Source organism: Oryctolagus cuniculus, chromosome 8, assembly GCF_051225735.1.
Source record: "Oryctolagus cuniculus isolate XC-2025 breed Fujian yellow rabbit chromosome 8, ASM5122573v1, whole genome shotgun sequence".
Classification (NCBI taxonomy): Eukaryota; Metazoa; Chordata; class Mammalia; order Lagomorpha; family Leporidae; genus Oryctolagus; species Oryctolagus cuniculus.
Window position 1 is genome coordinate 103,420,210 of NC_142874.1, and position 72,089 is coordinate 103,492,298.

General features: G+C 36.5%; 1 protein-coding gene and 2 pseudogenes across 2 annotated transcripts in view; all 3 read right to left on the bottom strand.

The window, feature by feature from the left end:
- Positions 1 to 22,080: 22,080 nt before the first annotated feature.
- LOC127483168 (ras-related protein Rab-9A-like) lies at positions 22,081 to 22,640 on the bottom strand (annotated as a pseudogene).
- A 2,342-nt stretch (positions 22,641 to 24,982) lies between these two features.
- On the bottom strand, positions 24,983 to 25,645 carry LOC100343487 (kinetochore protein Spc25 pseudogene; annotated as a pseudogene).
- A 20,526-nt stretch (positions 25,646 to 46,171) lies between these two features.
- CCSER1 (coiled-coil serine rich protein 1) overlaps positions 46,172 to 72,089 on the bottom strand; it is a 1,433,531-nt gene continuing 1,407,613 nt past the window's right edge. For both annotated transcript variants that reach the window (XM_002716991.6, XM_051819561.3), the window contains one exon: positions 46,172 to 49,422. In XM_002716991.6, the coding sequence (XP_002717037.3) occupies positions 48,937 to 49,422 (486 nt within the window). In that variant the 3' untranslated portion in view covers positions 46,172 to 48,936. The remainder of the gene's footprint in view (positions 49,423 to 72,089) is intronic.

The following is a 72,089-nucleotide window of genomic DNA, read 5'->3' on the forward strand; positions in this document are numbered from 1 at the left end:
AAGTTCTGAAAAAATAGAATTTGGAAATTGCTTTTGAGTAATAGCAATAGTTTAATAATATTAAATCATCCATATATATTGTGGAAAGTCATTATACTTTTGTGTGTGTGTTCTTCAATTTCTTTCATTAATGTTTTATAATTTTAACTGCAGAGGTCTTTCATATCTTTGGTCAAATTTATCCTCAAGTATTTTATTTTTGTAATTATTATGGATGGGATACATCTTATAGTTTCTTTCTCTAGGAGTTAATTATTAGCATACAAAAATATGTTGATTTTGTACCCTGTAACTTCCAGAGTTAATTGTAAGTTCTAATATTCCCTTGGTGATGATTTTTTAATTTTCCTCATTCAACATGATATTGACTGGAAGTTAGCCAGATACAGTCTTTGTTATTAAAGTATCTTCCTTCTGTATCTAATTTTCAAGGCTTTTTTCCTGATACATTTTGAATTTTATGAATGCTTTTTCTGCTTCTGTTGAGCTGACCAATGTTTATTTGGGTTCTATGGACCTCCTGAACATGGATGTTCCTGTTTCTCCATGTTAGGGAAGTTTTCAGCTCTTTTGTCATTGAATAGATTTTCTAAGCTTCTAATATCTTTATCCTCAAAAATACACAATTCAAACATTTCTTTCATTAATGGTGTTCCAAAGATCGCAAAAGTTGTCTTAATTGCTTTTTCTTTTTTTCTTACTTGTGTGACTGTGGTATTTGAAAGCATCTATCTTCAGGTTCCGATTTCTGTCTTCTACTTGATCTAGTTTGTTACTGAGACTTTCATATATATTTTGTTGGATTTATTGAATTACACATTTCCAAGATTTCTATATCTTTGCTTAATTTCTCATTCATACCACACATTGCTTTCCTTATTTTGTTCACCTCTTTCCATGAGCATCCTTATATTTGTTCTCTTGACCTCTTTATCATTTTCCTTTGCAGGAATTATATTTCTCTGCCTTTTTATACTTCCTGTATTCCTATGTTAGTATTTGTGTATCTGACAGATTTGTTGCTTCTATCACTTTGAACAAGTGGTTTCATGAAAAGCTTTTTCCTGCAGATGTGCTTTCAGGTATAAATTTGGTGGGCTATTTTGGATTTGTTTACAGTTGGAAACTGTGGAATAGTCTCTACATTTTCTCCCAAGACAAGTGAAGATAAGCATTGAGAGTGTGGGGTACTCCTATCAGAAATGCTAGATGTGCCTATTTTCAGTAGCAGTCTGTGGAATTGGTTCACAAGGTGCCAGCCCTCCATCCCCTGAGGCTAGGCTAATAGGAGCACTGACTTATTGTTCTAGCAGGATTTCTTGAGTACCTATAGTGATGAAGGCAGGATGGGAGTCAGGTAGTATTGTTCCAGTGTGTGGCAGGAGCAAGTGAAGGCCCATGGCATTAGTCTCAGGAGGTTTCTATGCAATGTCTTGATGCCAGGCAATTATTTTTTCCATGTTATGCTGTCGGGTTTGGAGAAGAGTGGGTTGATCATTCCTGCAGCTGCCCATGCCATAGTACTAAGTCACCTCTGGAGCCTCTAGCCTCTCAAGACCATTGCAGCACACCATAGGGTCAAGCACTACATTGATATGCACTGCCTGCTGCTGAGGTGAGCGTGCAGCCCAAGGCCATAGCAATAAACCACTGTTGATGCTGGTTGAGATACAAGCCCAAGGACAGGGACTAAGAATTTCCACTTAAGACCAGAGCAGGTCCATCTCCCAGGCATTGGCCTGGGGAAAGGGAGCCCTTATTATCTGCACGGTGATCATTGTTCCGGATTTAACACACATATTTGAGCTTAGTAGCTGCCCAGTGAAACCTTAATATCTTCCCAGTGATCATTGTTCTAGATTTAAGTCACATCTCTGAGTTCACTTTGGTGCCCTACACCTCTCTGTTTCTTCTGTCTGCTCATGACCAGTGGATGAGTGATAAAAGCAGTTCTTGGTTAATAAGGCTGACAATAAGTTGGGTTTCAACTGGGTCTCACAACTACTGGGTCAGACAGTATCTTGTGGGTACATAATGGGGATGATGCAGGTGTGGGCCCCTGTATCCACGTGGGACACCTATAGAAGCTCTTGGCTCCTGGCTTCAGATCTGCCCAGTTCCAGCCACTGTGGCCATTTGGGGAGTGAACCAATGGATGGAAGACCTCTCTCTCTCTATCTCTCCCTCTCTCTGTACTCAACCTTTCAAATAAAAAAAAATCTTTTTTTAATAAAAGGCAAGCCCCAAATTTACTCTCCTACCTTATTCTCATCAGGTAGAATTTGGGTCCACCTTCTGCTAAAGTTTGAAAGAACAATGGTATAAATGTTCCCTTGTCCAAAGGTTTAGATTGCAACTACTCATTTGGAGGAGAAGCTATGAGACTCTGTCTGACTCTGGGATATACAGTTGCAGGCCTGATACTGGATTTTTAAGCCCTCCTACACAAGGAGTCATCTCTCTCTATAACGTGCTATGTGGAGCTAGGGGAAGAGCAATGTAGCAAGTATTTTCCTCCTACACTCTTTAGTATGTTTTTTTTTAATTTTTATTTATTTATTTGAAAGGCAGAGTTACAGTGAGCAGAGACAGAGAGAGAAAGAGAGAGAGAGAGAGGGAGAAAGATCTTCCATCCACTGGTTCACTCCCTACATGTCTGCAATGGCCAGAGCTATGCTGATCCAAAGCCAGGTGCCAGGAGTTCCTCCATATCTTCCACATGGGTACAGGAGCCCAAGGACTTGGGCCACCTTCCACTGCTTCCCCAGGCCATAGCAGAGAACTGTATTGGAATTGGAGCAGCTGGGTCTTGAAGTGGTGCCCATATGGGATGCCAGCACTGCAGGTGGTGGCCATACCTGCTATGCCACAGTGCCAGCCACTTGTCTTTTATTAATATTATACCAAAACTAGCACTAGGACCTCTCAATTGGCTTTCTTGTCTCTTGTGAAGGTGATATGATGAGTGAACAGCTTTTCAAACTTATGTTTTTTGGGGAATAGCTGGAGTGCCTTTCACGCTGCTATCTAGCTCTGCTGCCTGATACTAAATGCTGCTGGCCACTGCACACTACAAGCAGAAGGCACTGTAGAACCTGCCAGTATTTCAGGCCCCTAATGTTGGAGGAAGGTATACATGCTGTAGAATTTCCCTAAGTCATCACACTCTGAATTCTGCTTTTGAGAACTTACTCAACAGGGTATCAGCTATTTCAGAGGCTGGCCTTACAGTGCAGCAGGTTAGGCAGCCACCTGTGATGGCAGCATCCCAAATTAACTCTCTTTTTAGTCCCAGCTACTTCCATTCTGGCCCAGCTTTCTGCTAACATGCCAGGGAAGGCAGTATGAGATGGACCAAGTGTTGGCCCCTGCTACCCTCAGGAGCAACCTGGATGGAGCTCCAGGCTCCTGTCTGCTCTGACCCGGTCCTGACTAGTGTGGCCATTTGGGGAATGAACCAGCAGATGGAAGATCCATTTCTCTCTGTGTTCCTCTCTTTTTCTGTAATGCTGCCTTTTAAATAAAATAATCTATAAAAAATGGAAATAAAATTGTGGTTCACACATTTAAGCAATGTAGACGAAACAATTGAATAAATTTATATTTATCCTTTAGTCAAGGTAATTAGGACCAATTTTGTCAAAGCAAACAAAAACCTGATCCTTAAATTAGTGTAATTCATATGTTTCTATTAGAATTAGCATGGAGAATGATGCAAAAGGTCATACAATGCTATGTGTCTTCCAAAAACCATGTTTAGGAGACATTTGTCAAGGAAAAAGCATTGGAAAATGGGACATAGTTAGAGGCAACTATGCCATTAAGATAAGAGTGAATGAATTACTGCCATTATTGAGGGAGTTGGATCTCTCTTTGCCTTTTCAACATGTGATGATGCAGCAAGAATGTTCTCACCAGATGCCATCAATCTTGTCCTTTGCTGTCCCCAGAACCATGAGTCAGTAAATTTGTTTGTTTTAACTTTCTTGGCCTCAGGCAGTCTTACAGCAGCTGAAAATAGAATAAGACAATCCCTAAGATTTCAATGTAGGATTTCTCTAATTTATATGGATATTTGTGCAAGTAAAACATTGAGTGTATCATTTTATTTATTAAAAATTGTTACTTCCTTATTTGATATAAAGAGAAACACATATGCCTTTTGCAATATAAGGGAAATTAATGACTAACACTCATAACTGCAAGAACAAATATAAAGATACATAGGTGGGATACAGAGGGCAAATGGAGGTTTGTAGAACTATTTGTCTGATACACTCTTACTGAAGTCATCTAACCTCAGTGCTAAATCCAATGGCCAATTTGTATTTCTCATACTTGGCCTATGATCAGTATTTGATGCAGATAGTTATTCTTTCCTATGTTTGGGCTTCAGTAGCTGCTTCTGATGTGATTTTTGCTATTTTTATCCCGCCTCACTAGTTGCTCCTTCTAAATCTGCTTTATAAGTTCTTTCTCTTGTCCTCAATATTCTAATGCAGAATACTCCAAGTACCAGACCATCATCTCCTTATTGTTTTTATAGATATTAGTCCATTTTTTAATTTTCTCTAGTATTGTAGGTTTATATGTCATCTTATACATTAATTCCTAAGTTAATAAGCATGGTCCTGACTTCTCTTGTCATCTATAGACTCATATATCTAGTTACTTTTTCTTGAAAATCTCTACTATTTACTGAAACCTCAATTCAAAATCAAGCTACAACTTTCATGTTTTATCCTCCAGTCTGTTTCTCTTACATGTTCCTCATATCATAAACTGTAGTGCTAGTTTCTAAGACTGAGGAAGACTTTGGGATCATGCTCTGACTCCAGAACTTCCAAGAAATCTTATTGAATTTATGATTGAAATGCATCCAAAATTTAATTAGTTTGTAAACCTTATATTCCTTTTATTTGCTGGAACCAACATAAATTTATACACTTAAAAAACTGAATGGTCTTTTTATTCATCTTTACAAGTCTATCTTTACCACCCCTACAATACTTTCTTAACAGAGAAAGCCACGTAATCCTTTTAAAAGATAAGCACATCAGGCCAGCGCCATGGCTCACTAGGCTAATCCTCTGCCTGTGGTGCCGGCACACCAGGTTCTAGTCCTGATCAGGGCACCAGATTCTGTCCCTGTTGCCCCTCTTCCAGTCCAGCTCTCTGCTGTTGCCCGGGAGTGCAGTGGAGGATGGCCCAAGTGCTTGGGCCCTGCACCCGCATGGGAGACCAGGAGAAGCACCTGGCTCCTGGCTTCGGATCAGCGTGGTGCGCCGGCCGCAGTGGCCATTGAGGGGAGAACCAATGGAAAAGGAAGACCTTTCTCTCTGTCTCTCTCTTTCTCTCTCACTGTCTAACTCTGCCTGTCCAAAAAAAAAAAAAAAAAAAAAAAAAAAGAATGAAAAACAGAAAACAAACAAACAAAAAAAGATAAGCACATCAGCTCTCTACTGAAAACTACAGCTGGCCATTGTTTCAAGTAGAATTCAATGTCCTTAAAATGCCTTCAAAAGTCTTTGGATAGCCTGGCATCCTTCCCTAATTTTTCTGACTTCTCTCTCTAGCTCTCTACATTGCAGCCACACTGATCTCTACACACACCCTAGAATATACCAAGTAATCCCATCCTCAAATCTGTGCTCTGCCTCTTCCCTCTACCAGCAATGTTCTTACCCCAAACAACTATTCAGCCAACTCCTATATCACCTTCAAGTCTTTGCTCAAATCTTACCTTATCAGTGAAAATACCCCTATCAAACTGTTTAATACTGCATCTGTTCTGCCCACATATTATCAGACTGCAAAATTCCCTTTTCCTTGTTCTTATCCTTTTTTTTTCTGTAGAGCTTATCATCTTCTACTTTTTAAAAAAATTTTTTTTTCCTAATTTTTCAGGCCTGCATTGTGGCACAGCAGGTAAATATGCCATGTCCGTTGCCAGCATCCTGTATTAGAGCACAAGTTTGAGTAATAGTCACTCCACTTTGGATCCAGCTCCATAATAATGTGCCTGGAAAAGCAGCAGGTGATGGCCCAAGTTCCTGGGCCCCCGCCATCCCTGTGGGAGATCTGGATGGAGTTCCTGGATCCTGGCTATTGTCAGCCAGATCCAATTTGACTGACATAGGCATTTGGGAAGTGAACCAGTGGATGAAAGATCTCTTCTTCTCTCTATCTCTGTTACTCTGCCATTCAAAGAAAGAAAATAAACCTTTCAAAAAATCTTTCTAGTCCCGGTCGAGGCACCGGATTCTGTCCCAGTTGCTCCTCTTCCAGTCCAGCTCTCTGCTGTGGCCTGGGAGGGCAGTGGAGGATGGCCCAAGTGCTTGGGCCCTGCACCTGCATGGGAGACCAGGAGGAAGCACCTGGCTCCTGGCTTTGGATCGGCACAGCGCACCGGCTATAGCGGCCATTTGGGGGGTGAACCGTGAACCAACGGAAGGAAGACCTTTCTCTCTCTGTCTCTCTCTCTCACTAACTCTGCCTGTCAAAAAAAAAAAAAAAAAAAAAAAAAGCCACCGCCTGCAATTCCCCCATTCCATATGGGCACCAATTTGAGTCCTAGGTACTCTGTTTCTGATCCATGTCCCACTAATGAACCTGGGAAAGCTGCAGAAGATGTCCCAAGTCTTGGTTCCCTGTACCCATGTGGGAGACACAGATGAAACTCATAGTTCCTGTCTTCAGCCTGGCATAGCCCTAGCTATTATCAGGCATTTGGGAGTGAACCAATGGATATAAGATCTCTCTTTTTTTCTCTCTCTCTCTTTCTCTCTCTCTCTCTCTTCTCTCCTTTTCTTTGTAACTATGTCCTCAAAATAAATGAAATAAACCTTTAATAAAAGCTAACTTTATTAAAAGATGTTCCTGAACAGGAAAACAAAGGGAAATAATACTTGTCAAGATAGAATCTAAATATTATTGGCAACCAAGGTCAGAAAGAAGTATTCCTGAAAAAGCTTAAATTAGAAAAGTGCATATTTATGCTATCTTCTTGGCTAGATACTATTCCTCTCCAACTTTAAGAAAGTGTAAAATTATCAAAGATGGGTTAAGGTGACAAACACTTATAAAAATCAAAAATACTTTCCTTACTTAAAGTGTATATCTCATCGTATTTTCGGGATTAAAAAATGAAAAGAAAAAGGTATACTAAACTTGTTTTTATAAGATAATAAGGCTCCAGTCATTTTAAAATTACTTATATATTGGAAATTGTAGTAGATTTCTAAATAAAAACAAATTTGGTTTCTCATACATATGGGATTACACAATAACAATGGCCATGTTGTTTTCTTAGCATTTAAAGAACTATAAGAATAATATAATGAAAAATGTTTTTACTTGACAAAACCTTACATTTGGATCTTGATTCTTTTTTTCTACTTAAAAAGAAAACCATGATATCAAGTATCCTGAATCTGCAAAATATTTATTAAATATACCAGTTTTTCTCTACTAGAAACAAAATCAAAATTCAATAGATTTAATTTAACCACATACTCCTATCTCTCCATACTTATTTTACTGATAAGCCAGAATTATAGGAGAAGCAGTTGGAACCAGCTGAGGAAATTACTCAGAGATTATGAGGTAGTTGATGATGTGTATAGGACATGGAGCCTTCTGGGCCCCATGCAGCCTTGGGGATAATTTTCCCCTCTACAAAGTGATCATTGATCACACATAATATCATTTTAAGTGTTCAGCTATCAGAAAATAGGCTCAGTCGTATTCTTCCAAAGGCTTTATTGCAGTACATATTCAGTAGAACTTGCATGTGTGGTTAAACATGCGTGTTTTATACTGCATATGAGTGATTCTGAACATTTGCATCATAAAGTTGTCCACAAATGAAAATCATCCAGCCCTTCAAGATTAGTGTGCTTTCTCAAGAAACTAGTTGGTGGAAGGCCATCTATTTCTTCAGCATATCCATTTCAGTGCTGATTCGTTATTCATGTTCAATACATGATCTCATCTACTCAACCCAAAAGCCTTGTGCGGCAGATATCTTCTCTCTGCTTTAAAAAGTTAAGAAAAATTGTAATTTAATATTTTCACATATTTGGGATCTGAATATATACTACTCCAACATGTTAACAGCTTGTCATATTCACCCCTGGCTGATACCTTAACACAGAGAGTTCTATATTGTCTTCAAACTTCTAAACACTCCCAGCACCTCAATTTCCATAATTATAAATTTGATTAAACAGGTCTATAAGAGGTACAGAGAAGGGAAATCAAGATGTCGAACATATTCCAGCATTTGGAAACAAGGATAATGTCTTAATTTTCTTGTAGGAAAAAAAATACTACATATAAGGATAACTGGTTTGTTCCATGAGTTACTCATCCAGCCTCTTTTCAAACCCTAATGAAGACTTAAGAATCAAGGATCTCTACAGGCACAACTGAAGAATCATGAGGCTAAAAAAATGAGTAAAGATGACAGGATTGTAACAGAGTTGAACATAAGATAGGTATTAGAGGGAAAAGCAGGGCATATAAGGCTTTACAGAATATTGTTAGCATCAATTATTTTCTAATTGTGCTGAGAAGCCAATTAATACAAATTATTCATCTTTTGTTTATTTTATTTATTGAATAAGTTGGCAGGGAACGCTGGAAAATATGAGAGAAAATGTAAGTAGAATCCTGAGGGAAATAAAGGGGTTATATATTCCTTTTCTATGCTAAAATAATTCATTCATTTTCAATCACTAGTCTCAGGAACAATAATGGAATAAATGTATTGTTATATAAAGAATAATGATACATTCAAAGTAAGCATTGCAGTCCTGCATTTAATTATTCATACAAAAACACTTTATTTTATGCTTTTCTTAACAGTGGGGTATTCAAACGTTTTATTAACATTATTTTTGGTAATATATGAAAGAATGGAAAGCATATGTGAGAACATAGAATTTCTTTAATATTGATATAAAAGGCACAAAGCAAATATCTTGAAGCATTGTCTAGTCATCCAATCTCCTCTTCATTAAGATTTTGAAACTTTTTTCTTCTTGTTTTAGTTTTCCTGAAAATGTTTTTGTTTTGCCTTCTTTTCTCATATAATGTTTATTCTTTTTAAGATTTATTTATTTTACTTGAAAGAGTTTCAGAGAAAGAGGGAGACAGAGAAAGAAAGAAGGATCTTCTACCTGCTGGTTTACTTTTCTAAAGGCTGAAACAACCTGAGTTGGACCAAGCTTAAGTCAGGAGCCTGGAACTTCATCCACGTTGCCATATGGGTGACAGGGACCCAAGCACTTGAGACATCTTTACCACCTTCACGGACATATAGAGCAGAGATCTAGATTGGAAGTGAAGATATCAGAACTCAAACTGGTACACATGGGATGGCAGCACTGCAGGTACTGGTTTAGTAAACTGTGCCACAATGTGGACCTCTCATATATTTATTGATGTATAATTCACATACCCCAAAGTCCACCCTTAAAATGTATAATTCAATTACATTTAGCACATTCACAAGATTGCCCAACCATTACTACCGTCTGATTTCAAAATATTTTGAAAACCCACTTCCATTAATAATTACTCTATCACTGTCTCGACCTCGTGTCGCAGGCCAGGGCAGCAGCCACTGGTTCACGTTCTGTTCCTGTGAATTTGCTTATTCTGGATATCTCATATAAATGAAATTCTAAAGGGGCAGGTATTTGGTGCAGTGGTTAAGATGCCGTTTGGGATGAATGCATCCCATATCTGAGAGTCTGAGTTTGTATCCTGCTTTTGCTTTTGATTCGAGCTTCCTGATAATATAAACTCAGAAGACAGCAAGATATGATTCAAGGGCTTGAGTCCCTGCAAACCACTGGCTACGGTCTGGCCCATCCCTGGCTATTTGGGGGCATTACAGAGGATGAACCAGTAGATAAAGGATCTCTCTCTCTCTCTCTCTCTCTCGGTCCTTAGCTTTATAAAACTTTAATTAATCAATTAATTAAATAAAATCCTGCATATGTGTCCTTTTTTTTAGATTTGTAAAATTCTTCTTACCCTACCTCCCTCCTGCCCATGTTCCCAACCTTCTTCATCCTCTCTCTCTTATTCCCACTCTTATTTTTAAACAAAGATCTATTTTCAGTTTACTTTATACTTGTAAGATTAACCATACAGTAAGTAAGCAGTTCAACAAATAGTATGAGGGGAAAAAAAATACTGTTCCTCAACAGTAGAGACAAGGGTGATAAACAATCGTCGAATTTCAAAATGTCAATTTTGCTCCTATATATTACATTCTAGATAAACTATTAGCTACCACAGATCAGGGAAATCATACAGTATTTGGCTTTTTGGAACTGGCTTATTTCACTAAGTATAATGGTTTCCAGTTGCATCCGTTTTTGCTGCAAAAGAGAGGATTTCATTTTGTTTTACCTCTGTGTAGTATTCTGTAGTATATATATGCCATAATTTTTTTATCCAGTCATTAATTTATGGACATCTGGGTTAATTCCATATTTTGGCTATTGTGAATTGAGCTGAAATGAACATGGGGATATAGAGAACTCTTTCAGATGCTGATTTCTGTTGGTTTGGGTAAAATTCCAAGGACTAGAACAGTTGGATCATATGGTAGGTCTATAATGAGATTTCTAAGGTATCTCCATACTGTCTTCCACAGTGTCTGTACCAGTTTACATGCCCAGCAATGGTGGATTAGGGTATCTTTTTCCTCACATCTTCACCAGCATTTATTATTTGTTGATTTCTGTACGTTAATCATTCTAACTGGGGTGAGATGAAACCTCATTGTGGTTTTGATTTACATTTCCCTGGTGGTTGGTGCTCTTGAGAACTTTTTCATGTGTTCACTGGCCATTTGTATTTCCTCTCTTGAAAAATATCTGTTCAAGTCCTGTTGCCATTGATTTCTCAACAATGTTGCAGTGGATTCATTTCTTAGAGGAGCAGCGTGGTGGGGGCTAGAGGCGCGGAGTCACCACACAGACCCCGGGAGTCGGGTGAAAGCAGGCTTGAGGCAAGCAGCCCACAGACTCATTTATTTCAGTTGGTACAACATCTTATATAGCCAAGACCAGCCAATCTGGTCAAGGGTGGTCTATGCCCCCAACCAATCACAGCCTGTTGCCAGGCAGTTTCAAATCCATCCAATCACAGCCTGTTGCCAGGCAGTTTCCAAAGCCATCCAATCACAGCCTGTTGCCAGGCAGGCTCCATTGCCAGGTGGGTTTCAAAGCCATTCCTGAGTAACTGATGCTCGCTTGCCAGTGGCCACCTTGGCATGGCCTTCTCATTCCACCACAAAGACCTTTGCCCATTTCTTAACTAATTGTTTGTTTTGTTGTTGAATTTCATGATCTCTTTATAGATTCTGGATATTAACACTTTATCAGTTGTGCAGTTTGCAAAAATTTTCTCCCATTCTATCAATTGCCTCTTCACTTTGCTGAGTGTTTTTGCAGGGCAGAAGCTTCTCAGATTAATGTAAAAATATTTGTCAATTTTGGCTTTGATTGCTTGTGCTTCTGGTGTCTTTTGCATGAAGTCTTTCCTATGCCAATGTCTTGCAGGGTTTCCCCAGGATTCCCTAGTAATTTGATGGTATTGGGCCATAGATTTAGATCTTTGATCCATTTTGAGTGAATTGTTGTATAAGCTGTAAAGTAAAGGTCTTGTTTCATACTTCTGCTCACAGAGATCCAGTTTTCTAAGCAAAAACCATTTGTTGAAGAAACTGTTCTTGCTCCAGGGATTGATTTAGCTCCTTTATCAAAGATAAATTGGTTGTAGATGTGTGCATCGATTTCTGGAGCTTCTATTTCTCCCATTCATCTTCACATCTGTTTTTCACTAGTATCAGGCTCTTTTGATTATAACTGCCTTGTAGTATGTCTTGAAATCTGGTATTGTTTGCCTCTGGCTTTTTGTTGTTTAAGATTGCTTTAGCTACTCAGGGTCTCTTGTGTTTCCATACAAATTTAGCACCTTTTTTTTCCTAGATCAGAGATGGATGTCATTGGTATTTTTGATTGAGATCCTGTTGAATCTGTAAATTGCTTTTTATAGCATGGATATTTTGATGATACTAATAATTCCAATCCATGGACATGGAAGATCTTTCCATTTTTTGGTCTTGTATTTCTTTAATGTTTTATAATTTTCAAAATCTAATATAAATTGAGATTCCTGGATACATACAATCTACAAAAATTGAGTCATCATGACATAGAAAACCTAATCAGACCAATAAACAAGATGGAGATTGAATCAATAATAAACACTCTCCCAACCAAGAAAAGCCCAGGATCTGATGGCTTCATGGCTGAATTCTATAAGACATTTAGAGAAGAACTATCTCCACATCTTCTCAAGCTATTCAAAGTAATCTAAAAGGAGGGAATCCTTCCAAACTCCTTCTATGAAGCCAGCACCACCTTAGCTCCTAAACCTGAAAAAAAATACAACAGAGAAAGAGAACTATAGACCAATATCCCCTATGAACACAGACACAAAAATCCCCAACAAAGTACTAGCTAAACAAATCCAACAATACATCAGAAAGATCATTCACCCAGACCAAGGGGGATTTCTTCATGGTCCAACATTTGCAAATCAATCAATGTGATACATTGTATTAACAAACTAGAGGATAAAAGTTATATGATCATTTCATTAGATGCAGAAAAAAACATATGATGAAATTTAACATCCTTTTTTGATGAAAACCTTAAGTAAATTTGGTATACAAGGAACATTCCTCAACACAGTCAAGGTAATTTATGACAAACACACAGCCAGCCTCTTATTGAAGGAGGGTAAGTTGGAAGCATTCCCACTAAGATCTAGAACCAGACGAGGATGCCCACTCTCACCATTACTATTCAAAATAGTTCTGGAAGTTTTATCCAGAGTCATTAGGCAAGAAAAATAAATAAAGTGGATACAAATTGGGGAGGAGGAAGTCAAACTATTCCTATTTGCAGATGACATGATTCTAAATATAGAGGAATCAAAAGACTCCATTAAGAGACCATTGTAACTCATAAAAGGAAAGTTAATGTTACATGATTTAAGTGCACAACTCTGATTTGATAGTATTTGTGTCCTTATGAGAAACCCCTTGACCAGATCCTTGATCTTGGCTTGGTAGCATCCAGTACCCTAAGAAAATAAATATCTGCTGCTTAAACCACTGTTTCAAATCATTGCTATAACAAAATCATAGACACTTCGTAATGTATCAGAAAAGGGGTTTATTTAACTTGCAATTTTGGAGGTTCAAAGGTATGGCATGGTCATCAGCTTGGCTGCAGAATGAACTTGATTATGGGTGTCATCTTGGTGGGAACCATTGTGAAAGGGAGATATCCCATGGTGGGATAGGAATCCATAGATAGTGAAGATGCCAGTCTTGCTCTTTGATAGTAACTCTTCTAGGGATCTAATGGGGATTTCGTGAGCACTACATTAATCCCTTCTAAGGACATCACCACCAGTAACCTTACAACTCTCAGTAGGTTCCACCTAATAAATGTTGCACCAATTCTTCACTTCACCTTATTGGGAACCAAACTTCCAGAAAATGAACTTATGAGAAACAAACTCACATCATATCCAAACTGCAGTGCCACCAGGCCTGCCTGATGTGTTTTTGTTAGGACAATTTAAACCGACTAATAGAGAATGATTACACTGTGTGACTACTAACAAACTTAATTCTGCTCACTTAGCTGATTTTCCATCAAATAAAATTTTCTGTCCTTGTGGTCTCCAAGTTTGAAATAGTTTGTTATCAATAAGAATTTACCATGGATTTTTCTAAAAGATTTCATATACCAAACCCCAAATCTGATACTATAAGTATTTTCATGTAATTTTTTACAAGGCTTATTTATTTGAAACTTAGAGTTACAGAAAAAGAGGGAGAGACAGAGAGAGAGAGAGAAATCTTCCATCTGCTGGTTGAGTTCCCAGTTGGCCACAATGGCGAGGGCTGAGGCAGGCTGAATTCAGAAGTCAGGAACTTCATCTGGGTCTCCCACATGGGGGCAGGGACACAAACACTTGAGTCATCTTCCACGGTTTTTCCCAGGCCATTGACAAGGAGCTGGAAAGGAAGTGGAGCAGCCAGGTAATTTTAAAACTGGAAAATTATTTGTAGATGTTATTAGTACATCTAATGACTTCAGTGATGAGGCAAATCCTTGTGAGGAGTGGTTATAAAGTTTCACATGAGCTACATTGTACAAATACGTATCTGGAATATAATTCTAGATTGTTATCAAGTATAGTATTGGGTTTTGGTAGTGAGGTTCTGTAAACTAAATAGAACATATTTTATATCATTCATTTTTTGTAATGTTTATGACAATCCCTCCCCATCTTTCACCTTTCTTTTCTTTTTATATATTGCTGTCACCTTGTTATCCCACAATAAGATAAATGTGCTTGTCTATTCATTGATCTCTCTATCTGCTATCCCTAGAATATGTCTTTACGCACACAAATTCAAATTTCAAGTTTTTTAAAGATTTATTTATTTACTTAAAAGTCAGAGTTACACACAGATAAAAGGAGAGGCAGAGAGAATGAGAGAGAGAGAGGTCTTCCAACCACTGGTTCACTTCCCAGTTGGCCGCAACGGCCAAAGCCAGGAGCCAGGAGCCAGGAGCTTCTTCTGGGTCTCGAATGCGGGTGCAGGGGCCCAAGGACTTGGGCAGTCCTCCACTGTTTCCCAGGCCACAGCAGAGAGCTGGATCGGAAGTGGAGCAGCCAGGCCTCCAACCAGCATCCAAATAGGACGTTGGCATTGCAGGCGGTGGCTTTTCCCACTACACCACAGCACCAGTCCCAGTTTTACGTTCCTTAATGCATAACATTCAGTATGCTAGTCCATTGCTTAGAAATATTCTGAGTTCCCTCAGCATTTACATACTCCTTTGCCTTATACTTTATGCCTTACAAATAACTTGATCTTAACCTTGGTGCATCAATACTGATTTCCTTATCCTTTAGTTAATTATATTTTTCTGTATCTGCATTTGTCAGGGGTTTCCAACCAGTGGTAATGCCATGCCCCTTTTTTCACTCAAAGACATTGGCAATATATATGGGCAAATATATTTTATTTCTGACTAGATGATTTCTTTATTTGAAATGCAGTGTGATGGGGGTGTGAGGGGAGAGAGAGAGAGAGAAATAGAGAGACAGACTGTACCTTCCATCCACTGGTTCACTCTCCAATTGTATGGCCAAAACAGCAGGGGCTGGGCCAGACTAAAGTCAGGAGCCGGGAGCTCCATTCTGGTTTCCCTTGAGGCTGGGAGGGGCCTAAGTGATTCAGTTATCACGCGCTGCTTCCCTGGAACGATAGCAGAAAGTTGGATAGGACACAGAGGACCAGGACTGGAATTCGACTCCTGTATGGAATGCAGTCATCCCAAACAACATATAAATTGTTGCCACAACATCTCATGCTGGAAAAATTTTAGTTATCACCATAGGGAATGTGGTGTGCTAATGGCATAGAGTAGGTTGAGTACAAAAATACAGCTAAACATTCTACTGTGCACAGGATAGCTGTTCACCACAAAGGATTTTTTAAACATTTAACAATAATTAACTACTATTAATAATACCAAGATGGAGAAACTGCTGTATCTTATGACAGTGTGTATTTTTTTTCCTTAAATGACACTTTCCTATTTGTTTCATATATTGTAAATTCTTCAATGTTTAGCACAAATTTATACGACATTATCTTTGAAAACCATGGCCAATTCTATCTTCTGCATCTTGCAATCATGCATTTGTATTGGCTCAGTTTGTCACTGATCCCATATTATATATAAGTTAAACTCTTATGTGTGCCATATGTATCTGCCATATATATTCCAAACACTTTTAGCAAAGTCACAAATTTTTATAAAATGCTTCATTTTGATTACAGAAAATCCTATTAGTAAATATCAGTGTGAAACTCTAACATTTTTTAAGAATCAGACTCACTCACATGTTAATAATGTGTATTATGAGAAATGACAATAAAAGTAAAAAAGCATTTCAGTTAATTCATTTGAAAATTGGATTTCCCTTCCTTTTTGGAATCACTCAGATTAATTTTATTTATTGTTTATGAGGAAAATAATTTTTAATTATTTTATGAAATTTTATTTGATTTGAAAATGTAAGTGTTATGAACTGTGTATGTTTTTATCATGCTACCATTTATATATTATTCTTACAGAGTACATACAGTGGAGGAATATTTTTTCTGCCTTTATTTTCAAATGAATTCGGAGTATATTTCCAAACTATACCTTGCTTCTGTATTTTTGCTATAAATCTTACTCTTGCATCATTTAAAATTTAGCTGCAGGACTCCCTATAAAAGTTACTAAAAATTTTTTTTCTATCTTCCTTCCTTTTTAAAGTGTTTGCTTCTGACAAAGAAGACTAAAAGTAAAGAGTGGTGGCATTTTTAATTAGTCATTTAAAAAGAGAGGGTGACTCTTTGCACGTGTCCACTCAGTAAAAACTTACATGGTGAAAAATGGGGAATAATCCATTGCTTTTCTGCACCATGAAATCCATGTACTGTTTTATGTAGCTGTAAAATAGATGACTGCTTCCCATAGTGCACATGGTGCCAAAACAATCTGCATAGTAGCCCACATTTTTTCAAGTGTTAAGCAGCCAGCTTGAACAATTGATGGGAAATGAAACTCATCTAATATTTGGGGTTTTGTTCTGTAAGGATGCAGCTTTGTAGTATCCTACTCTGGGAAAAGAAATGCATGTTTCAGAGAACTCCAAAGTGTTTGAGGCCAGACTGATTTTATTAAAACTATTTCTTCTCCCTCTTGCTTAATTGAAAAAAAAAAAAAACCTGATTATTTCAATATCTGAGACAAGTCTATCACTCTTCTTTAATTAGCTCAAGGAAAAAGGCCTGTATCTCTACAACAGGAAAATAATTGTCAAATTACATCATTTGGAAATTGCTGCATGCTTTTCTCCACAACGTTGTAAACAGATTTTATAAGTAGAATTGCCTTCTTGTTAAAATACAAACTCCTCAGCATCTGAAAGTTTTCACGTGCTGTTTTCTTTACTTGCTGGAGTATCTGAGTGTATGGAAGTAAGTACCATTACAATATTTGGAAAATCTAGATGTCTTAGTTTTTAATGGACAAGATCAAAGGAAGATTTAAGTCACAATGCAATCTCACTGCATAATCTACTGATAACTGGAGTTCCCACTCTACAAAACTTTAACACACCAATCTCTTTGACTTCTTTGTCCATCCTCAAGCTCCATCACAGTCAATGTTCATCATGCCCACCAGCGACCCAAAACCAACATGGGTTAATTACAGTATCTGCATGTAGAAATCTACTACTCTCAGATTTAAATATCAAATAAATGCATTTAATCACATCAGCTACACATAAATCTCTCAATTTTAGTGTGAAAATATTTCTGAAAGACATCACTACTACAAATATCAGATTTACTTAATAGTCCATATGTAATTTGAACTTACAGAATAGAAAAAGATATGATGTATTCATTCATTTAATCAGATTGGTTGATTCAACAATTATTCATTTAACACATACTATAGGCCAAACACTGCACAAAAACTGGAAGAAAGAAATATAAAATGCTAAAGATTACATTTTCTATAAAGTTATGGTGAATTTTCTAATTTTCTTAGGAATATCTATGCCTGATTTTCTTTTAATGTAAAATATTATTTGAGATTGTCTTCCCAAACCATAAGGGAATTCTCTTTATTGAAGCATTTTCCCTCTCAAACTGCATTTTTCAGTGTGCATTTATTACCTAGCAACCAAGCCATAAAAAACTAATGTTGGATCTTAGATTGATAGGGTTTTTGGTAGCTGTAGTATAAAACATATTTTATGATGAAACCCATAGAAATTTCCTCCTCAACAACAAAGGATTTAAGAATTATTGTACAGCTTGCTCACTTCAGGAAAACACATTTCAGCTTTCAGGGATTCCTGATTGATATTCTTTGAAATGCTGAAAATATCACACTGGTAAATGATGCCCTGCAGACTCCAATCATCTTTTCATCTGTAGAACCATAGGCCAACGTAGTAAAAATCTTGTGACGGACTGAGTACATCCCACTTGGCATGAAGTGACAGCATCATTTCAGACCATGGTTGAAGCTTCAACAAAGCTAGCAAACAAGAATCTCTTACCCTGGCCAATGTTCTCCTTGGATTTGTGAAAATTTGGTGGTCCTTGGATATGTGTGAAATGTTGTGATATTCTTTAACTTGCTTTTAAAAATTAATGTCACTCCAAAATCTACTTTATGACTTCAAAATGTATTAAACATAAACCTTCAGAAACAGTGTTTTCAGTAGTCAAGCTGTTTGTCTCTGAAACCAGATTGGCTAAATTCAAATTATGACCCTGTAATCCTAGTTGTAGGACCTTGGATGGTTTATGATTTAAAAACCTTGTACCTCAGTATTCCCCTTTGTAAAATAAGGATAATGATGATGCTTGTCTCGGAGGATTGTTTTTGGGTTAAAATGAGGTAGTTCATTGAAAAGCACATAGAGTAACTGATCAATTGATGGTAGCTATTATTATCAGATTTATTTTCCTTTTGATGAGTCAGAAACTCAGTAGTGCCTTGATTCTTAGGTGACCTTGGCCTTTAATGTGTATTGACTTCCTGCAACATTTCCAAGAGTGGTCCTTTGAAAAGCTCTGTGCAATTTTCAAATCTCCAATTCCTCTTTTCACTTTCACTAGGTGACCTTATGGCCTTTGGTAGTGAAACAATAGAGGCTCTGTAAAGGGGAGTCCATAAACAATCTCCTTTCCATTTGAAGATGGCTCTGAGCCATTGTGTTACTACCATGTTAGATCTGCTTTTGGTATGTAGGAAGAACACTCCCTCTTTCTCATCAAAGCCACTACTCCACTTGTGAAAGCTTTCCTATTATTTTAATTGTACAAGTTTATGGTGTACAGTGTGATTTTTTTTTAACTTTTATTTAATGAATATAAATTTCCAAAGTACAGCTTATGGATTACAATGGCTTCCCCCCCATAGCGTCCCTCCCACCCACAAACCTCCCCTTTCCCACTCCCTCTCCCCTTCCATTCACATCAAGATTCATTTTTTATTCTCTTTATATACAGAAGATCAGTTTAGCACACATTAAGTAAAGATTTCAACAGTTTGCTCCTACACAGAAACATAAAGTGAAAAATACTGTTTGAGTACTAGTTGTAGCATTAAATCACAATGTACAGCACACTAAGGACAGAGATCCTACATGAGGAGTAAGTGCACAGTGACTCCTGTTGTTGACTTAACACATCGACACTCTTGTTTATGGCATCAGTCATCACCCGAGGCTCTTGTCATGAGCTGCCAAGGCTATGGAAGCCCCCTGAGTTCACTGACTCTGATCATATTTAGACAAGGCCATGGTCAAAGTGGAAGTTCTCTCCTCCCTTCAGAGAAAGGTACCTCCTTCCTTGATGACCCTTCTTTCCACTGGGATCTCACTCGCGGAGATCTTTCATTTAGTTTTTTTTTTTTTTTTCCCCCAGAGTGTCTTGGCTTTCCATGCCTGAAATACTCTCATGGGCATTTCAGCCGGATCTGCATGCTTTAAGGGGTGATTCTGAGGCCAGAATTCTGTTTAGGACATCTGCCATTCTATGGGTCTGCTCAGTGTGATATTTTGATATATGCATTCAATGCATGATGATCAATCAGGTCAGTTAGAATCTCAGGCTCCTTAAAAATTGTGTAAATATTTTGATTAAGACTGACTAATAGTAGGTTTTCATAGAACACAGTGTGATATTTTAGTAAATGTATACAATGTTTACTGATTGTCACAATAATCAAAATTTTAATCTTCTTTCCTTTATATTCTATTGGAGACTTCAAGCTGTACACTTTCATTTGTTCATAAAATATGTAACACTTTCATTGTGAATTTTAGTCACCCCACCATACTATAGAAAACAGAACTTATGTCATTCTGAGTTTTGGTACCTGTTATCCAACCTCCCGCTATTACCTCCCCATACCACTCTTCTCAGTCTGCAGTAACCCCTGTTGTATGTTCAGGTTAATCCCTTTTGGTTTCCAAAAGGGAAACTATGAAGTCTCCAAAAGGGAGACTATGAAGTATTTGCCTTTTTGTGTCTGCCTGATTTCATATAAAGTAGTGTCCTCAAGCTCCATCCATCTGCTGCAAATAACATAATTTCACTCGATTATGATTGAATAATATTCCATTTTTCAAGTGGATACTTTGCTTAAATATATACATAGGCTATTATGAATAGTGCTACAATTAACATGGGAGATTAGGTACCACTTTCATATAATAATTCCTTTATTTTGGATATACCCCCAGTATGGGATTGTTGGATCATACTGCACATGCATTTCTAGTTTTTTGTTTGTTTTTTCTTAAAGATTTATTTATTTATTTGAAAGAGTTACAGAATGAGAGATATATATTCCATCTACTGGTTCACTTTGCAAATGGCCGCAGAGGCCATAGCTGGGCTGATCTGAGGCCAGTAGCTTCCTCTGGGTCTCCCACTTGGGTACTGGGGCCATCTTCTGCTGCTTTCCCAGGTACATCAGCAGAGAGCTGGATCAGAAGTGGAGCAGCCAGGACTCAAACCAGCACCAAATGGAATGCCACACCACAGGCAATGGATTAAACCATTAAGTCAATGTACCAGTCCCCATTTCTAGTTTCTTTTTAAGGTATGTCCATAACGGTTTCAATAGTGGATGCACTCATTTATAGTCATACCAATACTGTATAATTTTCACTCTTTCTCCAAGTCCTCTTGAGTATTTTTTGTGTTGATAATAGTATTCTCATTGTGGTTCTGATTCTATTTCTCTTTTTTTCATTATTCCTGAATTTGAGCATTTTTCCATATGCTCACTGGCCACTTACATGTTTTCTTTTGAGAAATATTTATCCAGATCATTTGCTCATTTTAAAAACAGGATTATGCTTTTTTTTTCTGGTTAGTTCCTTAGACATACTGAATATTCACCCTACATAGGTGAAACGTATGTAAATATTTCCTCCTCTTCAACTTGTTCTGTCTTCACTTGGTTAATTGTTATGCAGAGTTTTCTTAGCTTGATATAATCCCATTTGTCTGGATTTGCTACTGTTACTTTTGTTTTTGGGGTCTTATCCAAAATAATCTTCACCTATAACAATGTCTTAAAGTGTTTCTTGAAGTGTTTCTTCAATCATTCATGTAGTTTCAGTTCTGATATTTACAACTTTGATTCATGATTTCATTCTTCTACACAAACACACACAGAGGTAGGTAGATAGATGACAGGGTAGGTTTTAGAGCTATCACTATCTGTATATCAATCTATCTATCATCTATCATTTATCTATCTAGCCAGTTTCCAGCACCTCTCTAACATGTGTTCTTTGCAGCTTTGTGAAAAATCAATTGGCTGGGGGCTGGTACTGTGGTGTAGTAGGCCAAGCCCATATGGGCATCAGTTTGTGTCCTGGTTGCTCCTTTTCCAATCCAGCTTTCTGGTTATGGCCTGGGAAAGCAGTAGAATATGGCCCAAGTTCTTTGGTCCCACCCATGTGGCAGACCAGGAAGAAACTCCTGGCTCCTGGTTTCAGTCTGGCCCAGCATTGGCCATTGCGGCCATTTGGGGAATGAACCAGCATGTGGAAGATCTCTCTCTCTCTCACTCACTCTCTCTCTTCTGTCTTTCCTTCTATCTATATACAACTTTTTCATTCAAATAAAGAAAGCTTTTTAAAAAAGGAGTTGACATATAGATCTGTGTAGACTCTTGTTTGTCTAACATCATTCTGTTTCTCTTCTATTCCTATCCCACCAACTCATTAAACAGCAGCAACATGTATTAGTTTAATTTCTTTAGATGACTCACTGCTGCAAAAGCTAATTCTCTCATCCACCCTTGCGTTTATGTTGAGGAAGTGTATGTGTGGGTTGGCATGCAGCAGCAATCTCTTTAACCACTAACAGCAAGATGAGCTAGGCTTGGGCTTTCGGTGAAGATTGACCTTGTTTGTCTGAAGAACTCCTCAAACTGCTGTGACATTGGTAGCATTTTTTATACTTGTCTCAAAGTATGAATAGTCACCATTGTCCCTGCACCAGGCTTGGGCTTCTTCTATTGAGATCTGTCCTTCAATTATGCAGATCTTGTTGCCCAAAACCAGGACAGGAAAGCTTCCAGGCTCTTTCACATCTGCATAATACACGGATTCTTTCTTCCAGTTACTCAAGTTTTGGAAGCTTTATGAATCATCCACACTGCAAGTAAGCAGAGAACAGTCAGAATCCCTCTGTAAAATGGTGTCCTCCTGCTTCGGAATCACTCTTGATCAGCTGTGTCCCAAATCCACGTGGTAACACAATGTCCATCCACCTCCAAATTGTGATTTTAAAATGCCACACCAATCGTATGGAAGAGTTGAGCATCAACCTTATTCATTAAATATCCATTCATAAGAGCAGTCTTCCCAACTCCATCATTTCCAATAATTACTTTAAAAAGTGATGATTTCCCTGCCATTATTACTCTCAGGAACTTTGACTTCAGAACCTTTAATTGTCCAGTACAGGCGTCATTATCTTCTGGCATTACAGGAAAGTAATCACTCTAACAACAGGTTAAAGCATTGCACCACAGTGGAAGTTCCTTGTGGCAACCCTGGTGGATAGCTCTGGCAGGCCTGCCTGAGTGCAAAGAGCACGGAAGAAAGGTCACATAGCAGCAGAGGCAGGGCTCCTAGGTTGCTCCAAGGCCAAGCCTCCAAAATAGAGGGAACCCCTTTGTTTACATTTGAATTCCCCTTATTTCTTTGTCTTGCTTAATTGCTCTTGCTAATACCATACTAAATAAGAACAATGAAAGTGAATCCTGGTCTTGTTCCTGCTTTTCAAGGAAAAGTTTCAGCTTTCCTCACTCCTTAGAATATTGGATGTGTGTTCCTCATATATTGTCTTTACTTTTTTATACTTAATCTGTTGAGACCTTTTATCATGAAGGGGGATTGAATAGTATTCAATAGCTTTTCTGCATTAGTGAGATGATGTGTTTTGCTCTTCGATCTGCAAATTTTTTAGTTTATTGACTTAATGAATGTGGAAATATGCTTGTATTCATGGAAAATATTCTATGATCATGCTGTATAATTGTTTTTTGATGTACTGTAGATTTTTAGTATTTTATTGACATTTTTGCATCAAGGGAACTGATTTGTAATGTTTTATTTTTGCTCTTTTTTTTGCTGTCTTTGGTTTTGGTTTCAGGTTAATGCTGGCCTCATAAAAAGGGATTTGCTGAGTTTCTTCTTTCTTAATTTTTTGGACTAGTTTCAGAAGTACTGGAATTATTTCTTCTTTACAAAGTGTGTAGAATTCAGCTAAAAAGCAATGAAGTCCTTCATATTTTTTGATGGGAGAGTTTTAATTATTGCTTTAATATTGTTACCAGTTATTGATCTGTTTTAGATTTTCTATATATTTATAATTCTTTCTTGATATTTTTATGTATGAAGAAATTAATTTTTTCTAGATTTTCCAACTTTTTAGCATATTGTTGTTCATAGAAGATTATGATTTGTTATGTTTCTCAAACATCTGTTCTACCAATGGAAGGAAGACCTTTCTCTCTGTCTCTCTCTCTCTCTCTCTCACTAACTCTGCCTGTCCAAAAAAAAAAATCTGTTCTAATGTCCCCTTTTTCAATATAATTATGTTTAGTTGATCTTTCCTCTATTTTTTATGTTGGTCTGAGTAATAGTTTGTTTAGTTCATTTATACGTTCCAAAATCAGGGTTTTTTTATATTCAAAGTTATCATTAGTGATTTATTGCTCAGGTAAATTTTTACAGGTGTCTTATGACAGAACAAAATGGCTTGACACATGAGACTTAAAACACAGACAAGAGAAAACAAAAGATCATCTTGGAGAGGTTAAAGATTAATAACCAGTATGTACCCACACCAAAATACGCAAGTCACATATTCAAATAATTTTTGTCTACAATTGCTTTTCTTCTACCAGTCTGAATTTGGAAAGAAAAGAACAAAGGGAAGTGTTGGCCTTGCCCCCTTGACCAGGCACTGTACTAGAGAAATCAGGGAGTGCTGACTTTGGTAAGAATTCTTTTTTCACTTGGGCTTCTTTCAGTTCTCCAAAAATCTCACTTTCATGCTCAGCAGTGAGATGAATGTCCCAGAAATTCCTACCTTGCTTGCCAAAATCTATCAAGGAGTAAATATAATTTCTCCCCAACTCTCACAAGTTCAGAATTTGGAATGACCCCTGTAATGAAAAAAAAAAAAAAAAGGTTATCAAGAAAAAAAGTAGTAGGTTTATTAGCAGGTGCATTGCACATCATATTATAAAAAAATCTCAATAAAAGCTAACTCAAAGCAGCAGCTTGGAACTGTGGCTTATATAAATTCTACAACAAAGAACAATCCATTATTAGGGGAAGAGATAAGACCAAAGAAAGCAGTCTTAGGCTCCCAGAAGGGGTAAAGCTGAGGAAGGTACACTATGGGGAGTAAACTAAGGGAGTAACATTTGCTTGTAGAGTCTTTGGGATCCATGTCAGAGCTGGTAAGGGTCACCTCCAGGGAAAGAGAGGTGAAGAGGTGTTCACCATTATAAATTTATGTCCTGCTTTAAGGTAAACCTGGGGGAAGGCAGAGAGGTTTTCTGATAATCATTTCAAAAATATGTCAAGGTGGCATACTCTGGCATAGTATGTTTTTGTTTTCTGCATACCAACCAAACAAAAATATGACAAAAATCTCAAATTATAGGCTAATAGATGGGAATGCTATTAAAAAAAGAGGTCCATTAGAGGAAAAATCAAACTGGTTTAAGGTACTAATTACATATTAAATATAAACCATGGCAGTAAAAGCTTTCTGAACATTGGCAAGAGAATCAGTGCAATGTTGGTCTTCCTTACATCCTCCTGAAGTTCTGCTAGGCCCTCAAGATGAGGGGCAGCATCTGACACTCAAAGACCTGGCTTCATGTAGCTCTGGGAAAGCAAAAACAGGCTCTTGAGACGCGTAGGGTCGATGTTAGTGAATATAAACTGCAATTTACCACCATTTTTTTAAATTGATAGTCTAAGTCAATCTTTATACAGATCCACAGGTTTCTGCAGCCTTTTCATTCTCTCTTGATTAGCTTTGTTAGCTGCAGAAATAGTTTTCCTTCTTCCTGAAATAGTCCTCCTTAAGATCATGGAGGTCTGCTATGAGTACTTTCAATTTTTGCCTTTGCCTTTTACTTCAACTAGAACAATTTATGTTATTTTTTATTGAATCAGCTTATTCTGTCTGTAGATCTGAATTTTCTATTCCAGAAACATTTCAACCAGTCCTTCTTCTTCCTTTAATTTCACAGACAGCTTTTCTTTAAGTGATTTAATGGAGCCTTTCCAGGTATCTTAGTCCCACTATCTGACAGAGTGTCACTGAGGGTACTTTTGAATTTTATCTCAAAGTCATCTCCATTTCCATTGAATGTGCCAGTTCGCCCTCCACCATGTGTAAGACAATGCTTACAGAGCAAGCCTGAGCCCTGCTGCCTTCCTCTCGCCCATTCTCTGCAGCCTTCAGTCAGGCAGGTCTTCAGCCCAGCGCCTGCAGCTGGGCAAAACTGCTTTCAAACACAGTAGGCCTCCCCTCAGAAACATCAGCTTTTTTCCCCTTTGACCTCATGTAATTTTGCTTTGTTTTAAATTCATTTATTTTTCCTCGGACCTTAATCAGTTCTTTCCATCTATTCTAATTTCTTGAGGTACATAGAGTAGTTTATTTGAAATATTTTTTTGATGTGTACACATATAGTTATCAACTTCCCTCTAATGTTACTTTTGTTTCATTGACACTTGTAATAGGAAAATTCATTATTCCTTTAAAATATGTCCAGTGATCCGTCGATCATTTACAATTATATTTTTACATTTCTGTGTCTGTGTGTATACATATATATATTCCACTGTTCTTGTCAGCACTTTCTAGTTTCATTCCATGATTGTTTGAGAAAATAAATAATATGATTTTAATTTTTTGAATTTATTGAGACTTGATTTGTGGCCTAAAATTTGATCATTCCTAGGGAATAACCTAAGCATTGAAGAGAAAAATGCAGATTCTGTAACTGTTAGGTGAGTATTCTTTATATGTCTGTTAGGTTCATTTAATGTATCGGATGACTCAACTTCAAACTGTCTTTGCTAATTTTTTGTCTACATCTTCTAACCATCTAAAAATGGAATATTGAATTTTCCAGCTATGATTTTGTTAGAGTCTATATTTTATTGATGTATTTGGGTGATTCTATATTGAGGGCATACTTATTTACAATTATTATATCTGCTTGCTGAATTGGTCCTGTTATCAAAATATAATAAACCTTTTTTATGCACAGTTTTTCATTTACAATCTATTTTATACAGTAAAATATTTCCAACCATTCACTTTTGCCTGTTTTTTTTTTTTTTAACTGTAAAGTGAGTCTTTTGAAAGCAACATATTTTGGAACATCATTTTTTTAAATCAATTCAACTAGCTTATACTTTTTATTCATATTTTGTTTATCTGGAAAAGAGTTTATTTCATCTTTGTGTCTGAAGAATAGCTTTGCTGAAACTTTCATTCTAGTTTTGCAGGTTTTTTTTGGTTGTTTGTTTGTTTTGAGACTTTGAATATATCATCCAATTTTCTTCTAGCCTGTAAGGTTTTGGCCAAGAAATCTGCTGTTAGTATGATGGATATTCCTTTCTATGTAACTTGATCATTTTTTTTAAATCTGGGATTTTTTTTCTTGCCTCCCTTCCCCTCTTTTTTATGGTTTGACCGTAATAGGTCTTAAGAGTGTTTTTTTTGTTGATTCTATTTGAGATCATACAGTTCCTAGACCTGGATCCAAATCTTCCAAGATTTGGAAAGTTCAGCTATTATATCATCAGCTAGGCTGTTAATGATCTTTTTCTTCTCTTTTCCTTCAGGAATTCCAGTTATATGAATATTTGTTTAGTATTGGCATCCTGTATGATTCATAGACTTCCTTCATTCTTTTATTTATTTTTTGATATTATTAGGTTATTTCAAAAGGTTTATCCTTGACTTCAGAAATTCTCTTTAGTTTACTGATTAAAGTTTTCACATCCAAGATTTATTATTTATCATTTTTATGATTGCTATCCCCTTGTTGAACTTTTCATTCATATCTTGCATCATTTTTCTTATTTCTTTGAAATATCTATCTGTATTCTCTTGTATATAATTGAGATTCCTTAGGATCATTATTTTGAATTATTTTTAGGCATTTCAGAGATTTCCTTCAACTTGACATCTATTTATGGAGAACTAATTTTTTTCAGATACTTTCTTATGTTTGCTGTGTTGCTATGTTGATGTCTATAAGTCTAGATGAACAGTTTCTATTCCAATTACGGAGCAGCTTTTGATTAAGTGACATGTGGAGAGTCAATAGGAATTACTTTGTCTTTGGCTCTAGGTTAGTCCAGAAGTATAGCCGCCATGTTAGTTCTTCATCTGTCATCAATATCAATAGATTTTACAAGTGCCTGAGATATCTAGATTATAGCAAAACATGAAGTTAGTGTTGTAACTTTATAGTGGTTGTAGGCCTCCAAAATCTGTGTCCTCAGGCCTTACAAAAATCTAGTGTCAATCATAAAGATATTTTTATGGTGACAGCCACAGTCATAATGCTGCAAGACACAGTGCAGGAGAATACTTAGATTACATCATGCAAGTGTGGGTAATGTTAAAGGCTGTGAAACAGACAGCCATCGTCCCAAGTTCACAGGACATGAAGGATATGTCTTAGGTTCTAACAGAGCAACATGGTTCTTGATGTGCGGGATATGACTGTGCTGGTGGTATTGGTGTTTGCAACATCAACAGCCATGGACCCAGAACAGCAGGATGTGGCATGGATTTTACTCAGTTCTTACAGGATAAGCACAGTTCAATCAAGGGCTTGTCGCACAAATTAGCATGATCTTGGGCAGCAGTACACAGTTAGGACTTCTACCAGGTTCTGTAGGGTGAGTGTGGATGATTATACCAACATCCATTGCATAGTTTATTGCACCAACATCCACTGTACCAGAGATTCAGAATGCAGAGAGACTATTAACCATGGCCCACAGGGTGAGCACCTGTGATGATGAAGCTTTTACTGTCAACAGTCATGGTAAAAAAGCTTCAGGTTATGGATGGTACAGTCTCCGGGTTCTGCATCACAAGTTATGTTTAGTCTTGTACACTGGCAGCAACAGATCTTGATCTGTGGAAAATGAATAAGAACTTCCCCAGATCCTATAAGCTAAGCACAGGTGAAGCCAAAGCTTGTGCACTGATAGCCTGGTCCAGATGGCTCTTGCAGCCATTTGTATAGTGAACCAGTGTATGGAAGATCTCTCTGTTTGTCCCTTTCTCTGCCACTCTACCTTTCAAATAAATAAATCTTTATAAAATTTTTTTTCAGGAAGTCTTATAATACAGTGAATTTTGTCTTTGGCTCTAGGTTAGTCCAAAAGTATAGCCGCCATGTTAGTTCTTCATCTGAAATCAATATCAATAGATTTTACAAGTGCCTGAAATATCTAGATTATAGCAAAACATGAAGTTAGTGTTGTAACTTTATAGTGGTTGTAGGCCTCCAAAATCTGTGTCCTCAGGTCTTGCAAAAATCTTATCTAATTTTTTCAGATCGCTAAGTTTGTATTTTCTGTTTATTTTTGTTCTTCCTACATATCTATATCTTATTCAGTATCTTATTTGTGAAGCACTACATTCAAAATATAAACTAAGCATCAAACACTGATACTTCTAAGTCACAGTCCTCTATGATGATTATATGAACTCTTTCCTACAGTGTGTTTTTTCACATTCAAGCTAAAATATTTTAAAATATGTATTTAAAATTATGTCATTTTTCTGTTCAGACCTTACCAAAACTTCCCTACACAATCACATTGAAATACAAATTCCCCACCATGCTGTAGAAGATTTGTAAAAATTGTGCCCCATTAACCTCTTTGAATTTCTCTCCCATAATTCTTCACTTAGCTGTTCTTCCCTGCCCACTGGTATGCACACATATCAAGTTAGTTGCTTCTTTGGAGCACCTATACTATCTCTTCCTTCTTCCTGGGAAGTTCTTACCCCATCTTTTCTCATGCTGTGCTTCATTCAGATCCTTGCTTACCTTCTTCCTAGAAGAACTGATCCTCTCAGAAGTCCTCGTTATCCTCTCTCACTCTGTAACCCTTGTTATGCTTTCTCTCTTTAAGGAATTTTTAATAGGCTAATGTTTTATATTTAGTTCTTTATTTGTCCATTTTTATGTCTTTCAATAAAATCTAGTTTCTATGTGGATTTGTATTGCTCAAATCCCACAAAGTATTAACAAGAAAACTTATGGTCAGTACCTGGCACATGGTAGGTACCCAATAAATATTTAAAAAAAATAAGGGAACAGAATGGTAGAATTTCAAGATGTACCTCGGCATCCATCACAAAGTCTATGTTCTGTAAAGGGATATATCTTCTTTTTGTATAATTTCATGAAATTCTAGTTATACATTGCAATTTGAGGAAATATTTATTAAAATTACTATATCTAGTGTTTAGAAGAATCTGTGAATGATCCACACTCAAATGCTACTGGAAATTGTTTTGTAGATCTTCTAAGCTTGCATTTGAATAACATCATTCTTGGATTCACTACCATTTGAGGAAATCCTCATAATTAGAAAATCAATTTGTATTTTCAGTTACTCATTTGTTAAAAATGTATTGCATTATCTAGGTTCTGGATCCCAATAATTTCAATCTATTGGTCTTAGTTTTCCTTTAAAACAATTCTCAATGCTAGACAATCAAATATACTTCTTCATTTTACTTAAGAAAACATTTTCAGAATCAGTATTGTAACTTATCAGATTAAGCTGCCACCTGTTATGCCAGCATCCCATTTGGGGACAGGTTTGGGACCATGTTGCTCCACTTTCCATCCACCTCCCTGCTAATTTGCCTGGGATAGCAGTGGAAGATGATCCAAGTGCTTGGGTCCCTGCATCCATGTGGGAGACCCAAAAGAAGTTCCAGGCTCCTGGCTTTGGCCTGAACCAGACCAGGGTGTTGTGGCCATCTGGGGAGTGAACCAGTAGATTGAAGATCTCTCTCTCTCTTTCTCTTTCTCTTTCTCTTTCTCTTTCTCTTTCTCTTTCTCTTTCTCTTTCTCTCTCATCTGTAACTCTGTCTTTCAGATAAATAAAAATAAATCTTTTTTAAAAAGAAAATATTTCATTAATAAACAATTTCCAGTGTTCCCTAGAGCTAAAATGTGGTTAGAAAAGACTATTTAAACAGAAATTACTTGGCATTTTTACTTAGAGACACTTGACATGGCTCTCAAAACAGTTCACAATATTAGAGATTAAAGTTTTTTTGCTTTTTTTCTTTCTTTCTTTTTAAATATGTGATTTACAGAATAGACATCCTTATGTGATTCTTGCTTCACTTTCTTCTTCCCCTCCTAACTCGTAAACATTATCTCCTCTCTCATCCTGCACCTAAACTTCACTGCATTTATGCTTTGTGAATATATCTCAAAATGACGGTAAATATCAGTGTTGTCTGTTGCATATATTATTTTATTAGAAGAGTTTTTTTAACTTTGACAAATACAATCACATCTGTGTCAAAATAGCTGTATCTACATGATTCATCCACATTATCCTATGCCAACCCTATCAATGAATGGAATATATAACCATTTTTGTATACAACTCTTTCTTCTATCACATAGGAAATGCTAAGGCCTCTAGTAAATAGAGCATATGATTTTAAGCCAGCAACTTGACAGTATTGACAGTGTGATGCTATAAGTCACACTAAAATGCATTTAGAAATTTTTATCTAAGATAAGTCTCCAGTTATGGTGCAGCAGGAAATCTAGGAGGATAGAAAAGTCTTCAACCATAATCTTTTAGGAGAGTCACAGCAAAATTGAACTAAAGTTGCAATAAATACTGAAACAAACAATCATAGGAGCATGTCGCTGTTGATGGAGATCATATTTTGATTCTCTTGGAACCTGGTGGATAACCAATCTTATAATTGTACTGGATTTCTCCTTGATCTTTTAACATTTCAGTTGAGCAGGTTAAAAAAAAACAGTGTGTAGCATATTTTGATGAGTAGATATATAATTGTAAGTTATCTTTATCACTTCGTTCTTTTCTCATGGTTTTCTTTTGAAAGAACAGGAAAAATAATAGAAAAGTAATGTTAGTAAGATTCATAGTTGTATCAAATTCAGTATGAACCAACAGAAATGTCAGCATTTTTGCTCATTTGAGTCAAAAGATAATCAATTGGATTCATTGTTTAATTTCACTTACTCATTCAATGAGTTTTTTTTATGTATTGGGTGATGTATATAAAAAGCATTTTGACCTCATCATGATCATTTAAGTAGATTCACAGATAAAGATTTATAAATATTAATCATTGGGCTATGCTATAAAGTTCTGGAAATGTTCTCAAATCTTATTAGGATCATTATTCGTGACAGAGCCACTTACCTCTTTAGTCGATGTGTTTTCCTCTTTATCTTTCTTCGCTTAGATGTGAACTAAATTTCCTAGCCTATCTTGTAGTTTGGTATTTTAGTAAATGTTCAATCGCACAGTACTAATAAGATAGCTTGTGTCGATTAGTGATTTGTTAGGAAAAATTGGCTCACAATATTATGGAGGCTGAATCCCAAGATCTGTTATCTGGAAAATGAAGACCTGAGGAAGCCAGTGGTGTAGTTCAGGCCTGGTTGAAGACCTGAGTACAGAGTTGACGATTTAAATTCCAGTGTGAGGGCAGGAGAAGACAAGATGAGATGTACGAACTCAAGCAGTGAAACCTATTGAAAAGCAGGAAAACAGGATGAATCCCTCTGACCTACTATATGAAAGAAAGGAAAATTTGAAGATCCTGACTTGAAGCTTCAGGAAGGGTATTTATTAAAATAAGAAAGTACTATGAGGATTTCCCTGCATATCTGAAATGAAAGATCCATGGGAGAATGAAGTTTGAAAGTAGTCTCCCATTTATTCCTGCTTGTCCCAGAGCTCAAAATAGTTGACACCCTGTAAAACCATGTCAAGTAAGCCTGTGAATTTCCAATACTTAGTGTCTTTTTATGTACTCATTATAATTTCATAACTAAACACAAATACATCCTAAAATAACAATTGATTACACACTTGTCATTATAAATGCTTAACAAGTTCTCCCATTTGTAGTGAATATCTTTAAGCACTGACAATACTGTTAATTAATTAATCATCAAGAATTCCTGAGGATTACACCAAGTTGAACATCTGTTTCTCATTGTAGTTGTTTAACAATCATTTTACACTTTTTAATAATAAGGCTGGAGGATGGCAGAGCAAATTTTGAAGGGAACTGACATTCGCAAAGCAAGGTGAGAATGAGTTTAGGAAAACAATCATTACACGTGTAAAGAGATCGAGGCATTGAACACCACATCTACTGCTACATTGCCAGAGCATGCCAGTGAGCTGGGGTTCCTTGGAAAACTACAGTTCATTAATATGCCAGTAATAGTTCTCCAAGAGACAATGATTTAAAAATTGTGTTTTTTTTTCTTCACATAACATGTTATGTGACACTAATACTTGCAGTGATGACAGCACCAGAGAAACATCATTAGCATGGTCTTAAGAGGTGTTTGCTTTTCTGTTGTTTGTTTTTATTTTTTTTTTCTCTTTTAGGGCAGCGGCAAGTAGAATCAGAGTAATTTGCTTAAGTTTATTATCAGATTTTGATATCATATAGATTTATAAATATAATGTGAAGTGAGCATAGTATTGCACAATGATGGTATGGTAGGTTCACTATATGAGCCTCTTTATCATCAGTTACCTTCCTAATCCCCTCTTTTTGAAGATATCATATGATATGGAAAAAAGAGGATTCGTCTTCTGTATCAAGGATGATTTAATAATTTAATGATGAGCGATTGCATAATTGAATAAACTTAAATGTACTCATAAAAGGGTGAATTTTATGGTATGTGAATTGTTCTCAATAAAGTTCTTATTTTAAAAATTAATGATGAGGAATTATAATCTTCCAAGACATTTTGCTACACTAGTGTTACAAATGATATGAGCACAAAAACCGCCTTGTTTACAATGGTAGCTAAATACAGATGCATATCGCGTGAGCTGGGATGCTAATCCAAACTGTCCTGTTATGTTTTGCCCCACCTGTGAGAAGCAATGTAAACGTGCACCATGACCCCAGGAAAATTGGAAGGACACTTAACTATAAATCTTAGATATTTGAAAATTACAAATGCTTATTTCTTTTTTAAAAGATTATTTATATATTTGAAAGTCAGAGTTACATAGAGAGAGGAGAGGCAGAAAAAGAGAGAAAGAGAGAGAGAGAGGTCTTCCATCCAATGGTTCACTTGCCAATAGGCTGCAATGGCTGGAGCTGCGCCAATCCAGAGCCAGGAGCCAAGAGCTTATTCCAGTACTCCCACATGGGTGCAGGGGCCCAAGGACTTGGGAACATCTTCTACTGCTTTCCCAGGTCACAGCAGAGAGCTGGATCAGAAGTGGAGCAGCCAAGTCTCAAACTAGTACCCATATGGCTTGCTGGCACTGCAGGCCAGGGCGTTAACCTGCTGCACCACAGCCCCAAAGTGCTTATTTCGAAGGGAATGTTTAATATCAAAGTAAGTATAGTAAAATTATTTAAAAAATTAAATTCAGCATGATAGTACAGAATGCAAATTAATTAGTAACATAAGTAACTGATAAGGGAAGGAAATGCCAATTAATTGATGAGAAACTAGCAATGACAGAATGTAAAATTACAGAGATAAAGTGACTTGAATGAGATACAATCTGATGACAATAATCTGTATCTCAAACATATTGATGACATATTACGTGATACTGTAGGAAATTTATACAATAAATAACAAATAATAGCCTCTTTATCATAGTTTCAAAGTAAATACATTTCATCAATAAATGCCATGTCAAGTGTCACACAATATAACCTTAGTAGTCAGACTTTTAACAAAGCTATTTTTAAATTATTACAAATATGGTATGCCCAGAAGCATAAATCCTTGTGGGCATTTATTATCTTGTGAGTTTGGGATGATACACATTCTAATTGGGGTGAGGTGACAGGGTCTTATGGTTTCTATTTGTATTTCCCTTATATTTAGTGATCCTGAGCTTTTTGTGTGTGTGTCTTTTGACCATTTGCATTTTATCCTTTGAAAAATGTCTGTTCCTGGGCATGCACTGTGGTATAGTAAGTAAAGCTGATGCCTGCCATGCCAGCTTCACTTATGGGCACTGATTTGAGACTCAGATGCTCTGCTTCCAATCCAGCTCCCTGATAATTTCCTGGGAAAGCATCAAAAGATGGTAAAATTCCTTGGGCCCCTGCACCCACCTGGGAGACCCAGAAGAAACTCTTGGATCCTGGCTTCAAATTGGCCCATCTCTGGCTATTATAGCTATTTGGTGAATGATCCAGTGGATGAAAGATCTCTCTGCCTCTGCCTCTCTATAACTGCCTTTCAAATAAATAAATAAATCTTTAAAGAAAAGGGAAAAAAATGCCTGTTCATGTGTTTTGCACATTTCTTAACTGGATTGCTTATTTTGTTGTTTTGAGCTTCTTGAGATCCTTATATGTCCTGGATATTAATCTATTAACTGATGTATAGTTTACAAATATTTTTTCCCATTCTGTCCATTGCCTCTTCATTTTGTTGTATGTTTGCTTGGCTGTGCAGAAGCTTCTTTGCTTGGTGTAATCCTATTTGTCTATTTTTGCTTTTATTGCCTGTGCTTCTGGGGTTTTAAGATTATTTAACTATTCTAATAAGCCCCTTGACAAACATGATGTATCAGATGATAGAAACTGTGGTTAATTTTCAGAAATTTTACTTTAGTGTTGATAACATTTGGCTTGTGTTTTACGGTTTTCTATAGCTATATTGCCAGAGGATTCAAATACCTCTGGTATCCTTGTTTTTATCTCATCTGTTGACTTTTACTTTTGTTAATAGTTCTCTTTGGAGATGATGCATCTTGCAGTAATTTCAACTTTCCACTTTTGTATTTGAGCCCTGTTAGACACTAGTTAGTAGTGAGATATGGAAAGCCTTCTATAATCTCATGATAGAGTTTCAGATTTTTTTCTCTGGGTCATGCCTTTCGCATTTTGTTCTTTATTCTCCCCACTTCTTAAGTAAAACAGAGAGGACATATAGGGTTGTGGGATATAATATACTTCTCCCAGTTGGAAAAAGATTCTAGTAATGTCTTTTCCTAGGGATTAGACTTTGTTAAGGATAATGCTCAATTATCTTTCTTACTGTGCTTCTCTCTATATAGTCGGGAGTTAATTCTTAGATATTTACCATAACATACTGGGTTTTTCAAAGATAAAATTCACCAAAAGTATGGAAGACATAATTGTGACACCATGAGTTTTAATTGTCCTGCTAGTTCACATTTAAACTCCAGGAATTCATAAAATGACAATTTAAATGATGTTATTAGTTCATTTCTCCAAGTGGCATCTGCTCCAGGTGATCTTAGCTATGACTCTATGGATTTTACTCTTTAAATATTGCAGGGTTTCTTTTTGCCTAGAAACCTAGTTATCTCACTATGATTTGAAGAAAAGTAATTGATTTAAATTGTTTAGTAGTTCAGTGCTGTGATGATAGGAATGAAAATTTCCAAGAACATTTTAAGTTGCAAGCAAAATATGGTATTTTCCCATGGTGTACTAAGGTGGTTGTTGGGTACATAACTTTAAAAATTCCCTACATTCTGAGTTAGCTATGATTATCCTCATAAATATGGACTAATCCTTATTAAGAGCCTTTCAAGACATAAATTGAAACAATAATAAGGATTTTTATTTAAATTTTAAATGGCAAATTTTACCTTCTTTGATCATGATCATCTGAATCTTTGGTGTAAATACTTCATGATTTGTGCATATTTTGTTTTGGCTTATTTCCTTCCATATTATTTTGTAGAATAGGCTTATGGTTTTCTTTTTTTAAAATATTGTTCTTACCTAGTTGTAGAAACAAGCTTAAAATAGTCTTATATAAAATGTGCTTGATAGCTCCGAGTTTTTCAAATTTCTAGAATAATGGTATGATTATGTTCATTGCAAGTTTGATAGAACTTTGCAATAAGATTATTCTGACTACAGAGACACCCTTTCCCAAGCCAAATGGTTTAACAGTAGGTGAATTGGCCTAGTGATTGTGGGCCTACCACTCTCCTTCCTCTCATTCAGATGTATCATGACTTCAGCAGGTATTTTGAATACTCTGTTGGCTTCCAGGAATTGGTTTTGAGTGCACCTTGAAAATCTTGCATGGTAACTCATAGTGATGATATTTGAAATGTTAAAAAGTCACAGTTCTCAGTAAAGCCACTTTGCAAAAATTTCTAAAGCCATGTTTTTTTTTTTCTAATTGTCCAACAACCCATGTCTTTTTTGTAGGACAAATAAAGTAGCTAAAATGGATATGAAAAATCTTAAATGATGTATGTAAGCTGCTGTGATAAATTCTTCCATATACATTGTCTAATTTAATCTTTAAAATAGACTTGTGAGAAGAATTATTAGCCATATTTTGACATGTAAGGAAATGTAATATTCAGATAAATCAACTTTTTTCATATTTACATTACTATTAATTTATCAATGAGATTCAAAATTACTATTTCATTCTAAACCCATAGTCAATGTCTATCTTTTTCTATGTTAACAGGTAAGGCATTGTTAGGATAACACAGTGTTACTTTTTTCTATCCCAAAGCTCTGTTTCAGCTATAACATGATTTAACAGATTATATTAAAATCTTTATTATTAGCTCTAGGAGAAATAGCCTTCTCTGTTGTATGCTTATATAGTACAGAATTGTATGATACAAAAGCCATATGAGTATGTAACTTGAGATAAGTTCCTAATCCTTATTGTTCTGAAAAGGGTAATGCTACAATTTGAACATACTTTGGCTCCCAACCTCATGTAGACATTTAAGATCCAAAGTCATAGGTTGAAGAATTAGCAGTAGAAATTTAATTATGATGACTAAAGAAAGGACCTTTGGCCTGGAAAAGCAGTAGAAGATGGTCCAAGTCCTTTGGCCCCTGCACCCACCTGGGAGACCCGAAAGAGGCTCCTGGCTCCTGGCTTCATATTGGTGCCACTCTGGCCATTGCAGCCAACTGGGGAGTGAACCATTGGATGGAAGTCCTCTCTCTCTCTCTTTTTCTCTCTCTCTCTCTCCACTTCTTCCCTCTCTGTGTAACTTTGACTTTCAAATAAATAAATAAATCTTAAAAAAAAAAAAGAATGGGCCCTTGGGATGTTACTGGATTATAGTAAATTTCTAGGGTAGAGTCCATGTTCAAAACATCGTGGTTTAAAAAGAAAGACCACAGGAAAGAGCCTTTCATTCTGCTATTCTCTCACCATGTGATCTTTTCTCTGCAATCGTTGTACCATCTACCACCCTCACCAGATGCTAGATCAGTGGTGCTGCCTGATCTTGCACTGCGACTCTCCAAAACTGAGATAAAGTGCACTATCTTCTATTATAAGTAGCTTCTGTAAGGTATTTTAGCTTTAGTGATAAATACAGGTAAGTTAGAAAAATTAATCTGAATACTGCCCTTTACTTATATGAGGATTCAATAAGTAAAGCCATGTAAAGAATTTAATATAGTGCTTCCCTAAACCAAACATATAGTAATTGTTATGCATTATTAAAATGAATGAGAATTCACTTCAGGCCAATAGACTGAAACCACAATCACTGGTTTGATGGGGAAAATTACACACACACAAGAGAATATGTGTAATTATCATTTTGTTTTTACATCTTATGTACAAAGTACACCATTTGGTGGTTAACTAACATATATATGAATAACTTAAATGTATGATCAAAACTGGTTGTATATAATTTAAAGAGAATGGTTTTTCAGCAATACTTCTTAATTTTTAGCAAAAGGTTTTTATAGTTCTTCTGAACGACTAGAGCCATATTATTTTTAAATTCAATATTCAACTTTTACTTTACTTTACTTGCCCCAAAGCATGGAATAAGAAGTTCAACATAAGAACTTACTGTGGAAAATTTAGAATTGATTACTGGTTACCTAAGCTTAAAGGTACCCACGCATCAATTGAGAGAGAGCTTAATGGGAGGTAATCTATAAACCTGCTGTCTCATTAAGGAATTATTGGAGAAAGAAAGAATTGGAACTCCTTGGCTCTTGAAAATACAATATAATAAAAGAAAATAGGAAAGCAAAGACTTGGCCACAAGTATTTATTCTCATTCTTATGTAATATACTTCTCAATGGTTAAACATATGTCATTTCTCTGCCATTTCTGTTACTCAGCTAAGCACAGAATCAATATGCTTTTACCAATACTGTAAGAGGAAGAGGTTTCTGTTCATCATTATATATAACTACAACTTGAAAGTCAATGTTTTTGACTTTTCTGTAAGGATTCTTGTGAATTTTGTTTTAACAGATAATGAAGGAGCTCAACATAAGAAGCATTTGTGTGTGTGTGAATGGAACAAAACATAGTAAAAAAAAAATAGCTCCATGAAAGTTTGAACCTGTTGCTTAAACACTGTAAATACATCATGGGCCTGGTGCTGTGGCATAGCAGGTAAGCCATTGCCTGCAGTGCTGACTTCACACGTGGGTACAGGTTCAAGTCCTGGCTGCTCCACTTCTGGTCCAGCTCTCTGCTATGGCCTGTGAGGACAGTGGAGGATGGCCCAAGTACTTGGGCCCCTGTACTCATGTGGGAGACCTAGAAGAAACTCCTGGCTCCTGCCTTTGGATCGGTGCATCTCCTGCCATTGCAGCCAACTGGGGAGTAAACCAGTGGATGGAAGACCCTTCTCTCTGTCTCAGCTTCTTTCTCTGTGCAACTCTGACTTTCAAAAAATTAAATGAATCTTAAAAAAAAAAACACATCATGTTTGGACAAGATCTTATCTTCAGCAAGGTAAACATCACTGAAATATGATATTATAGCCCAGAACTTGACAGTAAAATCATATTTTATTTTTGATTAAAGAAAACACATTTCAGTAGTCTTTGTATAAACTCATCCATTGTCAACACAAGGTTTGGATCACACAATACAAAGAAAATCATCAAGAATTTGAAAATGCTGGATTATAAGTTTTCTGATACCTTGCTCAGGAGTTCCTAAAGATTAGATTTTCTCCTAGGGTTGCCTCATAAGTGCTCATGAGTTTTCTAATTTGGATAAAGGAAAGTACTTCATGGAATTCACACCCAACAGGGTAAATGATTGACTGGTTAATTAACTGATTGGAGTGTCTCATTCAGTGCCAGGTACTATTTTTCAGTGCTTTAAAAATATTAACAGGTAGCTGGTAAAGCCACCACCTACAGTGCCGGCATCCCATATAGGCACCAGCTCAAGTCCTGGCCATTCCACTTCCAATCCAGCTCCCTGCTTTGGCCTGGGAGAGCATCCACAGGGAGACCCAGAAGAAGCTCCTGTCTCCTGCCTTTGGATCAGCCCAGCTCTGGCTGTTGCAGCCATTTGGGCAGTGAACCTCAGGTTGGAAGATTTCTCTCTCTCTCTCTCTCTCTCCCCCTCTCTCTGCCTCTACCTCTCTCTGCAACTCTTTCAAATAAATAAATATATCTTTAAAAATATTAACTTATTTAATCCTCATGAGAACCATATGAGGTGTGTCTTATTATTATCCCTTTCTACAGATGGAAAAATTGAAACACATATTGTCCCAAGGACACACGTAAAGAAATTCCTATCTATAAGATTTGAACTCAGATATTAAGCTTCCATCTCCTTCCTTCAGCAGAAATTTTCAGTCCCAATTTTGCAACACGTTTCACAAGCAGCACATATGTAAAGGTGACTGACCATACCATAATTCTTTGATGAATTTCCTTGCTTTTGAGTCAATGATACTCTAAAGCTATTAGGCATACTTTTAAGGAGTTTTCTCTGTGTGAACATAGAACTCTTCCTAGCTCCTGAACTACTGTAGCCAGTATAAATTCTTTAAAATTAGCTATTCAGGGACAGGTATTAAATGTTGAAGATGGTACTGTGACACCTATATCCCATATCAGAGTGCCTGAGGTGAGTCTCAGCTCTCCTCCCAATCCCAGCTTACTGTGAGGGTGGACCCTGGAAGGTAGTGTGTGGTAGTTCAGTTACTTGGCCCCTTTCACCAGTGTGGGAGCCTAGACTATTGAGTCCCTGGCCCTTGGCTTTGACTTATCCTTGCCTCTGCTGTTTTAGGTATTTGAAAAATCTGTTAGCAGATGGAAGTTTTTCCTATCTCACTCTTTCTCTCTATGTTTAAAATAAATAAATAAAATCAGCTATTCACTTGAAGTGTGACATGAGCTTAAAGGCTGGAGGTATGGTCCTGCTTTATTGTTCACCAGGAGAAAGTCAGAAACTAGGAACTCCATCTTGGTCCCCAACATGGGTAGCCAAGTGCTTGGGCCATCTTCTGCTGCCTTAAAAATGATTATAAGCCCGTCCCCAAAAGAAAAAATCTCATATGTTTCCCCTGATCCGTGGTAACTAATAGCCTACCTAAGATGTAATGTGTAAGAGTGAAATGGACATTTTTGATGCAGTGATTGCTTACAGCCCTTGTCTCGACTCTTGAGGAACAGCCTTTGTTTCTTCACTGTTTCTAAATTTGTATATAAGAAATACATGAAATCTATATACCTTAAATAAATTTTAAAAAATGATTATTTTACAACTAAAATCTAAAAGAGAAATATCTACATAATTTATCCACAAGGAAATGTTGATTGATCATAATCATAACTAAAGGGGTATAAACTGTTACCAACATGATTTAAAAGTACAGTTCATGAATTCCCAGAAAGTCTTCTAAGTAACCCCTACAACATTACACCTTCAGCAATTTAGTAAAAAAAAATCAATATAATGTACTTTGATATTATTTATGGAAAAAAGGTTTCCGAGTATTAAGAGCAAGGCTTTCTGTAGTCAGGAAAATGGATGGCGTCTAAATCCTTAAGGTCACATTATACTTAAATTATACAATACATCATATTGTTTTACTTCAGCTTTTTGAAATCTCATAAGAGTATACAACAAAACATTATTTACTCTGAAGCTTTAAGGCTACATATACACTTGATAGATTTGAATATATAATGTGAGGGTGTGCTTCCAAGTCACTATGATAGCCTTTTAAGTATACATTCTTTCCCATTGCTGGACATTAATGTCAAACGGCTACAAGGCTTCAAATGCTTGAGTAGCTGTTATGAATCATCCATCTTCCACCAGTTCTAGGAAACTTTAAGTGTGTGTGTGTGTGTGTGTGTATGCATAAGAGAGAAAAAGAGACAGAATTTAGAAGAGTTTTATATTTTTAGGCTATAAGAAATGATAAAGTCAATTTGGTGAGATATGTTTTTATGCATGATCAATTGTAAAAGCTGGAGAGAAAAATATACCCCAAATGAAGAGAAATATACCACACAACCAGTGAAATTACATGTAGCAGCATATTCCCCTGAGTCCCTGGGATGTTGCACCTTATTATTTTACCTCAAAAAGTTTTAAAATCCCAGTTGCAAGAAAGTAGAAAGAGAAATCATCTCAACTGACGGATGAAATAAGTAGCTGATTTGTCTGTTTCTAGTCATCACAACTCTCAAGAAGTTAGAAATAAATCACAATGTTTTATATCCAGTGAGAACACATGTGTAGGCAAATCCATCACCAAGATAGCTTCAGAAAAAATTAATGTCATATTGAAAGCAATCAGGTACCACACAATTTATTTGTAGTGTTGAAATTTATTGTGTGTAGGAAATATGTATCATTTTCTCTTCATGATACTTAAATGTATCAATCTTTTCTCAGAATATTAGTCAAATGGTGAGATTTCCACTAAATGCAACTACTGTGCTTATTGAGAAATCAAGAGCTACAAAAGAAATCATACCATTGCATTCAATGTTTTATTTGCTATCTATTGTTTTTGCACTGATTTTTTAGTTTTAGAGATGAGATATAGAAAATAATGTAAATATTAATTATCTCAAGCCCATATTTTAGGATGCATTACACCCAATAGGTTTTTTTCTCCTAGAATTACGGTGTAGCTAGGTAAATATTTGAATTTTCTTGAATTCCTAAAACCAAGATTTTGAGAGAGAGAATTACAGTTGGATTACATTTCATTTAGATATTTTTAGGTTTTTATTATTTGTGATTAACCACAAAATAGAAGTATTTTTGAAAGGTTAGGACAAGTACGTTTCTATTTCACATTAAATTTAAATTCCTTCTAAGTACTTAAGAAAGATTAAAGTCAATGGTAATTTATGTCCCTGGGTAGAAGTATTTAAGATACTTTGTACAGGTCTTGCTTTTTTAAATGTATATGCAGCAGCACAGTCATATTGAATTCAACAATATCTATTCTAATGTCTGCAAAAATGAAAGAATTAACAAGATAACATGATAAATTGTTTGATTCATCTAGTGTATATCCTCTCTTCTCAGACACCCTAATGGACTTTTACTTTAAAATATATAATATGGTGGGGCTGGCGCTGTGACATAGCTGGTAAAGCCGTCAACTGCAGTGCCGGTATCCCATGTGGGCTCTGGTTTCAATCCAGGCTGCTGCACTTTCAACCCAGCTCTCTGCTACAGCCTGGGAAAGCAGTGGAAGATGGCTCAATTCCTTGGGCCCCTGTACCCGCGTGGGAGACCCAGAAGAAGCTCCTGGCTCCTGGCTCTTGGCCTCGGATAGGCTCAGCTTCGGCTGTTGCAGCCAACTGGGGATTGAACCAGTGGATGGAAGACCTCTCTCTCCCTCTCTGCCTCTCCTCTCTCTGTGTAACTGACTTTCACATAAATAAATAAATAAACCTTTAAAAATAAAATATATAATATGAAATAATTTCTTACTATTTTTCCAATAGCCTTAAGGAAAGAAAAATTAGTCTATCAGTATTTCTAGGAGGTTACTTTGAAATAGAAAAGCTTTCTTCTCAGAATTCTATTTTATTGACTTAAACATCAATATTTTTTCTATAATATGGTTTTGAATGCATAACATTTTATTTGCTAAAACAGGACATTGCTTAAATTTTATCCTCCAGCAATACCAATGAAAATTTAAGAATAAAAGAAATCAAAACAATACATGTTACTTAGCTTGCTCTGCCTTTTTTAAGATATGGCCTACTCAGCATACAAATGAAAAGGTCAAGGCTTAAGGAATCCAATATAATTAAATGAGCATGCTGTGTGTCCTTGAAAAACATCTAACCTCTCTGATCTAATCTGTGAAAGAGTACAACAATAACTTCCTAATCAGGTTGTTGTCAGCTAAGAATGAAGGCTGTGAATAGAAAGTGTCTCCTTTCCCATTTATATATTGAAGTCTTTATCACAATGTCATGCATTACTGAAGGTGGAACCTTTGGATGGTAATGAGGTTTAGAGGACATCAGGAGGGCCCAGTGGTAAGACAAGTGACTATACGAAGAGGGTGCAATCAGAACCCTGCCTCTACCATATGAAAACACAGCAATGAGGTCTCCCTTCTGCAAACCAAGAAGCAGCTGATTCTACTGGTATTTTGATCCTGGACTTCTCAGCTTCCAAATCTGTGAGAAATAAAATTGGCTGTTTAAATGACTCAATTTATGGTATTTTGGTATAAAAACTAAGCTTTCTAAAGCAACAAGGAAATGTTTGGGAAGGATGATAATATGCGAAAGGTGCCTTTTTAAAATTTTTAAGAGGGAAAAATATGTTAGATTAAACCAGAGAAAAACAAATCATCCCATTTATATAAAGAAATATAGAAGAGATTCAATCTTTAGGTCTATTAGTTAAGGAGTTTTATTGTGCCTTAAGTTTTTGGAAGCATCTGGAAATTTTTTTAAAGATTTATTTATTTATTTGAAAGTTAGAATTACACGGAGAGAGAAGGAGAGAGAGAGAGAGAGAGAGAGAGAGAGAATGGTCTTCCATCTGTTGATTCACTCCCTAATTGGAAACCAATGGCTGGAGCTGTGCCGATCTGAAGCCAGGAGCCAGGAGTCTCCTCCAGGTCTCCCATGTGGGTGCAGGGGCCCAAGGGCTTGGGACATCTTCCACTGCTTTCCCAGGCCATAGTATAAGGCTGGATCGGGAGTGGACCAGCCGAGACTCAAACCGGTGCCCATAAGGGATGCTGGCCCTAAAGGCGGTGACTTTACCCACTATGTCACAGCGCTGGTCCCTGGAAATTTGCATATTATAAAAATGGTCGATTGCTTTCTTCCTTTTCCAGAGGTAATGCAACTATAGGGTGATATCTATTTATTTTTGTTGCTGGTTTGAATCCTTGGAAATAGAACTGAGTCCTTAGCACTATCAAATGTAATATAGGTAAACGGCTCATGGATGTGGTTGTAGTTCTGACTACTGGCAAAAGAACTTGACAAAGAACAAGATATGAAAAACAAAAATTTGGCAATGATGATGAATATTATTAAGGAAGTAAGCATTTTGGTTTTGTTGGTTGATTGACTGTACTAATATTATATTAATGTTCAGCTGTTCATAAGAATCAAAATGATTTTACATTTTCTATCAACCCTATCATGTAATTGGATATAAACAAGCATTGATATGACAAAACATAACATGGAAAATGAGTAAGACATTTGAAAAAGTTTAAATTCCAAGGAGCCAGTTTCCAAAGAATATCATACATGCTTATAATATTTCTTCTACAAAAGGATACGTGTGTGCCTTTGTGTAGGAAAATATGTGAGAGGATGTAATAACAACACCTAAGTAGTGTCAAATCCAAGCAGGCAACCAAAATGTATAACTGATTCAGTGCCACACCGGATTTGATGTCTCAGTGAGGAAATGCTTCTTGTTACGCAGCATGTGCGATTCGGTTACACAGATGACAATCGTCGCAACCCCCTCTCTGTTCTGCTTTCATAAAAGCTTGTATCAATGGAGAGTCTTGGGGCATTTTAAAGTACTCCTTACTTGACAGTTGTTTAGAATATAAAGTTTTGAAAGTAAAAATGGCGATATAATGAGATTATAATTAAGATATTATAATTTTAAGATGATGATTATAAGAATAATAAATGCCCAGTATTTCCAGTTACTCTCTGCTGTGAGTTATTAATTCTTGATAGCAAGGAAGGTGACAATGATGAATGATGCAGAAATAACACTTATCACTCAATAAACTGCTCCTAACATTAAATCAACAGCTGAGTTACTAGAAAGTTTCTGAGAAGGCTAGTGATCATGTATCTTAGTGACATGTTCCTTAAATACCTGATAATTAAAAAGAAATTCTTAGCTTTTTTTTTTTTTTTGGAGGAGTGATTACTATCTCTGAAACACACAAGGCAAAAGAAAAACAAAACAAAGTATAAAATTTCCTTTGAATTCAGTAAGAGCTCAACATTCAGAAAATAATGACAATGGCTAGAATCAAATTTTGGAAAATATATAGGAGTAAAACATAGCTCAAATCTCAGATTAATCATGAAAATCTTCATAAAAATTTTATATTGCATCCTAAGTATATGCCTACAAATGTTTGACAATGACTACCAGCTTACCATTTTACTTACGTAGTTATCAATAGCCTGAGTATCTTGTGGCTCTAAGTTTCTACCCTGAACATGTTGATACTGATAGATTCATACAGTCCACACTGCAGCAAGTTCCACGCTGTCATGTGGACACAATGATGCTTCCAAGAAGCACAAATACTTCAGGAGATAATTGCTTGTTTTGTGGTGACTCTGTTAGCATTTAAATTTATTAGTAAAAAAAAAAAAAATGACTCTACTCATAGAAATACCGCTTCATGTTCCAACAGTTAAAAAATGAGAACAGTTTATTTCAGGTGGATCAAGGAATATCTCTTCTTAATTGTCCTTTAAAACACATTCTGAATTCAGAAGAGACAATTTGCAGCAGACACTTTACAGAGTTACTCAGGTTAGCTACACATTCACATGCACAGAAAGAGGAAGGAAAGGAAAAGACCACCGCTTCCGCCAGAAAAACAAGCACTTTTTCCCCCTGGTGTCATGTCTTTGGATATGTACCGCCTTGGAGAAATGTAGAAATCATTTTTATACATGGAACTGTCTTAGAAAACTAGAGATTTTAGTACAAAGAAATCAATTCATTGAAAGAATGCCCATATGCCACTGTTATGAGTTACTGTAGACACACAAAAGGAGCACACAAGGGCCCCTGCTTCACAGTTACTGATGTACATCAGCATCGTGGGCTTACACCTTCTCCAGGCCTGAGTTACACTTAGTATTACAAATAATATTATAACAATGCTGAAAATACTGATACAAAACAGCTTTAAGATGATATTTCCAAAAAAATACCCCTCCTTTTAAAATTGAACGGTTTACCAGGTTTTCTTTTTGAATGTTTCAGCTTTAAAAAAGATTTTTCAAGAAAATACTAGTGTTTAAAACATCTCTTAAAATGTCTATTAAATGACAGATTTTCTTAAATAGATTATTTTTTACAAAGTATAATTCAAAAGTCTATCTTCCAGGAAAAAAAAACTATAAACTCCAAAAGTCCAAATTAAAAACATTATTTGTGATACATAGTTTTTCCATATCCTGGGAAAAAATCCTTGATTATTTTGTCATGCTTATTTATTTACAAATTTAAAATACTCTAGCAACGCACACCAACTTTCAGGACAAATCAAATTAAATTTCACAATTAATAATCTTTTTTTTCTTCTAGCATCTTAAATATTGATGAGCCCCAAATGTATATCTGCATGAATATTATAGCTCCTATGATGGGGTTTTTAGATAGCAGTCTCATTAAGTTGGGCAAATTGCAGCACGTATTGTTCTCTTTTGGCAGAATTACAAACACACAAAGAAAGAAAACATTTGGCAACCATTTATCTTGATGCACATGTGTTTTCCTTTTGGAAAATCAAAATTACGAATACAATATATCCACTAAGACTCCTTACTCTATCAATTCTACCAAAGTTTGAAAATTTATCAAAGTTCAATGAGTAAAGTTGGGAGGAGGTGCTTTTCTCCAAAGCATACAGCTGAAAAACATTTTACATTTTACATTAGTAGATGCATTTTGTACAAAGCTTTAATTTAAGCAAGGTAGTCAAGTGCCATGCTAGAACTGCTATCCAATTTCCCTTTATTCATCTCATTTGTACATGCCAGTGTTTTCTGTCAGAGAATACAAGGGAAACAGATCATGCAGTAGGAATGACAGTTTCAATTTTTGTGGACTATGCCTACAGTGAGTATAGATACCAGCTTTGATCTTTGTGTAGGAAAACTGCAGCCATTATTCCCTACCAAGCCTTTCAAAATTATTTATTTGTGCATTTATTTCTACTCATTCATAATGTTCTCTTATTAACTAAACATAAAGAAGTTATTTTATTTTGATTTATTGACCTAGCTCATGTGTGCTTACATATACAACACAAGATATTCACCTTCAAATGAGTTGTAAATATTACTATTAGAGACTTCTTTCTGAAATCAAATCGCCAGTGTTTACAAATGCATTTATTTTGCTGTGTGTTCTAAATCTTGATGACTGCGTAATCAGAGTATTATATAATAATGACCAAAAGATTGACCTTCTGCTCTTCAGTTCATAAAGTTATAAATATGGGTTGATGTATATGAAGTAAAATTTGATGTACATAATTGTAAAAAAATAAATGAACGTTGTAAAAATATAAACTGAAGTAAAAGAATATTTTTCTTAGAATATCCTATTTTAAAAATAGGCTGATGTTGCCATGACAGTGACTCAAGGAGTGTACCATGTCATGCTTTATGCACCATATGATGAGATTCAGCTGACTTTACCACCTCACAGTGCTATGTCGTGGTACTTTAACATTAATAGAAAAACTAAAAGCAAAGTTTTTCAAAGATCAGAGCTGTCATTCTCTATTTGGCTAGCAATTACTCTGTCTGAAATCCTTCGTGTACCAGTGCGAACTAAACGTTTAAAGGATTTTTTTTAAAGAAGCCTTTCCCTTTTGTAGTACCATAAGGTAAGCCTGCGTGTATGTAATAGAGAGACAAATGTATCTCTAGTTTACATGCAAGCAAGCTCCAACCTCAAACACATATACCTGCAAATATAAGACTTTTAAATCTCTCTTATTTTCTTCCTTCTAATGACTATATAATTTAAACTTCTTTACAATCCTTTTATCTATTTATTCCTCTGATCTATTTCTACCTAACACCATTAACAGAATGAACAGAGCCTATTTAATATTATTATCTTCTGAAACCTCAATGCCTATCAGTGATGGAGATAAAAGATAAGTGAATTATGGAATATATAAACCAGCAAGATGGTCCCATTATTTATACATATTACAGTAAAATCCTCAAGGCAGTTCAACTTAATTCAATTAACATGCTCGAACCTTCAGTCTTTAACAAACAAAAAAATTCACTGATCTGTTTATGACTAAAACTGAAAGGCAATAAAAAGTACATGACGGTTTAAATATGAACTATGCACGAGAAACACCAACCATCTTTATCCCACCAAGAGACAGGTTGGGCGATTTCATTACCCATCTTGCTGGCCCAGAGTCTGCAGCTCAGCGGTGTGTAAAGTGTGGTGGAGGAACACATTGTTCCTGCTGTACATGTGTAAAGAGATCGGCCCTCTTGGAGGCTGGCCAAACCTGCCTGTAAAGCTTGAATGCTGGCGGGCCCCAGAGGTTGGGTCCTTGGGTTTCTCTAAGAGCGAGGCGAGCCCTTCCGTCTTCGCTGTTGGCTTCAGAGGGCTCTGCCCACTGGTGGCCCGTAAGTTCTGTGCGACCTCTGACGGGAGGGTATCGTAAGAGCCTCTTGAGTGTTTGATAACATCAGCCAGTTCCTTGTCCTTCATGAAATTACTGAGACATACACTTGAGAGCTGACAGGCTTTGCTTTTGTAGGGGCTGCTCTGGTCGGCCGCTGAGTATCTAAAACGGTCCTCGGTGGGAGTATGCATTGCTTTTCTGTCCCTTGTGCTGAGGCTTTGGCTCACAACTCGATTTCGATAGGTAACCTAGGGTAAGACACAGAGAGAAGATCTCTTTTAAAGGATAGTTGTAAATCACATTCAAAGCAAAGACATGGAAGGACTTCAAAACTTTTGTGGAAAATCGGACTAAAAGATAAGTCTAGGGCGCTTCTGGCACAGAGGTTAAGACACTGGCTGGCGAGGATCCTGGATCCTGTGCCAAGTGACTGTGTGGAAGTCTCAGCTCCCCTCTCAATGTCACCTTCCTGGTGATGCACAGTCTGCAAGGCAGAAGGTGATGGCTCAGGTATGTAGGTTCCACCACCCATTGAACATTATTTTTGTCTTCTTGTTTTTCCTCATACCCCTTAATGGTCAGTCCTTGCTACTGTTCTGTCAAAATGCAGCCTCAGGCCAGCCAGTTGTCTTAGTATCCAATCTATTCTCCTAAACACATCGCTCCACACGTGTTAAGCAGTTAATGAATCTTTAATAAATAAAGTTTATCTGTTGGTCATAACAATACATGATATTCATGAACTGTGTATTATATGTCAGGCACTCGGCTAGTGACCCTATATATTCAGTTCTCACAAGGCTTTTAAGGTACATTCTGTCACTGGAAAACTACAGTACCATTTGTTCATACCCTATCGCTAGTGTAGGACAGTCAGAGTGCTTGATTAACTACCGGTTCCCTCCTTCTTCCAGTATTTCCATGGGAACTTTCAGAAAACGAATCACATTTTTTATAAAATGAATCATATTCAGAACAATATTGTCATTGGAATGGATGTTTCAAGGTTATCATTACTTAAATAGATCTCTTTGCATTCTTTCCTGCCAAACCATGGCCTAATAAGGATGTCCTTATACTTAATGATTACAAGTATTTCACTACCCAGGTCTCCCTCCCTCCGTTCCTTCCTTCTCTGATGGTTGTAGCAAACTGCCATCATTATTGCTTGTTATCCATGTACTTCTTATAGTGGAACCCTAAATGACTGCCGATTTGTCATTTCAACTTTTCCATTTGGAGTAGAAACAGCCATGCTAGTAAATGCATGTATAACTGCATGTATGTGGGAGTCGGCATTGTGGTATGGTGGGTAAAGCCAATGCCTGTTACAACAGCATATGATATGGGCATCGGTTGATGTTTCAGCTGCTCTGCTTCCAATCCAACTCCCTGTTAATGGCCTGGGAAAAGCAGTGGAGGATGGCCCAAGTGGTTGGTCCACTGGCACCCAGGTGGGAGATTTAGATGAAGCTCTTGGCTCCTAGCCATTTACCTGGTTTAACCCTGGTTTTTGCAGCTACTTGGGGAGTGAACTAACTAATGGTAGCTTTCTCTTTTTCTCTTCCTCACTCCCTGTGTACTCTGCCTTTCAAATAAATAAATGACTTCTTAAAGAGCACTGCAAAACTCATAAGAGATGCCTGATGGACTTTCTTGGGAGTAAATGGAAAAAATAGTTTTGATTCAATTTTCATTGCTCAGGAACTTTTCTCTAGCTCTCTGCTTGGATTGTTTCCAACACTCTTGGTTTTGGATGTACTTAGAAATGTGAGCATATATTTTCTATCTATTTCTGCGACCTTACATAACATATTTATGTAACTGTTGAGTCTGTTACCAACAAACTCCATGCTTAATATCTATAGCCAACTGTTAAAGGCATATTATGGGTGCTGCTTGCAAAATATTATTAGAAAAATTTTGTTTTGGGAAAAAATAGATATTCATAAACCCATAACGGTAATACCACTGGTAATTTTTTCATTAATGCTGTTTTTGGTGGCAAGTCATAATCATTTTTGGTGATGATCTTTTTAATTTTTGTTTTCACAGATGCTGTCCGGGATAGTAACAAAGGTAGGTGGAGAATTCATTTCCTGTACTTTAATGTTACATTTGGGTGAATGTTCATTGATTTTTTTATGTAATCAGTTTTCCCTCATAGGATATTACATTAAAATGAATAAACAGTTTTAATAACTGTGTGATAATTACAGAATTAAACCAGTCATATTAAGTAGAACAGACAAAAAAAAAATACTATGAGGGATAATGTATTAAGTTGTCCATTAGCAGTCAGAGCTATGCTGATCAAGTCACCATTTCTCATAGTGTCCATTTCACTTCAGGAGGTTTCCTTTTTGGTGTTGAGTCAGTTGTCACCGATCAGGGAGAACATATGGTATGGAAATGTGATCCCTGTTAAACATAAGAGTGGGAATAAGAGAGGGAAGAGATGTATAATTTGGGACATGCTCGGGCTGACTTGCCCCAATTGGTAGAGTTGGAAACATACCAGGGGATTCCAATTCAATCCCATCAAGGTGGCATGTGCCAATGCCATCTCACTACTCCAAGTGATCAATTTCAGTTCACAATTGATCATAATGAAAGGACTAAGAGTCAAAGGGAGCACATAAACAAGTCTAGTATCTGCTAACACCAACCGATAGAATAAATAAAGGGGAGAGTGATCCAACATGGGAAGTGAGATACTCAGCAGACTCATAGAATGGCGGATGTCCTAAATAGCACTCTGGCCTCAGAATCAGCCCTAAAGGCACTCGGATCTGGCTGAAAAGCCCATGAGAGTATTTCAGGCATGGAAAGCCAAGACACTCTGGCAAAAAGATCTCTGTGAGTGAGATCCCAGTGGAAAGAACAGGTCTTCAAAGAGGGAGGTGCCTTTCTCTGAAGGGAGGAGAGAACCTCCACTTTGACTATGACCGTGTCTAAACAAGATAAGAGTCGGAGAACTCAAGGGGCTTCCATAGCCTTGGAAACTCATAACTGGTGCATAGGGAGATTACTGATGCCATAAACAGGAGTGTCAATTGGTAAAGTCAACAACAGGAGTCACTGTGCACTTACTCCTCATGTAGGATCTCGGTCCTTAACGTGCTGTACACTGAGGCTTAATGCTATAACGAGTACTCAAACAGTATATTTCACTTTGTGTTTCTATGGGGGTGCAAACGACTGAAATCTTTACTTAATGTACACTAAACTGATCTTCTGTAAAAAAAAAAAAAAAAAAAAAAAAAAAAAAAAGAAATTTTCAATTCCCAACTTGACTCTCACTGGGATTAAACATGACAATAGGTCTGATCTGATTTCATCATCATTTTAAAAAAATCATCTATTATTTTTCACTTTATGTTTCTGTGTGGGAGCAAACTGTTGAAATACTTACTTAAGGTATACTAAGCTGATCTTCTGTATATTAAGATAATCGAAAATGAATCTTGATGTGAATGGAAGGGGAGAGGGAGTGGGAAAGGGGAGGGTTGTTGGTGGGAGGGACAGTATGGGGGGGGAAGCCATTGTAACCCATGAGTCGTCTTTGGAAATTTATATTCATTAAATAAAAGATAAAAAAAAAAAAAAATAAACAGTTTTAATAAAGATGTTGAAAAGGATCAAATAACTCAGTTTCACAATCAGCCTCAGTGTCATTTCTCTAGTATCATATCTGACACTCACAGGATCTATGTGACTCTCATAACAAGAAACAGAATGAGAAATCTCATTCTCAGTTTTTGGAGAAAAATAAACTGGCAATCGCCCATTGCTGTTTATTTGGTATAGTTTGCTTTTTGACATTTTGAACATCTTTTTTCCTTTTTAAATTCTCTGTTATGTTCATCATTAACTCCAAGATTCAGAGTGTACAGGGCATACTCTATAGCATAGGAGTTAAATTTGTAGCCAACTGTGGATTCATTTATTCATGTAGCAAATATTTATTATTGAGCACTACTAAGACCAAGGTGGTATATATACCTGATGAGAAATAATAGTATTCATTAAAAGACCAGGATTTTGCCCCCAGATGGCTTAAATTCTAGTTTGAGAAAGAGCCAGAATCATACTTTCCAATTGAGTAATTACAGAAGTTTACAACTTTCCTAAGTCTCCAATTTCCTCATCAGTGACAGAAAGATCCATATTCATATTTATATCTTCATACACAATTATGGTGAATATTGAAAGAATTACTCTGTATACATTGCCTAATAATTTTAAAGGACATATTTTATTCGAAAGAGTTAAACAGAGAGAGGACAGGCAGAGATAGAGAGGGAGAGAGAAAGGTCTTCCATCCACTGGTTCACTCCCCAACTGGCCACAATGGTCAGAGCTAAGCCGATCCAAAGCCAGGAGCCAGGAGCTTCTTCTGGATCTTCCATACAGATGCAGGGGCCCAAGGACTTGGGCCATCTTCTACTGTTTTCCCAGGCCATAGCAGAGAACTGGATCAGAACTGGAGCAGCCAGAACATGAACCGGTGCCCATCTGGGATGCCAGCACTGGAGGTGGCTGTTTTATGCACTACACCATGGCCTTGGCCCCTGCATTGCCTAATATTATATTTGAAGCATAGTTATCTTGCGGACAACAATAATCACAGTAACAATATAAAGTGAACAAAAAGACCTTGACTTTGTTAAGTGACAATTTCTTCTTTCAGAATCTCAAGCACTGTGAATACTTCTATTTTGACTTGAAATAAGGGATGAATATTTAAATAATTTTAAATTTATTGGTATAGTTTAATTCCCCAGAACACAGATTCTGTGATAGATATATGTGAGAAACTTATTTGGGAATATTCTCTCATCAACAACTAAGGAGGAATTCAGGAAGTAGAGTTAGGAAGAGGGGAGAAATTCAATTATATAAACTTAAATTCCTCAATTGATCTCATAGGGAGATTGAAAGTTGGATGGTTCTTTGTAGTCATCTACAGTTCAGCCAAGTGGTTGGGAGGGCTCTTGTATCAGCTATTAGAAATTGGTAGGCTCAAGGAAGACCTATAACTTCAAAAGAGTAGCCTCCTCACTTTCTTTTCTTTAACGTTGCAGAGTGAAATTCTTGGAGAGAAGTTTATTTGAGAGCTAATAATTGCCAATATTTTCAGCTATTGAGAAAATGAAGAATTCATCCCTGAAAGCGCTTGTGTGTTTCAGCAAAGGGAGGTAGTACTAGGAAGCACATCACAGCCTCTACTACGTTAATTATTCTATTTATGTGTTTAACAATTGGCACAACGAAAAGAACACTGAATTGTGAGCCAAAGATTCTACTCTTGGCTGTGTCACTCTGGGGCTGTGTGGCTATGGATTAAAAAAAACCTTTTTTGAGCTTCAGTTTCTGAGCCCATTGAATGAAATTAATAAACTGTTATAATTAATTTTCCTTTTTCTAAAATATTTATTTTTTATTGAAAGGCAGAGTTGTTGAGAGAGAGAGAGAGAGAGAGATCTTCCACACATTCTTTACCTCCCTAATGGCCACAACAGCCAAGAGTAGGTGAGGCCAAGGCAGGATCTAGGGCCTCCACCAAATCTCCCATGTAAGTGGCAGGAACCCATGTACGTGAGCCATCATACAGTAACTACCAGGAGCACTATCAAGAAACTGGATTGGAATTACAGTGTAACAGGAATTGGAACCAGGCATTCAAGTATGCAGTGCTGGCATCTGAATCAGCATTTCAAACCCCAGCACCACAGCATCTACACCAAGATGGTCAATTTAGATCTTGAAGCAATTTGGTTCCCTTCCAATTCTAAATCTCTAAAATTAGAGTTTATATTTAATTCTGTGAATTTTATAATGTGTTTAGAAAACATGGGCACAATCTGCTTAATTCAAAATATAAAAATATTCTTCTATACATATTTTTGGATTTGTTTGCCTCAGCCTATAGAAAAGTAAATAATTTCCTCATCACAATGTTAATTGATGTTAATTCCTTCTGAAACTCTTGGAATCCCATTCCTGAAGGAAATTTTCAGTGCATATATCTGGCCACATCATTCTCAATATCAGAATTAAGTACTCAAACTCAGGTAATTATATTAGTTTTGCAAATTCCGGTTGCCAAGAAGCTAGTTTATTATCTACACATAGAGTTCCTAGAAGAGAATAAAAGGATGGGTAAACAGTGATTAATCAGTCTTTGTGCATATTACAATAAAGTCAGTTCTTTGTTTCATCATTTAATAGTCCTCCAATTTCTTCAGCGTAGTCTATGATAACACTAATTTTTAAAAATAAAATATTTTACATATCATTAACAAAGAAGAAAAAAACCCAAAATGTATGATACTAATTTGAAACAAACAAACCTCATTTTCTTATTTCAGACTGAAATGCCTATCAATCATACTGGCCTCTCATTGCAATTTCTTTTATCTTTAATTGCCTTGTATGGCTTCTGAAATTCCTTTTATTTCAATCATTCAGTTGTTTCTGTAAGTAGGTTATGTACCCTATTTAGAGTTCATAGAGAGTACAGAATCTAAGACAATCCAATTACAAATATTTGTTTCACTAATATTAAAAGGATACTCTTCCTTCTTTCCTTATTTTTCTGCATAAAAACAACTTTTGTTAGGATGTCAAAACACAGTAATCTTGTTCAAAATATTCTTGATTGTTAACTCAATATATATGTTGCAATACCATCTAATATAACAAAATTAAATGTGAAGCTATTGTAAAAATCATTATTCCATAGGTAATACAGACTCCATTAGAACTACAGTCAAGTTGAAAACATGGACTGTAAGATGAGTCCTGATTTTAGGAATTTTCTTATGTTAAAAATTGTTTTATAATTGAAAAATATCTGATCAGAGCAATATCAATCACCCAGTTTTCATTAAAGTTGCATGATATGACAGTGGAATTTGTGGGAGAGAGCAATATATGAATCATTGGTTAATTATTGAGTCAATATCATGTTGTTCAAAACATTTTCTTATATTTCTGAAAAATAATGGTAATTGTCAAAAATGTTGTCAAGAAACAGTTTCATATGATAATTCATTCCATAGGTTAGAATTCAGCCCCTGATTAGTTACTTTTACTTAAAAAGATATTTTTGCATGTGTTTTCTTGTCTTTTAAGATTTTATCTATTTATTTATTTGTGAGGCAGAGTCACAGACAGTGAGAGGAAGAGACAGAAAGGTCTTCCATCCGCTGGTTCACTCCTCAGATGGCCACAATGGCCAGAGCTGGGCTGATCTCAAGCGAGGAGCCAAGAGTTTCTTCCCCATCTCCCTCAAGGGTACGGGGGCCCAAGCACTTGGGACATTTTCTTTTTTTTTCTTTTTCTTTTTTTTTTTTTTTGACAGGCAGAGTGGACAGTGAGAAAGAGAGACAGAGAGAAATGTCTTCCTTTTGCCGTTGGTTCTCCCTCCAATGGCCGCCGCTGCTTCCCCAGACCATAGCAGAGAGCTGGATCAGAAGAGGAGCGACCAGGATTAGAAGCAGCGCCCATATGGGATGCTGCAGCTGGAGGATCAACCTACTGTGCCATAATGTTGGCCACTCACATGTTTTCTTTTAAATACAAAATAGTATTGTTGTCCAAGATGACTTATTGTCAAATCAGAGAAACTAGAAATAATTCCCAAATAGTTAGCTATAAAAAAGTGATCTCATGTTTAGAAGAATGACTAATATTGAATTGGATCTTACAAACATATCAAGGACTGAACAAAATGTCAACATTATAATTTAAGTTTAAATGAAATAAGGTATGCTATTTAATTATGTTAAAGTGCGCCACTATGATCATTGGTCAGTGTTCTATAGGAGTTGAGAAATCTGCCTCCTGAGAGAATTCATGTTTTAATACTAATGAGACTTCTAGGTTAAGTAAGTAACATATGCAATGCAGAATATTGTATAATTTATTCTCAATAATAGGCACTTTTATCACTGCGCGTAACCACACTCAGGCCAACCAGAACATAAGTTTCCTAAGCACAAGGACATTCCCTCACTTGTTCAAAACAGAATCCACTGCTCCTAACAATGCCTGGCATTTATTTACTCTGTCTCCATTAATATTTATACAGTCCAGAAAGGAAAATTTTTTTTGAACTTGAACTCCTTTTTAATTTGCCCTTAATTTAGGGAACTAAAAAAATAATTGCCATTAAAATATAATGATCATCTTGGTAGCTTTCTCCTTCAACGTGGCGAGGGTACAGGTCCTGTAGAAGCTTCTAGAGAATGCTGGTTGTCTATGCAAGCCCTCCTCAGCTCTCTCCCCAACCGGACTCCGCTGTCACTCGAGTCTTCTTTGGCTTTTACTTTAACCAAACAAAACCAAAACAAAACCCCTCATGAAAAACACTGGCTGGAGGAGAAACTTGCAGAAAAAGCTGTGAAACTGACAGAGGAATCAGAATTGGAGAGGGTCCCAGCCGCTCTTTGTCTCAGAGAACATGGTAGGGTCACCTGAGTGCCTGAACTCCCGCGAGATTCAGTGTGAGGCTCTGGGGCACATTCTAGGTCGTGATCCGGCTCCCTGCTAATGTGCCTGGGAAAGCAACGTTGGTCCTGGAGACCTCCATGAGGGTCTCTTTAGTATTCTCTTCTCTTTTTTTTCTCTAATGATCTTTGTAAATTCTCTTAAGAAAGATAAGATTGGGATTGTCATATATTTTATTGAAAGGTTAATCAGAAGCATTTTGTACATAGCCCCCTCCCACTGAAGCGTAAAACTTAAAGGAACTTCTCTTGTCCTGTTTTCAAGAGGACAGTGATCAAATCGAAATTTGGTTTATAGGGAAATACTACTACACAATGAGGTCATTTATTATAAAACTCTGTCTACATTATTTTTGAATCTATTTTTCATGAAGGCCATAATGAATCTAAGCTAGAGTCTATCAAAAGGCTTAGTGTTAGTTGGATAAAGTAATTCCAATAGACACTAGTCCTACAATTGTAGAATTACATTGAATACCAATTGTATAATTTATATTGATGAAAGAGCTTTATTTTCCTTTATAAAATTCCAAGCCATCCTTGAATGTTCAACAAGCAAAACAAAACAATCATTACACACCACAAAACAAATGCAAGAAGATGATGATGGTAGTTTCAAGATCTGTTTGTCTATCTGATATCTAAAGGTGAAAAGATCTAGAGGAGGGAGGGATTCTTAGACATTCTGAAATCAATATAGTTTTTATGTTTCATGATTTTCAATTTTTTTTGGACAGGCAAAGTGGACAGTGAGAGAGAGACAGAGACAAAGGTCTTCCTTTTGCCATTGGTTCACCCTCCAATGGCCGCCACTGCTGGTGCGCTGCAGCCGGCGCACCACGCTGATGCGAAGGCAGGAGCCAGGTGCTTCTCCTGGTCTCCCATGGGGTGCAGGGCCCAAGCACTTGGGCCATCCTCCACTGCACTCCCTGGCCATAGCAGAGAGCTGGCCTGGAAGAGGGGCAACCGGGAAAGAATCTGGCTCCCTGACTGGGACTAGAACCCGGTGTGCCAGCGCCGCTAGGTGGAGGATTATCCTATTGAGTCGTGGCGCCGGCCAATTTTCAATTTTTAAGAAGTGTCATTTTATCACAGATATTTATTATAATAGCTAAGATTGAATGAATATGTATAATGTGCTAAGATCCTTATTATGTTTCATGTATTATCATTTTGATTTATTTATTTACTTATTTAAAGAAAACAATGTTCATATATTTCATATGTACAATTTTAAGAACAAAATATTTCCCACCCTACACTCCCTCGATCCCTCTCCACCACCCTTCCTCCACTATCCTTTCTAATTTTTCTTTTAATTTTTGCAACGATGAACTCTCAATTTACTTTATAACCAGAAGCTTACTTCTCTTCATTCAAGCTAACCAAGGATGCTTAAGAGTTCCGATGACTTCTGTTGGGCAATACTTCACTCAGCACTCTAAAAAAAGGTCTTAAAAATACATTTTTTCCCTCCAAATAGGAAATGGAGGAAGCACAGTGTTAGAACTACTTAAAAAGCGAAAGTCTCTTTTGATTTTTACCACATAAAGTGTTTGTTTGAAGAAATAGGCACACCTGAAATGTGCCTCTTTGTCAGCCACAATCATTAAAGTGTCGATGTAGACTCAAACCATATTTATTAAAAATAACAGCTTGCCCTTTTCCTGTCAGCATCGAGGAGCAGGGTTTCTAAAGCAGCTGTGAATACCAGGACATATCTCTGTGGAAGTTTTTGGCACTGTTGCTGCATCTGTTTGTATCCTTAGATGTAGAATCTGTTTTCAGTGATAAAGAAGAGTTTTGTAAAGGTCTGGGAAACACTCTACCACAGAGAGATTGTAAACAGAAGTAGTTACTGCTTTGCAAGCAAGAAGTCCTGTAATAAGTTCAAGTAATAACCAAAAGGAAACATTCAAAGGTTCTAGCAGCTGGTCCTGTTTCTTTCAGATTGCACAAATTACCAAGAGGTGTGGAATGCAGAAAATTGTCTAGAGTTAAATTACTTCTTCTGGCTCAACCGCACTCCTAAACCCTTTAGGGAATATGAAATTCTCCTGGTGGGCTTTTAGGACTCAACCAGGATTAAAGGACATACGCGTGATAAGAAGGTTAATACTGCTGGCCAAAAGCAGAGTTCCCAAAAAGAAAAATCACAGCAGATTCTACTCACAAAAAAGTGAAAACATCATTCGTTTTCCTAAAACCACCAGGGACATTCTTGACCATTCTGTTTGTAACTAGAGTGAATGAACTCACCAGAGAGGGAAATCCTGAGAAAAGGAAAGCACTGTGTCTGAAATTAACATGTCTGTGTCTCTGTGTGTGAGTGCACATGCAAGGGCCCACTCTGTTATTCTCCTCAGGTAAAGGGCAATTTAGGAGAGAATTTCAGACAGTGCTTATAATAGCAATAAGGAAAGTGTGAGGATTAAGGGCTCAATACAGAAAAAAAAAATCTAAGACAGAATAATTCTCCACAACTGCTGTTCCAGAAAAGTATGATTTGTAAATGAGTACAATTAGTGAGGGTGTGAGCTAAATTTATACAACTATGGGAAATGAGTAAAAAGTAATTTTTAGTTTGCAGAGGCATGCATGAAAACAAACAAGAGTAGTGGCTTGCCACAGCAATAACATGAAAAATTATCCTTTTGCATAGACACCCAGATACCCATATTAGATTAGCACATATTAGATAGGGAAGATTTCTTGAACACAAGTTGTATTCAAAAAATGATCTTAAAAATCCCTTAAATGCAATAATGTCATCTGTGTGAATAATTCATAGGCTTTACAGCCAATTTCTGTGGCTTTATGAGGTAAAATATTTTTTGCATCCAATAAATGAACAAATATATATATATAATAAAGTTGATTAAAATAGTTTTATTGTTTATTCCTCTTATTTTATGTTTTTATTACCATGATTAAATAATGTGTGCAGTAAATTTCTCACTTAGATTATTCTACTATATGAGTAACTTTATTCAATGAGTTATAGAGGAAGACTCCTAAAATTAGATATTATTTGCCTAATCTAAGACCTATTTTCCTAATCTAAGTTAACATGACAAAGGAAGTGAAATAAAATGTGGCAATTTCACACTCAATAATTTTATATTTTTTAAAAAATTTATAATTTTACATTAGTATAATGCAATAGAAGCTTCTTTTGGGAATAAGTTTGACCCACCGAATAAAGTATGCATGTTACTTAATACATGATGTAATGTGGGGGATACTGCAAATCATATAATTACAGTATTTTATACATAGTTCATTTTAAATCATCAATTGCTTTCACATGTATTATCCCACTTTACCCATGTAAATATACATTCAGATTGGTGCTAAATGCTTCCCTAGAAATTTATAGACCAAAATTTGAGGCTCTTAATGATAATTGACTTAAGATGACTCAGCTGGTAACACAGATTATAAATCTTATGTTATTCTGATTCTCTATATGTAAAAAATAATACCCATGTTCACTTGTTTTCATACTAAAAATATTACCTCTATAAATTTCTTTAGATTTATTAAATTCTGGATTTAGTGCACCAGGCAAAATAAACCTGTATACCATGCAGAAATTACTACCAAGCACCTCTAAGAAGTATAACCTTTTTGAGAATGTTAATCCATGGGAACTGGGTAAAAGTAGAAATAAGATGTGATATTCCATTTCACAGAATGACTTTATTTGTTTCTCAAACTTTTTTTTTTTTTTTTTTTTTTTTTTTTGGGAAACCAAGGGGCAGTGCTGGATTCCTTTTCAGAAAAGCTGCCTCTCTTATGAATGGAGGTTGTGAACATCATGTATCATCTGCAGGTGTTTCTCAAACTTAAGCTCCCTAGACTATGTCATGGCTCAGATTTGGTCCAAGTTCTTGGTAGCAATGTCTTGGCAAGAGTGCCGGATGCTAACAGTCAGACAGTGAATGAATTTTTGGATAAACACTTTGTCTTGCGCAGACCCAGATACCTCTTGTGCCAATTTGATTTTGTCAGCTTCACTGAAAAATCAGTTGTAGCTGCTGACTGTTTATGATATGAACAGACACTTCACCCAATTTTTTTTTTATCCAGATTCAGCCGGAGAAAAAGTATTTACCAGGAGGTTCAGTGGTGGCAGCAGGGAGGGAATTACCAGGACTTTGGAGATATGCCACACACTCTGGAATAGTCTCTCTGTGGTTTGGGGAATACCAGTGTGTCATACGCACTCTGACACCTTGTTCACTGCTGTTGTTATGGATGGCTTACAGGCCAGCACTTCGTGTGAGATGCACAGTGAGCTACTTCCCATGCTCCCCTGTAAGGCACGCAAACCTGCACCAACAAGGTACTTGTCCTGAGCAGCAGTGGCCACATTGCCCCCAGTGATTGGAGACTGGGGTATCATACACAATAATACTGACCTGGAGGGTAGTTTCCTAAGAACAGTCATAAACTACTATGTCTACAGCAGTCAGAGCCAGCTAGTCCAGCCCACACTTGTCATCCTCACAAGGGTCAGTGCCTTTGCTTCACACCAGTTGCTCTTTGATGTCTTTGGAGACCAGCGGGTAGTCCAGTTCTTCTTTAGGTAAGGCCTGGTAATGATGGCCACCAGCTAGCTGTCTTTATTTACAATAGGTGACTTTCCCTTATTGATGTGCTGCAAATTTCATTTGCTTCCTTCAATGTGATGTCTGCAGGGAACATCACTAAATCTTCCCTCTGTTGTGATCTATTCCAAAAAGTTTATGCTCTTTCTCCTTGAGAAAACTAATAGACTTCAAGGAGATGATGCCTACCAAGCAGCTCCCCTTCCAGCCTATGGTCATACTGGGGATACCACAAGAGCCATGTTATGGCCTCAAAAACATCCCACACTGGGGTGAACCAACGGAAAAGGAAGACGTTTCTTTCTGTCTCTCTCTCTCACTGTCCACTCTGCCTGTCAAAAAAAGAAAAAAATCCCACACTTGATTCTTAGTGTAAGAAATAACCCAGTGGAGTATTTTAATGAGACTTAGTGTGGCCATGAATGATATCAGACCAAAGCAGGACATAGGACAAAAACTCCAAAGTTGGTCAGCTGCTAAATTTGCTCTGCAATTTTTGTAACTTTTAGCAGTTTGGTAATCTGCAACCATTAGGTACCAGGTACAAAGTGTTCTCCTGTCTCAGTTCCTGATGCCTTGATGGTATCACAATGTAACTCCCCTTCCCCTGTTCTAGATGTGCCCAGCAACATCCACCCTTTCATCTCCCTCACCCTGCCTAAGACACTGTGTCAGGTTTCAATTGTACCTTCCAAGTTTCTCAACCAATGAGAAACGGGAAAGTGACCTCTGCGTGGCATGGTTACAATGAGATGAGTTTCTGAGGGAGGTGCCTGCTTCCATCTCCTGGTCACCAATCTCAAGACCAAGTAACAATATATCACTTTCTGCCTCCTTTATGTTCCTGAGTCCATCCTTTGATGCGTAGGTGGTTTCAAGTGGGCATTTTCCCACATTAGAGCTGAAGATGACAGGGTCTATGATGAATTTCTGCTCATAAGTTTTCACCTTCTGAACTTCATTAACCTGGAAACCAAATGTACAGCTGTGATGGATGGAACCAATCACCTGCAGTCATTGTTAATGGCCACACCAGCCTCTGTCACAGTGTCCAAGGGGAAATCAATGTGGTTTTCTGGGTGATTTTCTAGGTCACAGCAGAAGTCAGGTCCACTTGGTTCCTCAGTGATGTTGATGTACTCAGGGATGTTGATGTACCCAAAGGAAATGGGACAGTTGCTGCACGGCAGGGAAGTGAATTGGGTGGAGGTCTTTCAGGCTTATGGCAGCATGAGAGTCTATTTCCATATCATCCTATGAGGCATTTGGAGGTGAGGCCATTCCACCATCAAAGGCTGCTGTGCTGTCGTCCATTGTCAAGCACAGCACACGCTCCCTGTAATCAGATGGTCTGGAAGGGTAGAGCTAGAATGACTTTAGATAATACTATTGTGTTGTATGTGTTTTAAAAGCTACACAAAAGGATTTAGATTGCTTTCACTACAAACATAGGATAAATATTTGATAAGATTTAGTCTGATTTGAACATTACCTAATGTACACATGCATCACAACTTCATATGCCACACCATAAATATGCACAATTTTTGTGTCAAAATAAATTTTAAAAAGAAGTGTAATACTATATGTTATTAGCTGTTTAAACTTATGTATAAATCAGATTATTCCTGAAGAAGTAAGTTTGAAAGAAATTATGGGAAGTATAGGCATTCAGAAGTTATGAGGAATATGTAAGTAGATAATGGATGCTTTAAAGAAAACGGATCCAGGAAATAGTCAATTACTATGTTAGTAGTCTATCCTATCCACTCTCTGCTCCAGAACAACTGTCAAAGTAATTTGTTAAAATGAAAGCATTCTTGGCCCTAGGATATCTTACCCCTTAAGGGTCTTCCTATATTTGTTAATGTTTTTTTTTTTTTTAACAATATTTTTTCCTTATTTCATTGTAAGTATGATATAAATCTTTAGCCATTTTCAAATTGAAAAGAAACCCTCAAGATATATTTCAAAGTGAATTTTTAGGTTGCATTTGGGTACATTTTCCTTCTGAAACAAGCACAAGTAAGGGTGGGATCCAATTGCATTTAAGAAAATTGAGGGGACATTCACAAGCACTGATGTGACCAAGAACAAGAATTTACATTTTCTGATTGGTCATTTGGTGACTAATACTATTAAAAAGCCCTTCAAATAATAGACAATATCAAAATCATGTCACACATAGTTTATGGAAATACAAAGTATGCAAAATAGTTTGGGATTTGTGGTAAAGTCATGTCCATTTCCCCAACTGATTTTCTGAAATGGTGTCACACAGTACAAATAAGGAATCAGACACAGCAGGAGATGAATTGTGTTATGGAAAGTTGTATTCAGGATTATCATTACCTAAAAGTTACAACCAATTTTTAAAGAAACATGGAATTTCAAAACTACATTCTTTTACTTTAAAAAGAGTTCAGTCTTACAGATAAGAGGTTTATTTAATAATAGCAATTTTTCAAATAACCAACTATTTTTCTTCCTTAGGATAAGTTATGGATGTTAGAAACACATACTATAGAGTGTAAAAAGAAATCCAAAGCCTAATTTTTTCTTCTGAAAAGCTGCTTTATCAAAGCAAATCACTTTCTTTGCAAACTCAGAGTAACCTCAAAAAGTCTACTAACAAAGAGAAAACAGATGGACCAACAGCTTCAAAGTTAGCCACACTTAAAAAGATCTAAAATTGATTTTTAAATAGAAAAAATCAGCAAAGCATAAAATATAATGAGATTCAGATGAAAATTACAAATTGCTAAGATCTAAAAGGAATTGTCAATTGTTTTCATTTCATGAATGTCAACTATTGTCTATTTTTAAATGGAATAACTTCTTGCTCACTTACAATATGAATATTTTATTTAATAATTAATGATTCAAGATGTAATTGAAACTTTAACATATTTTGATTTACTGATTTTATAAGATAACTGTGGCTAGAATGGAGAAGTGACTTGCATTAGCTTATAAAAACTAATAGATGAATCCATAATCAATTCAAGACTTCCATAGCAATTTTAACACTTTCATGAAGACTCTATCAACACTAATTTGAATACAATGTCACAATATCTATATTTGATGTAAGAAGAATAAAAGAAAAGTCTTTATATTGAAATGTTACACAATACTGGCTATTATGTAGCATTTTAACAACTCGTAAACTGTGATATGCAGATAGAGTTATATATGTTAATTCTGGAAAAGAATGTATACAGAGAAAAAACATTTAAAACAGTACATGGGAAATATTGTGTAATGGATTGTAAGATATGTAAGTTAAGGCATAAGCAAGTGATGACAAAGCCTACATGTATGCTAACTGATCTTTGCAAGCTATGTTGTGCCATGCTAGGCTGTCGTTAAAAGTGAAGACATTCTAACAGGATATTGGCTTATGATAGATCTACTTGTGTTCTTCTGATTGAATTCATCTAGAAGCAGAAGGAATAATTCTTCCTGGTTACAAAAATGATGTCTCCTGTATTTCAATAGTGGATCTGTTAGAAGGTACAGATACCAGAATTATAAAGCTAAGCCAGGCTCACATCCTAGGAATAAAGGTGATGGTTGTCACTAATATCTAAGCAGACTGGCAGATTCTAGTAGGTAGCAAATTAATTCTCGATAATACCAACCCAATTGACTCTGTGCTCTGTTAATATTCTAGGTAAATTTCTACAAATCACAATGAGAGGAAAAGTATCTGAGATCAGTATCTAAAACTCATCCTAATATAAAAGTCATTGCATGTCCTTTTCTAGCTACATTAATATTTCTTACCCCTTCTTTTTCCCATCATTATTCTTTCATTCATCCATGTATCCATGCATTCTTACTGAAAACCAATATAAATAAAAATAATTCAGGAGAAACAAATATCAAATATGCTGTACTATCCTCAAGAATACGCTTTTGTTTAAGGAACTGATTTATTACTGTTTTTAGATTTTTTATTTACATAAGGTTAACAAATTTCATGTATTCCATACATACAGATTTAGGAGCATAGTGATACTTCCCACCACACCCTCCCTCCCGGCTATGATCCCAACTTCCTTCCTCCTCCTTTTCTTACATTTTCCTTTAATTTTAGAATGACATACTTTCAGGTAATTTTATAATCATAAGCATAAACCTCGAATCAATAAAGAATTCAACAAATGGAAGAAAAAAATCACTTCAACATCAGAACCCCATAATTTCTTTATCCAGTCGTCAGTTGATGGACATCTGTTTTGATTCCATATGTTAGCTATTGTGAATTGAGCTGCAATAAACATGAGTGTAAAGAAAACTCTTTCATATACTGATTTCATTTTGTTTGCATAAATTCTCAGGAATTGGATGTTTAGGTTATATGGTAGATCTATTTTCAACTTTCTGAGGAATCTATACTGTCTACTACAACAGTTTAAATTACTAGTTTAAATTCCCATCAACAGTAGATTGGAGAATACTTTCCCCACATTCTCACCAGAATTTATTGTTTTTTGATTTCTGTATGATAGTCACTCTAACTGGGGTGAGCTGAAACCTCTTTGTGGTTTTGATTTGCATTTCTGTGTTGACTAGTGATTCTGCATATTTGTTCAAGTAGCTGCTAGCCATTTGAACTTCATCCTTTGAAAAATTCCTGTTCAAGTTCTTTGCCCATTTCTTAATTGGATTGTTTGTTTGTTGTTGTTGAGTTTTTTGAGCTCTGCATAGATTCTGGACATTAATCCTTTATCAGTAGTATAGTTTGCAAATATTTTCTCCCATTCTATCAGTTGCCTCTTCACTTTCTTGAGTGTTTCCTTTGCAGTAGAGAAACTTCTCGGCTTAATTTAATCTCATTTGCGTATTTTTGCTTTGATTGCCTGTGCTTCTGGGGTCTTTTCCAAGAAGTCTTTGACTATCTGAACATCTAGCAAAGTTTCTACAATTTTCTCCTCAGTAATTTGATGGCATCAACTCATGGATTTCCACCCTTGATCCAATTAGAGCTGATTTGTAAAAAGTGTAAGTTAGGGGTATTTTTTCATACTTCTGCATGCAGAGATCCAATTTTCCCAATTCCATTTGATAAAGAGACTGTTGTTTACCAAGAGATTGATCTTAGCTCCTTTGTCAAGATTAGTTGGTTGTAAATGCATGGATTGATTCCTGCACTTTTGATTCTGTTCCATCGGTCTGCATGTATATTTTTGTGTTAGTGCCAGGCTGTTTAATTATAACTGCCTTATAGTGTATCTTGAAATCTGATATTGTGATGCTTCAAGCTTTGTTTTGTTGTTCAAGATTGCTATAGCTATTCATGGTCTCTTGTGTTTTCACTTGAATTTTAGCATCATTTCTTCTAAATCTGAGAAGAATGTAATTGATATTTTGATTAAAGTCTCATTGACTTTTTAAATTGCTTTTGGTAGTGTTGATATTTTGATGATTTTGACAGGCAGAGTGGACAGTGAGAGAGAGACAGAGAGAAAGGTCTTCCTTTTCTGTTAGTCCACTCCACAATGGCCGCTGCAGCTGGTGTGCTGCAGCTGGCGCACTGTACTGATCTGAAGCCAGGAGCCAGGTGCTTCTCCTGGTCTCCCCTGTGGGTGCAGGACCAAGCACTTGGGCCATCCTCCTCTGCATTCCCGGGCCACCACAGAGAGCTGGACTGGAAGAGGAGCAACTGGTACAGAATCCAGCACTCCGACCGGTACTAGAACCTGGTGTGCTGGCGCCGCAAGGTGGAGGATTAGCCTAGTGAGCCACGGCGCCGGCCCAGCTTTTGTCTTAAAGTCTATTTTGTCTGTTATCACGATAGCTATTTCTGCTCTTTTTTGCTGTTGATTAGTATGGAATATCTTTTTCCATCTTTTCACTTTCAGTCTGTGTGCATCTTTGTTGGGTAGGTTTGTTTCTTGCAGGCAGCAAAAAGATGGATCTTGCTTTGTAATTCATTCAGCCAGTCTGTATCGTTTAAATGGATAATTGAGGCCATTTACATTCAAGTTTATTAATTTAAGTTAACTATTTGGCCCTGCCATTTTCCAATAAATATTCCTATAGATTGCTTTGAATTTCCTTTGTACATTTAGTAGGATATTTTCTGACTTCACATTTTTTCATAATGATGACTTTCTATTTCTGTTTATAGCCCATTTTTATGCATCATTTGGAAGCTGGATGAGTGGTTACAAATTCTTTCAAGTTCTGTTTGTTATGGAAAGTCTTTATTTTACCTTCATTCCTAAATGTGAGCACTGCAGGGTATATTAATTTGGGTTGACAGCTTTTTTTTTTTCTTTTAAGACTTGGACCGGGCTGGCGCCAAGGCTCAACAGGCTAATCCTCCGTCTAGTGGCACCGGCACACCAGGTTCTAGTCCCGGTCGGGGCGCCGGATTCTGTCCCGGTTGCCCCCCTTCCAGGCCAGCTCTCTGCTATGGCCTGGGAGTGCAGTGGAGGATGGCCCAAGTGCTTGGGCCCTGCACCCCATGGGAAACCAGGAGAAGTACCTGGCTCCTGCCATTGGATCAGCGCGGAGCACCGGCTGCAGTGCGCCGGCTGCGGTGGCCATTGGAGGGTGAACCAACGGCAAAAGGAAGACCTTTCTCTCTGTCTCTCTATCTCACCGTCCACTATGCCTGTCAAAAAAAAAAAAAAAAAAAAAAAAGACTTGGACTAGTCACTCTGTTCTCTCCTAACCTGTATGGTTTCTGATGAGAAATCAGCTTTCAGTCTTATTGGAACTTCTTTAAAGGAAATCTGGTATATCTTTCATGAACATTTTAGTACCTTCTCTTTACATTTTACAGTTGAAAGTTTGACTATAATGTGTTGTGGTGAAGATCTTTTCTGGTTATATCTATTAGGAGTTATATGTGCTTCCTGTACATTGATGGTCCTTTCTTTCTCCAAATTAGGGATTTTTCTGTCATTACTTTGCTGAAAGGGTCTTCTAATCCATTCTCTCTTTCCCCTTCTTCCAGAAGTCTTAAGACCCAGAATGTTGCATTGTTTGATGGTATCCTATAAATCTCAAAAACTGTTTTTAATTTTTCTAATTTCTTCTTCTTTTTTCTGTTCTGACTGAGATTTTCCAAAGACTTGTCTTCTTGCTGGAATATTATTTATTCTGCCTCACCAAGTCTGTTGTTAAGGTTTTCCACTGTATTTTTATTTGACATATTTAATTCTTCATTTCTAATATTTCAGTTTGGTTTTTCTTCAAAATCTCAAATTCACAAGTACATTTTTCATCCAAGTTATAGATAGATGTCTTCATCTCAGGAATTTGCTTCTCATTGCTTTTCAGTAATCTTAGGATCATTCTTTTGATTTTTTCCTGGTATTTCATCAATTTCTTTGTCTTTACAATCTAATATTGAAATACTGTTGTGTTCCTTTAAGCCAGTCATATTGAAGGAACTGAATTTTTATGAATAAAAATTAAGATGAAATAAGACTTCATATGTCACTAAAACAGTAGCAGCCTATATGGACTTGAGGCAAGAGGATATCACATAGTAAGTTATATAGTGTGTGAATATTATGGCTAATAATTAAAGAAGCTTAAAATTTTAAGTAAAATGAGGGTATTTTGAAGCTCATATGAGATAAATGACATAACAAAGCAAAAATTTAGGTAGGTTAATTGCATAACTGAAAAGTAATCAGTCTGAAGTAACAATGCCCACAACAAAGCATCACAAAATGTATATAATTGTTTGAGATAGAAGAAGGCATATGTCACAAGCAGCCATTAGAAATAAAGTTGTACATTTCCAATAATTCAAATGCTTACATAATATGCCAGAAAAGAATTTTAAGTGTCTATGAAAAGTTCAAAACCTGTTCCAACAATTGGTGTATAATACAGATATAAAGTACAGATAAAACATAGAAAAACATATCTGTATCAAATCTACTTTAATCCTGTACCATACAAAATATTCACATATGTCAATTTTATAAACTATCTATTTCAGTAACAAATGTATTTTTAAAATTGTTTTATAAAAACAAATCCGATACAGGTATCATCTTTATGATTCCCCTAGAGTGTTTTTTATCAGGAAGAGATAGATAAGTAAAGTAAAGTCAGAAAAGTAATCTACTTGCAGCACCAGGGCGTTTTTTGACTGGATAATATTACTCAGGGCCTTAAAAATATTTATACTACCTAAAGGAGGGAGATTTTCCTGTACCCATCCAAATGAGTCTGAGAGACACAATCTAATATGTGAAGAGTCCAGAGAGCCTTAAACTTTGCTAGGGGAATACCTGGGAGCCAACTCAGCGATCTCTTGAGGAGAGAGACAGGACATTATGCCTGCATCCCTTGGAAGTCTAAGGGTGCTGGAAACAATTCTCCAGTGCCTTAGGCTGTGGGAAAACTCCAGCCACAAAGGCCTTGGACGTCTTGCTAAAGGATAATAGGCAAGGCTCTGTTTATTGCACAGGATGTCGCTTTCCTCTTCATGAGATACTGCCTAAGACAAACAAATGGTCAAGGGGCTGTTGTCTCACGAGATGTTCCTCTCCTCCTTGTGAGAGATAGCCTGACACGTATCATTACATAAGCAAAATTGTGCTTTTGTGAACAAATATAAAATTTGACACCACATGGCTTAATGACATCCGGAGAGAATAAAAGTTACCAGGAGAGGCAAAGAGATGTTCCTTCTCTGCCCACAGAGAGGCACCTTCTGCCCAACCCATCCCCTCCACTTTTCCATATTCCCTTGTTTTTGTCTGTGCATTGTGCTCCTTCCTTCTTCACCCTAGAAAAGTTGTTGAGTAGGTGCTGGAAAACTTTTTTCTCTTAATATTTATATTTTTCTTTGAAAAACAGACTGAGCATGGGGTTTAGGAACAGAGAATAACATATCCAATTCCTCAAATGGAACTCCATGCTTGAAAGGGAATCATGATTGCTCTGCTTCTGGCATTCGGGAAGTGTTTGTTGAATCTATATTTGTTGAATAACGAATGAATAAAGGGATTACCAACTTTCTCATATCTACTATTTTGCATGATTTCATTTTACTACACAACAGCTCAGACAATTTTAAAAAATGGAATTGCTAGCAAAGTATGCTGTGATTTGTCAGTAAACAAAGATAATTCTATAGCATTCAAGCATTCAGAATGTCTTAAAAAACTATCACAGATTCTCCATTAGTCCTTACCTCACCTGGCCCAAGTCATGTCCTTTTCAAGTTCATTCTTAAGAACCAAAGATCTGCATACATTTTAGCACTTTTTTAAAGCAGAGTGTATGTGATACCTTTTCACCTCTTTTTGTGTCTATCTCACTGGAGATAACTGTGTTATATGGCAGTCCTGAATGTTTTAAACTGTATAGTTCCTGAATATAATCAAGTATAATTTTTTAACTGCTTAGTGAAACCTACAAGAAGGTAAGACTTTGTACACAAATAAAATCCTATTGCTATATTTGAACAATACACTTGAGTGAATAATCAGAATTATCTCAGTAATGAAGATATTTTCTCTTTTCTTTTTAAAAGCCATCAGTTTCTATGAAAAATCTACTTATGTCTTCACTAAAGTAGACTGGCCTCAATGAGTGGTACCATTTACCCAAGTGTGGAACAAAACACTGCCTCCATAGAAACCGCTCAGAAGTAATTCATGCAGAATCACTTTACAAGAAGGTAAATTTGGCACATAAAATCTGGACAAGAATTTCTAGATAGCACATAATTAAATCAAGTGTTTTCTGCACAGTCTATTAGAAGTCAGAGTCAGTAATCAGACTAAATTCCATACAAATTAG